The 72089-nt window shown below is 37.1% G+C and overlaps 3 protein-coding genes across 3 annotated transcripts in view; all 3 read right to left on the reverse strand.

The window, feature by feature from the left end:
- The window catches only part of LOC129058410 (olfactory receptor 5H8), a 938-nt gene extending 701 nt beyond the window's left edge, over positions 1-237 (reverse strand). Inside the window, 1 exon segment of the mRNA XM_054551200.2 lies at positions 1-237. This exon segment is cut by the window's left edge and continues 447 nt beyond it. Coding sequence (XP_054407175.2) covers positions 1-231 — 231 coding nt within the window. The 5' untranslated portion in view covers positions 232-237.
- A 26764-nt stretch (positions 238-27001) lies between these two features.
- On the reverse strand, positions 27002-27944 carry LOC129058411 (olfactory receptor 5H2-like). Its single transcript, XM_054551201.2, is given in 2 exon segments — positions 27002-27653; positions 27655-27944. Coding segments are annotated over 2 exon segments (942 nt in total).
- An 18864-nt stretch (positions 27945-46808) lies between these two features.
- Positions 46809-47924, reverse strand: LOC129058412 (olfactory receptor 5H14). The gene has a single exon (XM_054551202.2). The coding sequence runs from the start codon at positions 47830-47832 to the stop codon at positions 46903-46905; it is 930 nt and encodes a 309-aa protein (XP_054407177.2). The 5' UTR covers positions 47833-47924; the 3' UTR covers positions 46809-46902.
- Positions 47925-72089: the final 24165 nt, after the last annotated feature.

The raw sequence follows: 72089 nt of genomic DNA on the forward strand, positions 1-72089 counted from the left end.
CACTGAGGATGATAACCAAGCATCCACAAAGGCTAAACTCCCAAGGAATAAGTACATTGGAATGTGAAGGTGTGAGTCGTTCCAGATGACAGCAATCAGACCAAGATTTCCCATGATGGTGATGAGATATATTACCAAGAATGCCAGGAACAGGGCTATTTTCCACTCTGATTGATATGTAAGTCCTGTGAGAACAAACTCTGTCAGCAATGTTGCATTTTCCTCATCCATGTCCTCATTGGATGTACCCTGAGTGAACTGAAATAAATATAAAAAGAATATTCAATAAGGATTTATAAAGTGAATACTGGAGGAGAAGAGTTAAAATAAAATCATACATTCATCAGAATGTCCTCTTCATGTATTTATTACACTGTGCTGATGAAAACTATAGTAGGGGAATTGAAGAGGTGGAAAAATGCAATTATTTGAGTTTATAGAATGTTTCAGGAAGTCAGGGACCCTGAACGGAGGGACCAGCTGAAGCCGTGGCAGGAGAATATAAATTGTGAAGATTTCATAGACATTTATTAGTTCCTCAAATTAATACTTTTATAATTTCTTACGCCTGTCTTTACTGCAATCTCTGAACATAAATTGTGAAGATTTCATGGACACTTATCACTTCCCTAATCAATACCCTTGTGATTTCCTATGCCGTCTTTACTTTAATCTCTTAATCCCATCATCTTCACAGGCTGAGGAGGATGTATGTCGCCTCAGGACCCCGTGATGATTGCATTAACTGCACAAATTGTTTGTAGAGCATGTGTGTTTGAACAATATGTAATCTGGGCACCTTGATAAAAGAACAGGATGACAGCAGTGTTCAGGGAACAACAGAGATAACCTTAAACTCTGACTGCCGGTGAGCCAGGCGGAACAGAGCCATATTTCTCTTCTTTCAAAAGCAAATGGGAGACATATTGCTGAATTCTTTTTCTCAGCAAGGAACATCCCTGAGAAAGAGAATGCGTCTCTGAGGGGAGGCTTCTAAAATGGCTGCTTTGGGGGTGGCTGTCTTTTACGGTCACAGCTGTGGGATGAAATAAGCCCCGGTCTCCCGTAGCGCTCCCAGGCTTATTAGGATGAGGAAATTCCCGGCTAATAAATTTTGGTCAGACCGGCTGTCTGCTCTCAAACCCTATCTCCTGATAAGATGTTATCAATGACAAAGCATGCCCGAAACTTCATTAGCAATTTTAATTTCGCCCTGGTCCTGTGGTCCTGTGATCTTGCCCTGCCTTCCATTTGCCTTGTGAAGCATTATCTTGTGAAGCATGTGAGCTCTGTGACCCACACCCTATTTGTACACTCCCTCCCCTTTTTGAAAATCACCAATAAAAACTTGCTGGTTTTACGGCTCAGGGGGCATCACAGAACCTGCCGACATGTGATGTCTCCCCCGGACACCCAGCTTTAAAATTTTTCTCTTTTGTACTCTGTCCCTTTATTTCTCAGACCAGCCGACACTTAGGGAAAATAGACAAGAATCTATGTGAATTTTGCCCAATAATAGAATGTGCATGAATAAACATATTTAAGCAAAAATAGAGGCATCCTATAGATGTGATTAATTTATGTGGACACTGGAGTATGGTACAAAATTTCTGTGTCTGAGACAGGGATACAAGGTCAAGGGAAAAGATCTTTGTAAGGTTAGAAATGCAAAAAGAGTTAAAAGCCATGTGAAGGACTTTGAACTTTATTCTTCAGGAAATAGTCATGAATTTAAAATTTTAAGACAGACAGTGGCATGTAAGATGTATTTTAAGTTAAATAATTGGTGTTATAGAAAATAGGCTGCAAGGAAGGGAACCTGCAGTCAGAGATACTAATCCAGAAGCTGTTTCTATTGCAAAGGAATCCCAAGCCAGATTACATATCAGAATTGTCTGGGGAACTTTCTTACCAAAATATAGAACATGAGGGATTACTATTAAATTCTGTAGCTCAAGAATGAGGTCTAGGAATACATATTTTTAAGAAAATGCTATTCATGTGATTCAAATGCATACAAAGTACCTACTTCATGTGTGATAAGGAAGTGATGACAAAGACAAAGAAATAGATTGAAAAGAATTCAGAATGTAGAGTCAACAGGGCTCTATGATATATTAGATGGGAAGAGAATAGTCACTGAAATAAAGAGGAGTCATTTGGTGATTCAAAATGAGATTGAGAACTCAGGTTCGTTGGCAGATATGGGGAAGGAGCAGTCTCTGAACATCCAGGTGAGATGTACTTAGAGATGTGACTCTACTAGAACTTAATAAAAATAATGATATGAGAGGCATTGGGGGTAGTTTAAGGCATAGTTATAGATGTCCTATGCATTGGAGGGTGTGACAAACATAAAAGAGGAACAGAGAGGCAATACATTTAAATTATATTGAACAGGTTATAAAGTGTATCCACTTTACATGTCATTTATTAGATGGCCAGCCCCTGGTCCTCTTTTCCACCACATGAATCTTGGTGGCTGAGAAAGAATACTACCCATTCTAGAGCTAGAAACTTACTTTTCCATCCTTCTTGCACGTAGAGTGAGGCCAGCTCACTCTAGTTGACTAGGTTTGGCCAGCCAAACCCACCAACATAGATTTGGAATTTGGAAGGTGGAAAACAAAGGAACAGGGATCAAAGAGAATTTTTTATGCAAAAGCAGTCAAAGCAGCAATATCAAGACTCTGACAAAAGCATCCGCACACAACAATGGAACTGACAGTGTGAGCTGTGGCATTTGAAATTTTAACCACGACATCGGGAGCTTTTGTTGAGCTAGTATTGGGACATGATTTGGGCTGTTGACTGGCTGTCTTATTTCATTCTGTTCCTGCCCATTTTTACAGCTGATTCTTCCAACTTCCCTGGCATTTCTATTTTAGATAGCTTTCCATTCCATAAACTCATTGCCCAATACAACCAAGAGTCCTGGCTCAAACAAAGAGACAAGGGCGATATCAGAAAAAAATATTGAGCAGAGTGATCAAAGAAGCAGGAGGGAAACTGGAAAGCTGAATGTTGTAGACATAAAGAGAGGAAATATACTCAAGAAGGACAAACTACAGGGCAAAATGCCAAAAGAAATGCTCTGGTTGGACTAAATATGAATAGAGATCACTGATTGTGGAAATTAGAGATTGTTAGTGGCTTCAGTGAGAGCAGTTTGCATTTTCTGATAGAATTAAAGTCAGAAAAAAATAAGAAGTGAATGGGAAACAAATGGCACAACAATGAGGGGAATGAACTAGAGCACTCCAAGTAATGCGAACAACATTTACCATTTGCCTACTGTTGTAGAAATATAAATAAATTAGTCCAACTATTGTTGAAGACATAGTGGTGCTTCCTCAAAAACCTAAAGACAGAAATACTATTCGACCTAACAATCCCATTACTGGGTATGTATCCAAAGGAATATAAATTGTTCTATGATAAAGACTCATGCATGTGTATGCCCACTGCAACACTGTTCACAATATCAAAGATATGGAATCAATGATGGAATCCAGCCCATCAATGACAGACTGGATAAAGAAAATGTGATACATATACACGATGGAATACTATGCAGCCATAAAAAGGAGATCATGTCCTTTGCAGTGACATGGATGGAACTGGAGGCCATTATCCTTGGTAAACTAACACAGGAACCAAAAACCAAATACTGCATATTCTCACTTATAAGTGGGAGCTAAATCATGAAAACACATGGACACATAGAGGTGAACAACACACACTGGGGCCTGTCGGAGGGTGGAGGGTTAGAGGAGGGAGAGGACCTGGAAAAATATAATAACTAATGGGTACTAGGCTTAATACCTGGGTGATGAAATAATCTGTACAACAAACCCAAATGACACAAGTTTACCTATGTAACAAACCTGCACATGTACCCCTGAACTTAAAGATAGATGTTTTCCGTAAGCCTTTTTAATAAAAATTTTCAAAAGTAAGGAGAAGAAAGGAAGGCAGGGAGAGGAGGAAAGGAACCAGAGAAGTGGAAAAGAAAATCTGGGTAGTGAAAAGAAAATAAAAAAGAGAAAAATAGAAAACAAAAAAGGCATATATGAATGAATGTAGAAAAGACAAGAGAAGCAGAAAAGAAGCTGGAAAGCTGAGTGTTGGAAAGCCAAAGAATAAGAAGAGAGGAAGTATCAGAGAAAGACAGAGGATTGGAGGTAAATAGATGTTTTAACCCTAAAGTTCATTAAAAGATGTGAATTAGATGTGAATTCTAGGAATTTTTTCTTTACTGTTACTCAAAATTCAAACTTTAGTTTCCTATGGTCTTTTTGTATGAAAACAAGATCCAATTTTAAATTTTACTTACAAACTTTGTTTTGTTCATAGATACACTAGCACTGTCTAAAAGTTCTTTCCATATATAAGTTACTTTGTCTTTGTTATTCTAGTGGTTAGAACTGACTTTAGGAATTCTGCTGGCTTTACTTGAGAGCACTTTCTTCTCCAACAATTTTTTTTTAGCAAGATAATATTGAGCCAGGACTGCAACCTGAAACAGGCTATATAAATAACCAACAACAATAATTTCAGTGATTTCAGATGTATTTTAATTTGGAATTAAATTAAATTAAATTAAATGGGGCTCCGTTCACGCAATCTCAATAGAAAAATAATTGAAAATCTCAAATTCTATTTGTGTGTGGATACTTTTTAAGTCATAAATATGGAAAAAGCATTGGAGGGACACTTTTCTGCATTTATATGTATTTTCTGCACATACATAAATATAAATACTCAATGAAATTATTTTCAAAAGTGGGTAAAAATCTAAGTATTAAATGACACCTTAAAAGTTTTAATCATAATATGTATTTAATTAAACAATAGATTATTTTATCAGAATCAACAAAAGGATATCTTATATAGTGATCATTATAATTGAATCTTTAAACTCCGTTTTAAGTTGTTCTGGTTCACCAAAACTTACCTTATAAAGTCACTGTAATTAGGCTAACAAGGTAATAAAACATCATTGAAGGGAGCAAATCAGTATTACAGCTATTTTGCTTGTTCAGGCTTTATTATTATTTTTATTTTCTAACTGCTAGAGAAGTAGGGAACAGTCTTTAATTGTAAAAATAATGTTTGCAGATAATTCACTAATACTTTTCATATCTACCTATTCTGACATCTTGTAAACCTAATCTTAAATTATTATTAAACAAATTTTAAACTTTCTACCTAAAGAATAATAAATACTATAGAAATCCTTTTACTCTTACCCATATCTTGGAAGAAATTGTGGAGATCCTTTAAAAGTGTTAGGTTTTCTAAAGTAGAAATAAACACAATTATAGCACTAAAATGACAAAAACATAGGTAGCAATCTTGGCACACCAATTCATTTCAGAGGTTTCATTTCCTAAGTTGAAGAAACATGTGTATAAATTTTCCTTGAACTCTAGAGTCAACTAATTGTACAACTGTGCACTTTTGCCAAAACAGGAAAAAGTGGAGAACTGAAATTGCCCCAAGAGAGCTTGAGCATCCCCTTAAGGACAAACTTAGTGGTTCTACTGGGCATTGTAGGATTGGACATGTATGAAAAGTTCAAATTGTTCCACAGGGGATTACAGACTTTAGAATCATAAACATCGATTTATTGTAGACAATTCTAGTTTTCAGAATTAAAATTATACTTTATGCCAATTTTTTTTTTTTAACCACAGATGACACTACTGACATATTTGTACAAACTTTGGTTTACTTACATAATTTAATGCTCTGAGTTCTTTGGTTAGTATGGTCTCATCTGAGTTAATGAAAACGTGATTTTAATAAAACCAAAGATCTAAATTCCTTCCAGAAGCAAACACCAAGTTGTCCTCTTCATGCAAACTGCAGCTCAAATTCCAGACATATACCTAGCTCCCCAAATTTAAGATAAAGTCTGAGGAGAAATTTTTCTAGGCAAAAGATAGGGGGAGGAGCAAAGAAAATAAAAGACAAAGGACCTCTGTGGAGGGGGCATAGATCTGTGCTTCCCAAATTTCAATGCCTATGAATTTCCTGGAGACATTGTTAAAATGCAGATTCTGTTTCAGTAGTTCTGAGGTGGGGCTCAAGAGTCATCCTGTTTAGGCCTGCATGGTGACTCACGCCTGTAATCCCAGCACTTTGGGAGGCCGAGGCAGAAGGATCATTTGAGGCCATATGAGACTAGCCTGGCCAACATGGTGAAACTCCCGTCTTTACTAAAAACACCAAAAAAAAAAAAAAAAAGGCCAGGCATGGTGGCTCACACCTGTAATTCCAGCACTTCGGGAGGCCAAGGTGGGCGGATCACCTGAGGTCAGGAGCTTGAGACAAGCCTGACCAACATGGAGAAACTCCGTCTCTACTAAAAGTGCAAAAAAGTAGCCAGGCGTGGGCGTGGTGGCGCATGCCTGTAATCCCAGCTACTTGGGAGGCTGAGGCAGGAGAATCAATTGAACCCAGGAGGCGGAGGTTGTAGTGAGCAGAGATTGTGCCATTGCACTCCAGCCTGGGCAACCAGAGCAAAACTCCATCTCAAAAAAAAAAAAAAAAAAAAAATTAGCTGGGTGTGATGGTGCGTGCCTGTAATTCCAGCTACTTGAAAGGCTGAGACACAAGAATTGCTTGAATCCAGGAGGCAGAGGTTGCAGTGAGCCGAGATCTCCTGGGCTACAGAGTGACCCTGTCTCAAAAAGAAAGAAAGAAAAAAAAGCAATCTTCCTGTCTGAGTGATGCCTATGGACACCTGCCTTCCACACAACGATCATCTTTGGAGGGCCTAGATTATAAGAGAACCTAGATCACTGGAGAAACAAAAAATGACAAATGTGGCTGGCAATCAAAGACAGAAGCAGAAAGGAGCCAAATGTGGCCAAAGAAGCAGTATGAGTGGGATTGCCCAGGGTTTGGAGACTAGGTCGGAGACTTTGTTCTTTAATCCCAGTTTGGAGGAAAACTATTGAGAGATTGTGATTGTGGTAGTAATATGTTCAGATTTTGTTTTTGAGAATTAACATAAAAACTTGTCAATGAGCATTTATTCAGAAAAGTAAAAATGTCCTTATTTTTGACATTTAGATAGTGATAAGTAACAACCTACACATTTAACTTTTTAAAAACTGTAATCTCCACTAGCAAGATGAGAGAAAGCAAAGGGCATATCTTTTGGTAGATTTATTAATGAATTATCTGACTTTCTTAGAATTTTTCTAGTGAAAAGAAATATACAGAATAAAATTGCATATATAGAAGCAAAGTAACTGTGAATGTGCCACAGAAAGGTGGAGTAAACAATACAATGTGCCGAGTTAGCTATTCACCCAACCAAAATTTGATTTAAATTAACTACCCCTTTAAATTTTATGTAATTATCTCCTAACTTGTTGCCTAGTTTTTGCTACCAAAGGTCTGCGTCATTGTTTTCAGTATAAATAATCTTTTCAAATTTGTTAATTTAAATACGTGGCTCATAGCATCTCATTGAGGTTTTAATTTGCATTTCCAAGATGACTAATGATCCAGCATGTATTTATGACCTTATTTGGCATACCTGTATTATTTTTGGTGAAGTTTATTCTGTTAAAATATTTTCCTTATTTAATAAAATTGGGTTATTAGGTTTCTTTTCATTGATTTTGAGAGCTTGTTGTATATTCCGGATACAATTCTTTTGTCGGACATATGAGTGGCAAATATTCGGGACCTTGATCCTCTTTCTTTTCCACGAGATATTCCGCTGATGATATACTGAAGACATTGTGCTGATTATTCTGGTGACATGCTGATTGTCCTATTAAGCAAGAAATAGCAACTACTCAAGACTTATTGGTAACACATTTGCATGCCAGAGAGTTGGAAATAAATTTCACAAATATTCAGGGGCTTTATATTTCAGTGAAATTCCTAGGGGTCCAGTGGTGTGGGGCATGTTAAGCTATCCCTTCTAAAGTGAAGGAAAAGTTGTTCCATCAAACCTATCCTGCAGGCTAAAAAGACGCATAAAGCCTTAATAGGTTCTTTGAATTTTGGAGACAACATGTTCCTAATTGGAGTGTGTTACTCTGGCCCATTTAACCAATAACCCAACAAGTTGCTGGTTTGATTGAGGCTCAGAATACAAGGAGGTTCTGCAACAGGTCTAGGCTGCTGTGCAAACTACCTAGAAGGATAAAGGGGGATATCATGATGTTACCATTATCTATTGCCATCAAACAAGTCTCATGTAGAAGATACTTTAGTAGATGTGGTAATTATCATACCATTATAGCAAGTGCACATCTTATAGATGAACATTTAAAAAACTTTAAAATAATTTTGTGGGTACATAGTAGGTGGTATATATTTATGGGGTAAATGAGATATTTTAATAGAGGCATACAATTCATAGTAATCAGATCAGGGTAAATGGGTTATCAATTGCCTCAAGCATTTATTCGTTCTTTGTGTTACAAACAATCCAATTATACTCGTTATTTTTAAATGTACAATAAGTTATTGTTGACTGTAGTCACAACGTTGTGCTATCAAATACTACATCTTATTCATTCTACTTAACTATATTTTTGTACCCATTAACCGTAACCACTCCTTCCTGCCTACCATCTTTACTAACCTCTGGTAAACATTCTTCTACTCTATCTCCATGAGTTCAATGTTTTAATTTTTAGCTCCCACAAATAAGTGAGAACATGCAAAGTTTGTCTTTCTGTGCCTGACTTACTTTACTTAACATAAAGATCTCCAGTTTTATCCATGTTGTTGCAAATGAAAGGAGCATACTTTTTAATGGCTGAATAGTACTCTATTGTGTATATGTAGCACATTTGCTTTATCCATTCATCTGTCGATGGAACTTAGGTTGCAAATCTTGACTATTGTGAATAGTGCTGCAGTAAACATGGGAGTGCGGATATCTCTTCTATATACTGGTTTTCTTTTCTTTCTTTCTTTTTTTTTTTGGCTATATACCTAGCAGTGGGATTGCTGGGTCATATGGTAGTTCCATTTTTAGTTTCTTGAGGAACCTCCAAGCTGTCTCACAGTGCTTGTACTAATTTACATTCCTAACAACAGTATATGACAGTTTCCTTTTCTACACACCCTAACCAGCATTTCTCACTGCCTATCATTTGGATATAAGCCATTTTAACTGGAGTAAGATGTTATCTCATCGTAGTTTTGATTTGCATTTCTCTGACGATCATTGATATTGACCATCTTTTCATATATATGTTAGTGATTTGTATGTCTTCTTTTGAGAAATGTGTATCATATCTTTTGCTGATTTTTAATCAGGTTATTAGATTTTTTTTCCTATTAGTTGTTTGGGTTTCTTATGTATTCTGATTATTAATACATTGTCAGATAGGTAGTTTGCAAATATTTTCTCCCATTCTGTGGGTTGTCTCTTCACTTTGTTGATTGTTTGCTGTGCAGAAGCTTTCTAACTTGATATTATTCCATTTGTCCATTTTGCTTTGATTGCGTCTGCTTTTGGGGTATTACTCAAGAACTCTTTGCCCAGTCTAATGTGCTGCCCATTGTTTTCTTGTAGTAGTTTCATAGTTTCAAGTATTCTAGTTCAGTCTTCAGTCCATTTTGACTTTTGTATATGGTGAGAGACAGGGGTCTAGTTTCAATTTCTGCATATGAATATCCAGTTTTCCCAGCACCATTTATTGAAGAGACTATCCTTTCCTCAGTGTATGTGTTTGGCACCTTTGTTGAAAATGAGTTCATTGTATGTAGATGTATGAATTTGTTTCTGGGTTCTCTATTTTGTTCAATTGGTCTATGTGAGTATTTTTATGCTAGTACCATGCTGTTTTGGTTATTATAGATCTGTAGTATAATTTGAAGTCAGTTACTGTGATTCTTCCAGTTTTGTTCTTTTTGTTCAGGACAGCTTTGTATATTCTGAGTCTTTCATGGTTCCATTCAAACGTTAGGATTGATTTTTTCTATTCCTGTGAAGAATGTCGTTGGTATTTTGATAGGCATTACATTGAATCTGTAGTTTGCTTTAGGTAGTATAGACAATTTTAACAATATTGATTCTTCCAATATTTCCATTTTTTGGTGTCATCTTCAATTTCTTTCATCAGTGTTTTATAGTTTTCTTTACAGAGATCTTTCACTTTTTTGGTGAAGTTAATTCCTAGGTATTAAATTTTATGTGTGGCTATTGTAAATGGAATTAATTTTTTTTTCAGATTGTTCACTGTTAGTATATAGAAATGCTACTGATTTTTTGTATGTTGATTTTGTATCCTGCAACTTTATTGAATTTGTTGATCAGTTCTCATAGATTTTTGGTGGAGTCTTTAGGTTCATCCAAATATAAGATCATATCATCTGCAAACAGGAATAATTTGACTTCTTCCTTTCCAATTTGGATACCCTTTATTTCTTTCTCTTGTCTGATTGCTCTAGCTAGGACTTCTAGTACTATGTTGACTAAAAGTGGTAAAAGTGGGCATCCCTGTCATTTTCCAGATATTAGAAAAAAGGCTTTTAGTTATTCCCCATTTAGTATGATACTAGCTGTGGGTCTTTCATCTATGGCTTTTATTATGTTGAGATATGTTTCTTCTATATCCAGTTTTTTGAGGGTTTTTAATCATAAAGGGTATTGAATTTTATCAAATGTTTATTCTGCATCAATTCAAATGATCATATGGGTTTTGTCTTTTATTCTGTTGATATGATATATCACATTGATTGATATGCATATGCCAAACCATCCTTACATCCCTGGGATAAATCCAACTTGGCCATGATGAATGATTTTTTTAATGTGATGTTGAATTCAGTTTGCTACTATTTTGTGAATTTTTGCATGAATGTTCATCAGGAATATTGGCCTGTAGTCTTCTTTTTTTGATATGTCTTTGTCTGGCTTTGGTAGCAAAGTAATAATGGCCTTGTAGAATGAGGTTGGAAGTATTCCTTCCAGCTCTATTTTTTTGGGGTAGTTTTAGGAGGATTGATGTTAAGTTATTCTTTAGATATTTGGTAAAATTCAGCAATGAAGCCAATTGACTGTATATTTTCAAATATCCTATCTTCAAGCTCACTAATAGTTTCTTATGCTCCATCAGTTCTGTTATTAAGAGATTCTGACATAATCTTTATTATTTTAATTGCATTTTTCAACTCCAGAATTTCTGCTTGATTCTTTTTTATTTCAGTCTCTTTGTTAAATTTATCTGACTGGCTTTTCTTTGCTTGGAGACTTCTTATTAAAGCTTCAATCTCCTTACTTGCTATTGGTCTGTTCACGTTTTGGATTTCTGCATGGTTCAATCTTGGGAGGCTGTATGTATCTAGGACTTTATCCATTTCTTCTACATTCTCAAATTTATTTACATATGGTTACTCATAGTAGTCCCTAATAATCATTTGCATTTCTGTGGTATCAATTGTAATGTGTCCTTTTTCATCTCTGATTTTATTTATTTGGGTTTTCTGTCTTTTTTTCTTAAGTAGTCTGGCTAATGGTTTGTCAATTTTGTTTATCCTTCCAAAAAGCCAACTTTTCATTTCCTTGATTTTTGCATTGCTTTCCTTTTTTCTGTTTCATTTATTTCTGCTCTAATTTTTATTGTTTATTTCCATCTACTAATTTTGGATTTGGTTTGTTCTTGCTTTTCTGATTCTTTAGGATGCATTGTTCGGTTGTTTATTTGAAGTTTTTCTATGTTTTTGTATGTAGGCACTTATGGCTATAAGCTTTCTTAGTACCAATTTTGCTGCATCTCATAGGTTTTGGTATGTTGCATTTTCGTTTTTGTTTCAAGAAAATTTTCAATTTTGTTCATTGACTTACTGGTCATTCAGGTACATATTGTTTAATTTCTATGTGTTTGTATAGTTTCCAAAGTTCCTCTTGTTATTGGCTTCTAGTTTTATTCCATTACATTAAGAGATGATACTTGATACTATTTCATGTTTTAAAAATTCTTTGAGACTTGTTTTGTGCCATAACATATAGTCTATCCTTGAGAGTGATCTATGTGCATAGGAGAATAATGTGTATTCTGCAACTGTGTTGGATGAAAGGTTCTGCAAATATCTATTAAGTCCATTTGGTCTACAGTGCAAATCACATTTAATGTTTCTTTGTTGATTTAGTGTCTGAAAGATCTGTCCAGTGCTGAAAGTGGGATGTTGAAGTCTCCAGCTATTATTACATTGGGGTCTATCTCTCTCTTCAGTTCTAGTAATATTTGCTTTATATGTCTGAGTGCTCTAGTGTTGACTGCATATATATTTACAATAATTATGTCTTCTTGCTGAGTTGACCTCTTTATCATCACATAATAACTTTCTTAGTACCCTTTTATGCTTTTTGCCTTAAAATCTATGTTGTCTGATATAACTATAGCTATTCCTCCTTTTTTTTGTTTCCATTTGCATGCAATGTCTTTTTCCATCCCATTATTTTCAATCTATGTGTGTCTTTATAGGTGAGGTGTGTTTCCTGTATGCAACAGATCATTGGGTCTTTTTTTAAAAAATCTATTCAGTCACTATATATCTTTTGATTGGAGAATTTAGTCTATTTAAACTGAATGTTATTATTCATAAGTATGGTGTTACTCTTGCCATTTTGTTATTTGTTTTCTGGTTTTTTTGGTGGTCTTCTTTTCTTCCTTCTTGTTTTCCATTTAGTGAAGGTGATTTTTCTTTGGTGGCATGTTTTAATTTCTGATTTTTATTTTTTTGTGTATTTGGCATAGGTTTTGTGATTTGAGATTGCCATGAAGCTTGCCAATACTATCTTATAACCCGTTAAACTAATGATAAATTAACACTGATTGCATAGGCAAACAAACAAATCAACAAAGATAAACAAATACAATTCTACACTTTAACTTTATCTCCCCACTTTTCAACTTTTTGTTCTTTTTATTTATATCTTATTGTACTATGTCTTGAAAAGTTGTAGTTATGATTATTGATCACTTCATATTTAGTCTTTCTATTCAAGATGTGAGTAGTTTATATGCCATAATTACAGTGTTGTTCTATGTTTCTCTGTGTACTTACTATTACCAGTGAGTCTTGTATCTTCACATGATTTCTTATTGCTCATTAATGTTCTTTTCTGTCAGATTGAAGAACTCCCTTTAGCATTTATTATAGGACAGGTCTGATGTTGGTGAACTCCCTCAACTTTTGTTTGTCTGGGAAAATCATTATTTCTCCTTCATGTTTGAAGGATATCTTCACTGTTTATATTATTCTAAGATAAAAGCTTTTTTTCTTCAGCACTTCAAGTATGTCATGCTACTCTCTCCCGGCCTGTAAGGTTTCTACTGAAAAGTCTGCTGCAAGACATATCAGAGCTCCATTGTATGTTATTTTTTAAATTTTCTCTTGCTGCTTTTAGAATTCTTTGCTTATTTTTGACCTTAGGGAGTTTGATGGTTAAATGTCTTTAGGTAGGCTTCTTTAGTTTAAATATATTTGGTGTTCTATAACCTTCTTATACTTGGATATTGATATCTTTCTGTAGGTTTGAGAAGTTCTCTGTTATTATCCCTTTGAGTAAACTTTCTACCCCTCTCTCTCTTTTTACCTACTCCTTAAGGCCAATACCTCTTAGATTTGCTCTATTAAGGCTATTTTCTAGATCTTTTAGGCATGCTTCATTCTTTTGTATTTTTTTTTCTTTCATCTCCTCTGATGGTGTATTTTCAAATATCCTGTCTTCAAGCTCATTAATACTTTCTTATGCTTGATCAGTTCTGCTATTTATTTCAATTGCATTTTTCAGCTCCAGAATTTCTGCTTGATTCTTTTGAATTATTTCAGTCTCTTTGTTAAATTTATCTGACTGGATTCTGAGTCTTTTTTTGTGTGTTATCTTGAAATTTGTGGAGTTTCCTCAAAGCAGCTATTTTGAATTCACTGTTTGAAAGGTCACATATCTCTGCTTCTCCTGGATGGACTCCTGGTGTCTTACTTAATTCATTTGGTATGTCATGTTTTTCTGGATTGTCTTGAAGCTTGTGGATGTCTTTCAATGTCTGTTATTTATTATTGTCTTTGCAGTCTGGGCTTATTTGCACTCATCCTTCTTCAGAAGACTTTATGGGTATTTGAAGGAACTTGGGTGTTTTAATCTAAGTTTTTGGTCACTACAGCCATAGCTGTATTAAGAGGCAATCCAAGCCAGGTAACACTGTGGTTCTCACAGAGTCAAAGAGGTGAAACCTTAGTGGTCTTGGATAAGAGCTGGAAGAATTCCCTGGGTTATCTGGTAGAGACTCTTGTTCTCTTCCCTTACTTTATCTGAAACAAATGATGTCTCTGTCACTGTGCTGAGCTGCCTGAAGCTGGGGTTTGGGTGACATACACCACTGGGGCTGTGCTGGGTTAGAACTGAAGCCAGCACAGCACTGGGTCATAATCAAGGCCCACGGTAACCACTACCTGTCTACTGCCTATGTTCACTCAAGGCCTTAGAGCTTTACAATGAGCAGGTGGCAAAGACCTCCAGTATTTTTTCCTTCCCTTCAGAGCAGCGAGTTTCCCTCATCCACAGGTGGACTCATAGATGCCGTGTAGGAGCCAGGACCTAGAGTCAGAAACCTTAAGAATTTACCTGGTTCTCTGTTCTGTGGCTGAACTTGCACCCAAGCCACAAGACAAAGTCTTTCTCACTATTCTTTCTCTACAATTAGAGGGGTCTCTCCTCATGGCTACTACTGCCCCAGTCCCATGATGAGTACTGCCTGGCTACTGCTAATGTTCAATCCAAACGCAAAGGCTCATTAGCCAGCTTGTGGTGAATGCTGCCAAGTCTGGGACTCTCTTTCAGAGCAGTGGGTATCCCTCTGGCTGATAAAGGACCAGAAATGCCATCCAACAGCCAAAGCCTAGACTCAGAGACCACAAGATCCTGCTTAGTACTCTATCCCACTGTGGCCAAACTGCTACCTAAGCTGCAAGACAAAGTCTCGTTTAGTCTTCCTTTTTTTTTTCTCAAGCAGAAGGCGTGTTCCACTATAGCCACCACAGCTGTGAATGTAATGGGTCACACCTGAAACCAGCACATCTCTGAGTCTTACCCAAGGCCCATGGTAAGTACTGCCTGGGTACCACTGATGACTATTCAGGGCCCAAGAGCACTTTAAATAGCAAGGGATGAATCCTGCCAGGACTGGGTTCTTCCCTTCAAGGCAGCAGTTTTCTTTCTAGCCCAGGGTATGTCTAGAAATGTCATCCAGGAACTGGGACCTGGAATTGGGGCCTCCTGGTGCCCTATCCTACTCTGATTGAGCTGGTATCCAAATTGCAGATCAAAGTCCTCTTTACTTTTTCCTTTCTTCTCCTCAAGTGGAAGGAAGGAATGATTCCTGGATTTGCAGTCATTCCTGGATCTGCAAGAATGTACAACCTGGAGTTGGGGTAGAAGTGGCACAAGCACTTGCCTGGTCACTGCAGCTGGTGTCTCACTAGGTTGCATGCCCCTCAGGTCCACTGGCTCTTAGCCTAACACAGCAGTAGGACTTGCCCAGGAATTATGGTCCTTGTGGCCTAGACTGCCTTTCAAGTTTATTTAAGATAACAGAGCACTTTAGACTGTAATGTCAAGGCTTGCCAGAACTCAGGTACCAACTGTTGGGGTGAGCAATTCCCTGCTGGCTATGACTGGTCTAAATGTTTCCCCTGCGGGCACTGAGTTCTGCCTGGTGTTGCTTTCCCCTCTGACAGGACAGCACAGAGTTCCAATGAAAAGTCCCACAATCAGTGTTCTCTCCCTCCCCTAAGCACACGTATCCTCTCTCCTTGCCTTATGAAGTTGTAACCAGACACTATGATTACTCACCAGAATTTTGGTTCTTATGAAGGGTTTTTTTGTTTGTTTGTTTGTTTTCCTTTTTTTTTTTTTGAGATGGAGTCTCACTCTGTCACCCAGGCTGGAGTGCAGTGGCACGATCTCAGCTCACTGCAAGCTCTACCTCCAGGGTTCACACCATTCTCCTTCCTCAGCTTCCCAAGTAACTGGGACTACAAGTGCCCGCCACCACACCCGGCTAATTTTTTTTTGTATTTTTAGTAGAGATGGGGTTTCACCATGTTAGCCAGGATGGTCTTGATCTCCTGACCTCGTGATCCGCCCTACTTGGCCTCTCAAATTGCTGGGATTACAGGCGTAAGCCACTGTGCCCAACCTGAAGATGTCTTTTTAATGTGGATAGTTGTTCAATTTGGTGTTCCTTTGGGGAGAATGATCATTGGAGGCTTCTATTCAGCCATCTTGCTTCACCTCCTCTGTAGGTTAAATGTTTTGAGAAAATTCTTCCAAAGCTTGATTCCAGCTACACATTTTTTTCTGATAAACATAGGTCCCTCCTGTTACCCTTACTGAAATGAGACAATAGAGTTTTGATTGGCTATTGTCAGTCAATAGCAATTCCCAAGAAAAAGTATTTTAAAAACACCACAATACTTCATCCTTTGCAACAGATGTCATATTGAATTTTACATCTAACTATCAAACTAGTGATGAAAGGAAAAAGCAAAGGCTGGAAATTCCAAATTCCCAGGCTTACAACAATGCTCTTCTAGTTTTTATTGCTGTGTGCTTTTATCTAAATTCTAATTATATTGTTTCTTTGAGCACTGTATAGGATAATTTTGTCAGCAGTCTCATGAACAGTAGAAGACATTATAAGACAATAAGTAAACAAATATGTATAGAGAGAGACACAGAGAGACTATATATGTATATGCATATAGTGTGTATATTATATATATAGAGAGAGAGAGAGAGGAGAGAGAAAGAGAGAACTATGTATACTTAAATGTCAAGATTAAGTAAAAAATACATCTTCATAATAAAGAGTATTTCCACTATTGGTGGAACTATTGGTAGTTCCATGGGATGCTTTCAACCCAACATGAGCAGTGTTATAGGCAACATATGAAATTTCAATATGATATTATTCTTTATGTCTAAATACTATTAAATAATACATATGTATTTCTATAATTTCTTTTTAAAAAATACAGAAGAATATCTTGTCCAAAATGGGGGGGGTCTCCTCAAGTGTATAATTTATCTATTTTCTAATATCCCACCAAATACAAAAATAATGCACTAAAAGGAATAAATCTATAACAGAAGTGAGAATGAGATTATATCAATGGATGATCAATTTTGGTGAATTTCTTGAAGGCATAAAATAGGATTATACTGAAGGACATGCCAGAGCAGATACATTTTTTAACTAAAAATGTACAGGACAAGGCTGCAGAGAAAGTCTGAGCTCTTCAGAGCTCCCAATTGCCTGTTCTATTTCCCCTGCCCCCGACCCCATCTAAAGTAAGACTTGTGATGCTGTATACCCTGCCCATGTACTCATAGTTTGTTTTCTACCTTTTCATTCAAAGAAAAGCCAACTGCGGAACTAGGCCTTTAAAATGACAGAAGAGACACCAGATGCTTGTATTAATATTACCGATCTTGTCTTTGAGTCATAACAGTGAACAAACAAGCAAAATATAGATAATTGACTGAAAACCATAAGTACAATAAGAATGTTATACAGCAATAAAAATCAATAAACTATAAACATATGCAATAACATGGATTTTCTGGGAAGTAAAAATAAAAGCAGCTATACTGTAATCCATTAGCTCTGTTTCCTGCCACTTAGCAGGCACCTCTCTGGGGAACAAAAAGAGGGCAAATGATCTGGTCTAATTTTGTGAGCAGAGCTCTGCAAATATAAAATAATGAATTTTGTTTTAAACATTTATATGTTTTATATCGTTCAATTTTTAAGATTGAATAGCTTCTCCATGATATTCTTCATAGTCTATACAAAGAGTCAATCCTCATGAAAAGGAAAGCAAGAATAATTCACTGTATTTTACACATTTGTACTGTTGGTTTCTATTTAATTTCACAAATATTTCACAAGTACTTATTTTGGGCACCATGTATGTAAGCCATTGAGTCTCTCATAGCAAAAGAAAGAAAACGTAGTAGGACTTCTGATTTGTAATGTAAAAGATCTTTAAGACAATAAATAGAAAGCCAAATGTAGCTTAAGAAGAATAAATAAGGAGGGGACCAAGATGGCAGATTAGAAGCAGCTGCAGTGTGTTGCAGTCACGGAGAGGAATGAAAGGATCAAGTGAACATAGCACCTTCAACTGGGATATTCAGGTACTTGCACTGGGACTGATCAGGCAAACAACTCAACCCACAAAGAATAAAGAAAAGTTGGGCAGGGCGATGGCCTCCCCAGGAGTGACGGTGATATGGCACCAAGGGAACACCCACCTCCCAACCAAGGGAAGCAGGGAGGGAATGTGCAACCCTGGGAAGTCACAGTGCAACCTTCAGATCAGAAGATCCCCTTGTGAGCCCACTCCACCAGGGACTTGGGTCCGACACCCAGGGCTGTGTGGAGTCTCAGCAGAGCAGCTGCTCAAGCACACACAGAGACCCAGGAGCTTTACATACGATGGCTCTGGGATCCCCAACTGCAACTCAGGCAAGGTGAGAGGTTCATACATATCCCTAGGAAGGGAGCTGAATCCAGGGGGCCAATCAGCGTCAGTATGTGGGCCCTACTTCCATGGCACCTCACAAGATAAGACTAGCTTAGAATTCCAGCCAGCCACTGGCAATAAGGTAGAGCCTGACTGAGACAGGACAGAGTCCCCAGAGGAAGGGAAGGGAAGGCCACCATCTTTGCTGTTTGGACAACTCAGCTATTCCAGCCTGCAGGCTTTGGAGAGTCCAAAGGGTCCAGACAAGGAAGAGACTTCTCAGCACAACACAGCTTCTTTAACAAAACATGGCCAGACTACTTCTTTAAGTGGGACCCCAATCCATCATTCCTCACTGGCTGGAACCTCCCAGCCGGGGCCTCAAGCCATGCCTGCCCATATTCTTTGGACAGAACTCTGATCTCTCCCTGGGACACACTTCCTGGGCGGAAGGGCAAGCTGCCACCTTTGTTGTTTGGACAACTCAGCCATTCCAGCCTGTGGGCTTTGGAAAGTCCAAGCTGATCAAGGCAGAGGCAGTTCTCCAGCATGACACAGCTCTTATGTTGAGGTGTGGCAACACTGCTTCTTTAAATGGGACCCTGATCCATTCCTCTTTGCTGGGCAGATCCTCCCAGCCAGGGCCTCCAGCCACCCCTACCCATGTTCTACGGCTGACAGAGTTCTAATTTCTCCCTGAGATGGAGTGCTGAGGGGGCAAGGTGAGCCAATGCCTTTGCTGTTTGGGCATTTCACCCAGTCCAGCTTGCAGGCCTTGGAGAGCCCAAAGTGATCAGGGGCTTAAGGGGTCCCCAACACAGCACAGCTGCTCTGCCAAAATGTAGCTAGACTGCTTCTTTAAGCAGGTCCCTGATCCTGTTCCTCCTGACTGGGTGAGACCTCTCAACTGGAGTCTCCAGCCACCTCCTACAGGTGCGTTCAGGCTGGCAACAGGTCAGTATTCCCCTGGGACAGAAATCCCAGAGGAAGGGGCAGGTTGCCATTTTTGCTATTTTACAGCCTTCACTGGTGATACCTCCAGGTACTAGAAAAACTGCAGTGACTAGGGTCTGGAGTGGACCCCCCAGCAAACTGCAGCAGCCCTACAGAAGAATGGCCAGACTGTTAAAAGAAAAACAAACAACAACAACAACAAAACACAAAAATCCCATCCAAAGGTCAGCAACCTCTAATATTGAAGTTAGACAAGCCCACAATGATGAGAAAGAATCAGCACAGAAACACTGAAAACTGAAAAAGCCAGAGAGCACCGTTTCCTCCAAATGACTCTAGCAAGGATTCGGAATGGAGCTGAAGTTGAGATGATGGAAATGACAGAAGAAGATTTCAGAATGTAGATAAAAATGAACTTCACTGAGCTAAGGGAGCACATTATAGCCCAATGCAAGAAAGCTAAGAATCATGATAAAATGATGCAGGTGGTGACAGGCAAAATAGCCAGTACAAACAGAAATATAACTGACCTGATATAGCTGAAAAACACACTACAAGAACTTCACAATGCAATCACAAGTATTGACAGCAGAATAGACCAAGTGGAGAAAAAAATCTCAGAGCTCGAAGACTATCTTTCTGAAATAAAACAGGCAGACAAGAATAGAGAAAAAAGAATGAAAAGGAATAAACAAAACCTCAAAGAAATATGGGATGGGATTATGTAAGGGACTGAATCTACACCTGATTGAGGTACTCAAAAGAGACATGGAGAAGGGAACCAACTCAGAAAACATATTTCAGAATATCATCCAGAAAAACTTCCCCAACCTGGCTAGACAGGTCAACATTCAAATTCAGGAAATGCAGAGAACCCTGGTAAGATACCACATGAGAAGATAATCCCTGAGACACATAATCATCAGATTCTCCAAAGTCCAAATGAAAGAAAAAATGTTAAAGGCAGACAGAAAGAAAGGTTAGGTCACCTACAAAGGAAAGCCCATCAGACTAACAGTGAATCTCTCAGTGGAAACCCCACAAGGCAGAAGATATATGGGTCAATAATCAACATTCTTAAGGAAAAGAAATTCCAACCCAGAATTTCATATCCAGCCAAACTAAGCTTAATCAGTGAAGAAGAAATAAGATCCTTTTCAAAGAAGAAAATGCTGAAGGAATTCATTTCAGCCAGGCCTGACTTACAAGAGCTCCTGAAGGAAGCACTAAATATGGAAAGAAAAAGCTCTCACCAGCCACTACAAAAAACATACTGAAGTACACAGAGCAGTGACACTATGAAGCAACCATATAAACAAGCCTGTAAAACACCAAGCTAGCATCATGATGACAGGATCAAATCCACACATAACAATACTAACCTTAAATGTAAAGGGACTAAATGGCCCAATTAAAAGACACAGAATGGCAAGCTAGATAAAGAACCAAGATCCATTTGTATGTTGTCTTCAGGAGACCCATCTCACATGCAAAGATACACATAGTCTCAAAATAAAGGGATGGAGGAAAATTTACCAAGCAAATGAAAAAGAACAAACCAGTGGTTACAATCCTAGTTTCTGACAAAACAAACTTTAAACCAACAAAGATTAAAAAAGATAAAGAAAGCCATACATAATAGTGAAAGGTTCAATTCAACAAGAAGAGCTAACTATCTTAAATATATATGCACTCAATACAGGAGCACCCAGATTCATAAAGCAAGTTCTTAGAAACCTTCAAGGACATTTAGACTCCCACACAACAATAGTGGGAGACTTTAACACCCCACTAACAATATTAGACAGGTCATTCTGACAGAAATTTAACAAAGATATTCAGGACCTGAACTCAGCTCTGGATCAAGTGGACCTAATAGATGTCTACAGAACTCTCCACCCCAAAACAACAGAATATACATTCTTCTTATTGCCACATGGCACTTCCTCTAAAATTGATCACACAATTGGAAGCAAAACACTCTTCAGCAAATGCAGAAGAACTGAAATCATAACAGTCTCTCAGATAATAGCACTATTAAATTAGAACTCAAGCTTAAGAAATTCACTCAAAATCATACAACTACAAGAAAATTGAACAACCTGCTCCTGAATCACCTTTGAGTAAATAAATGAAATTAAGGCAGAAATCAAGAAGTTCTTTGAAACTAATGAGTACAAAGATACAATGTATCAGAATCTCTGGGATGAAATTAAAGCAGTTTTAAGAGAAAAATTTACAGCACTAAATGCTCACATCAAAAAGCTAGAAATATCTCAAGTTAACAACCTAACATCATGACTAAAACAACTAGAGAACCAAGAGCAAATAAACCCCAAAGCTGGCGGAAGACAAGAAATAACCAAGACAAGAGCAGAACTGAAGGAGATAGAGACATGAAAAACCTTTCAAAAGATTAACAAACCAAGAGCTGATTTTTTTGAGAAAATTAATAAAATAGATAGACCATTAGCCAGACTAATAAAGAAAAGAGAGAATATTCAAATAAACACAATCAGAAATGATAAGGGGGATATTACCACTGACCCCACAGAAGTCCAAATAACCATCAGAGGATATTATGAACACCTCTGGACATAAACTAGAAAATCTAGAAGAAATAGATATATTCCTGGACATCTGCACACTTACAAGACTGAACCAGGAAGAAATTAAATCCATGAATAGACCAATAATGAGTTCTAAAATTGAGGCAGTAGTAAATACCATACCAACCAAAAAAATCCCAGAACCAGACAGATTCACAGCTTAATTGTACCAGACGGGTGGGAAAAAAAAGGCTGTACCATTCCTACTGAAACTATTTTTTTTTTTTAATTGTGAAGAAGGGCTGTGGTGGCTCACACCTGTAATCCCCGCACTTTGGGAGGCCAAGGCAGGCAGATCATGGGGTCAGGAGTTCATCACCAGCCTGGCCAACATGGTGAAACCCTGTATCTACTAAAAATACAAAAATTAGCTGGGCCTGGTGGTGGGTGCCTATAATCCCACCTATTTGGGAGGCTGAGGTAGGAGAATCATTTGAACCCGGGAGGCAGAGATTGCAGTGAGCCGAGGTTGTGCCATTGCACTCCAACCTGGGCAGTAGGGCGAGACTCTATCTCAAAAAAAAAAAAAAAAAAAAAAAAGAAGAAGAAGAAGAAGGGACTCTTCCCTAACTCATTCTATGAGGCCAGCATCATCCTGATACCAAAACCTGGCAGAGGTACAACAAAAAAAGAAAACTTCAGGCCAACATCCTTGATGAACATCAATGCAAAAATCTCAACAAAATACTGGCAAACTGAATCCACCAGCACATCTAAAAGTTTATTCACCACTATCAAGTAGGCTTCAACCCTGGGATGTAAGTTTGGCTAAACACAGGCAAATCAAAAAATGTGATTTATCACATAAACAGAACTGAAGACATAAACTACATGATTATCTCAAAAGATGCAGAAAAAGCCTTCAATAAATTTCAACATCCATTCATGTTAAAAACTCTCAATAAGCTAAGTATTGAAGCATCAAGCCTTAAAATAATAAGAGCCATATATGACAAACCCACAGTCAATATTGTACTAAATGGATAAAACCTGGAAGCACTCCTCTTGAAAACTGGCATAAGACAAGGTTGGCCTCTCTCACCACTCCTATTCAACAAAATATTGAAAGTTCTTACCAGGGCAATCAGTCAAGAGAAAGAAATAAAGGTATTCAAATAGGAAGAGAGGAAGTCAAACTATCTTTGTTTGCAGATGATAAGATCTTATATCTGGAAAACTCATTGTCTCAGCCGAAAAGCTTCTTAAGCTGATAAGCAACTTCAGCAAATTCTCAGGATACAACATCAATGTGCAACAATCACTAGCATTCCTATACACCAACAGACAAGCCTAGAGCCAAGTCGTGAATACACTTCCATTCAAAATTGCCACAAAATAATGATATACCTAAGAATACAGCTAACCAGGGATGTGAAAGAGCTCTACAAGGAGAACTACAAAACACTTCTCAAAGAAATCAGAAATGACACAAACAAATGGAAAGACATTCCATGCTCATGGATAGGAAGAACCAATATCATTAAAATGGCCATACCACTCAAAGCAATTTATAGATTCAATGCTATTCCTATCATTAGATTCTTCAAAGAACTAGAAAAAACTATTTTAAAATTCATATGGAACTAAAAAAGGGCCTGAATAGCCAAGGCCATCCCAAGCGAAAAGAACAAAGCTGGAGCCATCATGCTACCCAACTTCAAACTATACTACAGGGCTACATTACCCAAAACAGCATGGTACTGATACAAGAACACATACATAGACCAATAGAACAGAATAGAGAACCTAGAAATAAGACCACACACCTACAACCATCTGGTCTTCCACAAACCTGACAAAAACAAGCAACAGGGAAAGGATTCCTTATTTAATAAGTGGTGTTAAGAGGACTAGCTAGCCATATGCAGAAAATTGAAAATGGACTCCTGCTTTACAACATATACAAAAATCAACTCAAGAAGGATCAAAGTCTTAAATGTAAAACTCCAAACTATAAAAACCCTAGAAGAATACCTAGGCAATACCATTCACGACATAGGCATGGGCAAAGATTTTATGATGAAGACACCAAAAGCAATTGCAACAAAAGCAAAAATTGACAAATAAGATCTGATTGAACAAAAGAGCTTCTGCACAGCAGAAGAAACTATCAACACAGGGTAAAGAGACCACCTAAGAATGTGAGAAAATTTTTGCAATGTGTGCATCTGACAAAGGTCTAACATCTAACATCTATAAGAAACTTAAACATATTTACAAGACAAAAACAAACAACCGCATTAAAAAGTGGACAAAGGACATGAACAGACACCTCTCAAAAGAAGACACACATGCAAACAACAAACATATGAAAAAAAACTCGACATCACTGATCATTAGAGAAATGCAAATTAAAACCACAATGAGATACCATCTTGCATCAGTCAGAATGGCTATTATTAAAAAGTCAACAAAAACACCAGATGCTGGTGAGGTTGTGGAGAAAAAGGAATGCTGATTCACTGTTGGTGGGAGTGTAAATTAGTTCAACTATTGTGGAAGACAGTGTGACAATTTCTTAGAGACGTAGAGGTAGAAATATCATTTGACCCAGCAATCCCATTACTGTGTATATACCCAAAGGAATGTAAATCCTTTTATTTTAAAGACACATGCACACATATGTTCACGCCGCATTATTCACAGTAGCAAAGACATGGGATCAGCCTAATGCTCATCAATGATAGACTGGATAAAGAAAATGTGGTATATATTTATCATGGAATGCTATATAAACATAAAAAGGAATGGGATCTTGTCATTTGCAGGGACATGTATGGAGCTGGAGGCTATTATTCTTAGCAAACTAGCACAGGACCAGAAAATCAAAGACAGCATGTCCTCACTTTAAAGTGGAAGCTGAATGGTGAGAACACATGGACATACGGCGGGGAACAACACACACTGGGACCAGTTGAAGGGTGGGGGTGGGAGGAGGGAGAGGGTCAGGAAGAATAGCTGACGGACGCTGGGCTTAATACCTGGGTGACAGGATGATCTGTACAGCAAACCACCATGCCACACATTTACCTACGTAACAAACCAGCACATCCTGCATCCCTGAACTTAAAAGTTGAATTTTTTTTAAAAGAAGCATAAATAAAGTGCTAATTGTTTTAAATGAGTGAACACTCCCATCCTCTTCCAGGTAAGCAGAAAAAGCTTTGTGGATGAAAGTTTTATAAAATGGTAACATTTCATACACACCTTGAAGAAAGTTATCATTTCAAACGCAAGTGACTTAGAGGTGAGTTGCAGTAGTAGGGATTCTCTGTGGAGAGAGCTATATGAAAGAAAACATGCACCTGACAGAGTAAGGAGTGTACAGAAGTCTCCTGGTAACTCACTTTGGCTGCAACACAGGTTCCACTAAGAGAATTGTGGAGGAAGAGTCTCCAGAGTTAAACCAAGAAGTTTTTTTGCAAAAGATCTCAAATAATTCAGGGTGAATAAATACTAGTTGAGTAATATATATGCATATTATACAATCTGTACAGACATATAAACAAACATATCCATATGTATATATTCATATATAGATATATGTACCACATATGTATATAATCTGCTAGCAATGACAATCCATTAAAAGTTAATTAAGTATGACATGACTTAATTAAACTTAAATGCACAAATTATCTGGCAGCATTGTTTAGGAAATAAGAGACTATAAAAGGATAAGGGAGATACTAACTAAAGTCTTGCAAAACAGACAGGTGAGTTGTTTCAGGTTGGGGACCTGGGTGATATAAATAGGAATGTAGATGAAATTATATAAATAGGGATATAGATGAAATTTTAGTGTTGAAAGAGGAAGAGTAGGGGTGACCTGAAGATGGATCACTCATAATACAGCAAGAGGATGTAGTGTGAGGAAAGGTAAAATTTAAGGACTTCTGAGTCACAAAACATCCATACTCTTGCTTATTTTCACACCTTTCCCAGCCACCTACTGGACACGATGAGATCATATCATTTTAGCTTTATTTGATCTTTGGTAATATGCATTTAAGGCCACTTTCTATCCATAACAAATGCTTATAATTATGGAAATATTACTGATTTCCTTTTCTTATTGTTTTCATTTTTTTTAATGCTAGAAAAATTGATACCATTTACTTTCTATTCTGGCATTTTTCTTCTCTACATCCATGCTAACTTAATTTTTAAATTATCTGTTAGCTTTCTGAATTCATTAGCAATGTGAATCTTTTCATGTTTTCCAGTATCATTCAAATACAACTGTAAAAGGCCTCTGAAGGCATTGTAAGTAAAGAGAGGCAAGTTGCCTCTTATTACTCATAGAAATGAATAGAGATAAAAGTACCCTCTTAGAGTTTGGCCTTGCCTTGACAGTTGTAACTCACTTCTCATTTTATGATTGCATTTCCCATTCTATTTACTGCTTCAAGTGATATATGAGTTAAATTCTTATAAGAAGTGAAGTTCCCCAATTCCAATAATCTAGAGTAAAAGACCTTTTGAGGGACAGCTGATTCCTGAGATCTTTATCGCTCAACCAAACACAAATCTGCCACCACAATCCAGTTAAATGTGATGTTTCCAGACTATACAATTCTGTCAGCTGTATTATATTTCCTACTCAAATACTTTTGAGAGAACTACATTGCTTAACACTTAAGGCATTTATAAAGCCACATGAAGGGTATTTAAACCTATAAATGTTTTCATTTGTTTTCTGCTTTAATTATCTAATATGACATGAACACCAGGTTAAAGTTCCTTGGATGCTTTTGAATAACATATATAAATATTTCAAGGAGTTTATTAGGTATAAAACCTTAAGTCATTAAAATGCTAAAACAATTATAATTACAATAACTGAACACTTAACGAAACACCTTATCTAACTGCAAAATTCTTTTTACTAAAAATGACAGATATTACTATGAGATCTAAACATTTCTTTTTACCATTTTTGTGAATGAATCTATTACTTGTTTATTTCTCAGACTGTAGATAATGGGATTTAGCAAAGGAATTACGATTGTATAAAATAGAGAGTCTATCATATCTTGGTCATCTGCTTGTGGAGATGCAGGGCGCACATACATGAAGAGAAGTGGGCCATAATATAAAGAAACAGATAAGAGATGGGCTCCACAGGTGGAAAAGGCTTTCCTTACACCTCTAACAGACTTCTTTTTTAGGACTGTGAAAAGAGCAAATGTGTAAGAATTAAGAACTGTCACAATGGTGAATACCTGAATTGAGCCAGACAAAATAAAAACCATTAGAAAATTAATAGAAGGGTCAGTACAGGAAATCACAAACAGTGGTATAATATCACAGTAAAAATGATGTATTATGTTGGAATTGCAGAAGGTTAATCTGAATATAAGGACTTCATGAATTAAGGCATGGAGGAAGCCACCTAAAAATGAGAAGGCTAACAGCCGTATGCATAGTGAATTGTTCATAATCACTGGATATAGTAAAGGTTTGCATATGGCTATATAGCGATCATATGCCATTGTTGCCAAGAGAAAACATTCTGTAGTTCCACCAAATGCAAAGGAAAAAAATTGAATCATGCATTCAGACAGATATCATCCTGTTTTTGGCCAAGAAATTAACCAACATTTTAGGAGTTACTGTGGAAGATATCCAAGCATCGACAAAGGCTAAACTCCCAAGAAATAAGTACATGGGGATGTGAAGTTGTGGGTCATTCCAGATAAGAGCAATCAGACTAAGGTTCCACACAATAGTGTTGAGATAGATCACCAAGAACACCAAGAAGAGGGGCATTTTCCACTCTGGCTGATATGTAAGTCCTGTGAGAACAAACTCTGTCAGCAATGTTGCATTATCCTGTTCCATGTCCTCGTTCGACATCCCTGAAATGAAATGCAGTAAATGTAAAAGAGCATTCACTAAGACTTATAAAGCAAATAGTGGGGGAGGGAAGTTGATAGAAAAACATACTCTTATTACAATACCCTTTTAATTTTCTTTCATATTCCTGTAATAGATGGAAACTGTTTTGGGAAATATAAGAAATCAAAATAAATGCAATCATTTTAATTCTAAAAATGTGATCAAATAATCTACTTTTAAAATGCAGATGACAGAAATGCATGTAATGTGTGTTAACTTAAGAAAATCACTATTTGTAAATTTAGAAAAGGACAGAAGACTTATTTCTTGTAAGGGGTTACAGCCTGCAACGTGGCCATCAAGTAGACTGGGAAGCATGCCTCTGGCCAAGACCAGAGACAGGCACATCAAAGGAGGAGGGCTTGAGGTAGGAGCTTTAGGCTAAATAAGTTGGCTAAATATACATATTCAACAGGTTACGGGAGGATCTATGAGTATTCATGAAGGTAGTCTTGGCACATGCATATTGAACAAACATGTATGTAACATACAACCCATGTTCACACTGGAGTGGAGATAACATTTAAATGTGTTACAGTTAGGCCCTATACATCAAAAAATCTTCTCAGGACATGAAGGCACATAAATGCACTGTCTCTGTAAACCAGCCAGAACCAGTCCATTGTCAGTTTTCTTCTTATCTGGAGAAAGTTACTGACATCAGTCTCTTGTCCAATAAAAGCTGTAGTTATGTCTCGTAGCAGGGGTTCAGTTACTGAGCATCTGGTGCAGCTGCAAATTGTTTTAATCTTGCTTGTCTTGAGGCCAGTGACTGTTCAGCTGCTAGAGAAAAAGGAAAACCTTGTGGCAGTTAGAACACAGTTTATTCTTTAAGTGTAGAGGTGCCTGACTTAAACCTTGCCTGGTGTGGCCTTAAGTTCTGTTTATAATTTGGAATCTTATTGTCACAAAGAATATGTTCTGTCAGTCTTATAATCTCTATCTTAACATTAATACTGGTCAGTTGTCATATCTAAACTGCAAAACAGAGGAAGCATAACAAGGCACATCTGACTTCCCACCCTGTCATGGCTGGGAACTAAGTTTTTACAGTTTTTCTGGAGACCTTTTGGCCAAGAGGGGGTTCGTTCTGTTGATGGGGGGCTTTGGATTTTAAGTTTGCAAGTGCCCAGTCCATGTGTATTATAATCTTGCAAATAATGAGGATGAAGAAATAGATTCTAAAGCATTCAGAAAGTAGTGTCACTAGGACTTAGTCACATATTTGATAGAAAAGTAGTATTCAGTGAAGGAAAAAGGAGTCAGTTTGTGAGTAGGTAGATTGTCATTCAAAATAGAGACTGAGAACTCATGGGCATTGACAAGTTGGCAGTGTGAGCATGCCTTGAACATGTAGGTGAGATGTTTAGTATTAGTAATACAATTCTATTAGAGTGATAGAAATAACTTGAGAGTCATTGGAGTAGTTGAAGTCATAGTAATGGATGTCTTACCTATTGGAGAGTACATTAAGAAAAGCAAAGCATAGCACCAAAAATACTTCATAGTATAATGACCTAATTTCCTTTGGGTATATACCCAGTAATGGGATTGTTGGGTCAAATGGTAGCTTTGTTTCAAGTTGTTGAGAAATCTCCAGGCTGCTTTGCACAGTGGCTGAACTAAAGTATTTCTACCAACAGTGTATAAGCATTTGCTTTTCTCCACAGCCTCATCAGCATGTTTTGTTTTTTAATAATAGCCATGATGACTGGTGTGAAATGGTTTCTCATTGTGATTTTGATTTGCATTCCTCTGATGATTAATGATGAGCATTTTTTTATATGTGTTGACTGCCTGTATGTCTTCTTTGGAGAAGGATCTGTTCATGTCCTTTGCTTATTTGTTAATAGGGTTACATTTTTTTGCTTGCTGATTTGTTTAAGTTCCTTATAGATTCTGGATATCAGATCTTTATTGGATGCATAGTTTGCAAATATTTTCTGTCATTCTGTAGGTTGTCTGTGTACTCTCTATTGATGATTTCTTTTGCTGTGCAGAAGTTCTTTAGTTTAATTAGGTCACACTTGTCAATTTTTGTTTTCATTGCAATTGCTTCTGAGGACTTAGCTGAAAATTCTTTGCTAAGGCTGATGTTGAGAAGAATACTTCCTAGATTTTCGTCTAGGATTTTTACATTTTGAGGTCTTACATTTAAATATTTAATCCATCTTGAATAAATTTTTGTATATGGTGAAAGGAAAGGATTCAGTTTCATTCTTCCACATATGGCTAGCCGCCATCCCAGCACCATTTACTGAATAGGGGATCCTTTCTCTATTGCTTGTTTTTTGTCAGCCTTGTTGAAGATAAGATTGTTCCAAGTGTGTGGCTTAATTTCTCAGTTTGCTACTCTGTTCCATTGGTCTATGTGTCTGTTTTTGTACCAATACCATGCTGTCTTGGTTGTTAAAGTCACATGCACTCCTATGTTCATTGCTACACTATTCACAATGGTAAACACATGGAATCAATCTAGGTGTCCAGCAGGGGTGGATTGGATTTTTAAAATGTGGTACATATACAAGATGGAATACTGCTCAGTCATAACAAAGAACGAAATCATGTACTTTGCAGCAGCATGGATGCAGCTGGAGGCCATAATCCAAAGCAAACCAACACAGGAGCAGAAAACCAAATGACACATGTTCTTATTTACAAGTGGGGCTAAACATTGAACACACATGGACATAAACATGAGAACAATAGACACTTTCGACTAGTACAAGGGAGAGGGAGGGGAGAATGGATGGAAAAACTATTGGGTACTCTGCTCACTAACTGCATGCAATATACCCATGTAACAAGCCTGCATATATTCTCTCTATATCTAAAATAAAAGTTGACATTTAAAAAAAAAAAAAAAGAAAAACAACTGGAGGAGTTATATTGAAAGGTAATATAGGGAATGGATGTCATTTATTGGATGGTCAACATCTGATACTTTTTTCTCTCCCACATGGATCTTAGTGGCAGACAAAGGATTTGACTTTGATATGTGTAATCCAACCCACTCAACCTTGATTTGGATATAGAGAAATGGAGACAAATGTACATGGTCAATTAAAAAAAAATTAGTACAAAGGCAGTTGAAGCAAAAATATCAAGATCTCAGAACATGCATCCTGCATTTAAAAAACAATGGTACAGATAATATAAGCTGTGTCATTGGCAGTTCAACAGCAGAAACAATCACACTCATGAAGCTGCTGTTGGAACAGAATTTTGGCTGTTGACCACTGCCTTGCTTCCTTCTGTTCCTGCCATTGTTTTCCAGTGAATTTCTCCAACTTTCCTAGCATTTATATGTTAAACTCAATATCTATTCAATAACTTATTTCCTGTTGCAGCCCCCCAAAACCTGGATGTTCAAAAGAGAGATGAGGGAGAGAACAGAAAAGGATATTGAACAGAAGGATCAAGGGAAGAAGCAGGAGGGAAACTAGAGAGTTGAGTGTTGGGGACATAAAGAGAGGAAAGATACAAAGAATGACAAAGTGAAGTACAGGGCCAAATGCCAAAATAAATGGTGTAGTAGGACAAGAAGTGAAGGAAAATCACTGTACTGAGAAAGTACATGATTTTTAGTGGCTTTAGAGAGAGCGGTTTCCCTTATGTAATAGAATAAAGTTCAGCAAATAAGACATGAATGGGAAACAAATGGCGAAACAGTGAGGTAATGAAATAAGAGTACTCTATGAAATGTGGCGAATGGTTAGCATTTGTCTGCTGCTCATAGACTAGTTTAATATTTTTTCTTCTGTAGAATATTTAAGAAAAGTTCTCAAAAGAAAATATAGACAAGACAGAGGACAGCAAGATATTTAGAGGAGAAAAAGTGGAAAGGGAGATTTGTGTGGGTGAAAATAAAATAAGAAGTAGGAAGAAAAATAGGGAGAGACTAGTCATGCCATAGATGGGTAAGTGCAAAAAAGACAAGCCAAAAAAGAGATAGGAAGTCTTGGAGATACATAGAGGCAAATAAAGGGAAAAGCTCAGAAGCTTGGGTTAAATGTGTGCATTAACTCTGATGTTCATGAATATGACAGAGCTCTGAGAGTATTTTCACTTTCTCTTTTAAAAAGATAGTTTGTTTTCCTATGGAATTTGTGTATGATAGAGACTTTTACTTGAAATTTTACCCATATATTTTCCACTGTTCATGACTATATTGGCACTGTCTGAAAGTTTATTCCATATTCAAATGTTGCTATATCTTATTATGGAGCTTAAAATGAAATTTCTCAAGAAATCTTGCTGATATTGAGAGCACTTTATTCTCCATCAGCATTTTGTTTGATTGCTTGTTTTTTAGCAGAATTAAATAAACCAAAGGAGGGATGCTGAGACAGACTATATAAAGAACAAAGGGCAATAATTCCGCTTGTTAAGTAAATTTTTATATAATTGGTTTATACCTTTCAAACCCAATTAACAATATAATCAAACATTCTCAAAGTCAATTTATGCAGGTACTTTTTAAAATTATAAATGTCAAAAAAGGTAGGGGAAGTATATTTGCTGCATATTTTCTGAGATATATATATGTGAATTAGTATTACTAGTATTATTTATAAATAAAATACTCAATAAAAATACATTTATTTCTATGTACTAATTTTATGTATTTATTTATATGCCTATATTTAATATGATCAATGAAATTATTGCCGTAGGTGGTGATGATATAGAGGAGTTAATATTTAATTAACAGATCTTAAAAGTTTTAATCAGAAATGTTGACTACACAGAATAAACTTTTATGTCAGAATCATCAGAAAGATTTCTTATATAACCATAGAAATGAATTAAAGCTTTAAACCCAGTTTTAAAGCATTTAATGTTCTAGTTATCCAGAATTTATCTTACATAGTCATTAGAGTTGGGTTTAAAAGATAATATATAAGGGTTCAAAATTTTATTTTATAGTTATTTTGCTTATCTAGATTTTAGATAAGATTTTAGACATAGATTTTAGTTATTTTGGTTATCTAGATAATAAAATAGGAAGATTATTCACTTCTTTTGTTCCATTTGCCCCTGGTAATTTTGGTATGCTGTAAACCAAATACAAAATTATTATAAATTAAATAACATTTTAGACTTTCATTAATAATAATATGAAAAAATAATTTCTCTCTTACCAATATTATAAGAAATTACAGAGATCCTTCAACAGTGTTAGGCTTTCTAAAGCATAGAAAAATGCATAATAGAACAGAAATGACAATAACACAGGTAGGAATTCTTTGCACACTGATTCATTATGGGGGCTTCATTTTCAATCTTAGGAAAATGTTGTTAACATAAATTTGCTTTCAATACAAGTGTTCACCAATTGTATCTCTTTATTTTTGCCAGGAGAGGATGGTGTGGAGAACTGAAATTCCCCTAAGAACACCCTAGGATTCCCTATAGGGTGAAGTGAAGATTTTCAACTGGGCATTGTGGATTTAGATGTGTATGAGAAATCCAGATTATCCTACAGGGTATTACAAAGCTCAGAATGGTAAACTTTAAGTCACTGTAGCTAGTTCTGATTTTTACAATTGAAATTACACTTGATGCCACTATTTTCCACAAGCGATGCTTCTGACATTTTATGCAAACCTTAGTTTATATATAAAATTGGATGCTCTGAACGCTTTGATTAGCATGGTCTTACCCGAGCTAGTTAAAACATGATTTTAATAAGGCCAAAGATCAAGATTTGCTTCAGAAGCCAACACCAAGTGAAGTTGTCCTCCTCATGCGAACAACAGCTTAAATTCCAGATATAACACCTTAGCTTCCAGATAAGCTGGTATCTGATGAGAAATTTTACTAGACAAAGCAATCTTGCAATTTATCACCACCCAGTTCATGCTGTAGGTATGTTTTATAATAAAAATGTTATCATAGGAGCAATTGGGGAGGTTAGGAACCTTGCAGCCTCTGGCTGCAAGACTCCTGTGCCATAATTTCTAACTTTATGGTGGTTAGGTCCACGACTATGCTAAATGTCATGCCCAGGGTTAGGTTCCAGCCCATGCTGAGGTCCGAGGGGTGTGGGTGGGTGGCAGATAGCTGAAAGACACTCGGCGGGGTGGTGTAGGTGGGTGAAATGTAGTTTTATTCAGCAGCTCTCTGATCAGCAGCTGTCTTACACTGTCTGTCTTTACGTCAACTGTCTGCTCTGGCTCTGCAGCTCCTACCGCCCCTGTGCCTGCAGCTGCACTCCCTGGCCTCTCTCTTTATGGGGAGAGCAGCTTAACTCTTTCACTCTGGGCACAAGCTGGTTCCTAGCTCCCTCTTGCCAAACTTCAAGGCAACTGGCTCTCCCTTACAGGGGTCAGTAGTGTTACTCTCTCTCCAGGTGCATGCAAGCTGAGTCCGTGCAGTGTCAGCAGGGCAGTTATACCCCAAACAATAGTGGCTCCAAGCCAAGTATGAGCTTATACAAACAGGTTATATAACAAGTGGAGTTATATGCCTGTGCTCCAAACTCATGCAGGCCTAGATGTCTGCCTTGGCCTAATTCCCTGTACCTTACGTTGGCTAATTGGTTAGTTTTACAAAGGTGGTTTGGTTCCCAAGGAAGGAGGGGGTTTTTGTGATGGGCATTTATCATCTTTGTTGAAACTATAAACTAGTTCAACTTAAACTAAATTGATCCCAAAGTTAGTTCAGCCTACATGCAGGAATGAAGAAGGGTAGCTTGAAGGTTAGATGCAGTGTCTCATTTTCTTATGTCAGATTCACTGTCATAATTTTCCTATGTGAGATTTTTCTCATTGTCATCATTTTTGCAAAGATAGTTTCATCTATATTGCAGGGGATTATCCCTTACCTCATAACCCTGAATCTACTAAACATTTGCTCAGTTATGTTTTTCACTCCTAATAATAAGAAGAAACTAGACAAATGCCTTATAAAGTCAGTTTCTCCGATTAACCAGGCCTGCCTGCCCTTTTTTTTTTTTTTTGAGACAGAGTCTCACTCTCTTACCCAGGCTGGAGTCCAGTGGTGCAGTCTCGGCTCACTGCAACCTCCACCTCCTGGATTCAAGCAATTCTCCTGCTTCAGCTTCCTGAGTAGCTGGGATTACAGGCATGTGTCACCACACTTGGCTAATTTTTTTGTATTTTTAGTAGAGGCAGAGTTTCTTCATGTTGGCCAGGCCAGTCTTGAACTCCTGACCTCAGGTGATCTGCTCGCCTTGGCCTCCCAAAGTGCTGGGATTACAGTTGTGAGCCACTGTGCCCATCCTAGGCCTGCCTTCTTTAACTACTTTTACAGGTTGGTCAAAATCTGGCTCAAAGCAATGGTGAAAAATGTCCTTGTGATGCAGGATTGTTTTCTCTGTCACTTCACCAGCCAGAGACCTCTGCAGCCAGTGACACCCATGCCTGGGCCTTGCTTGGGTCCTGGGCTTGCTGCAGGAGACACCCCACCCACTCAGCCTGGTGGGCTGTGCTTGCCTTGCCCTCCTGCCTGGATCCTACACTCGCCACAGAATCCGTGCTTAGCCTGCAGCTGGGCCAGGTGTGCTGTGACCTGTGTCCACCTTAGGAGCCAGCATCTGGACAAGGGGAATGTGATGGCACCTGAACAGAGATTCCCTGAAGCCCCAGAGTGAGTGTTACAGCATGCTAATAACTCTTTTTGTCCTGCCGTCCACAGCCCAAAAAATGGGGCATGTTAACAGCTCTGTCAGTTTCATTGCCCTGCTATGGCCTGCAGCCCTGGGGCTGGGTCTGGCCCTGCCTCTACTTCCCATTGCAAGGGGCAGCCACTGAGTGCTGGCAGGAGCAGAGGACTATAGTCTTACAGGCTTTTTCATACCTGCATTGAGCAAGTCCCTAGTTCTTGTCTCATATCCAAGAAGAATGAGGTTATGCTGACAGCCGATGGGTGCACCAGGTGAAGAGTTTTATTGAGTGACAAACAGCTCTTAGTGGAGAGGTGGACCTGAGTTGGGCACCCCCTTACCTGAAGTCAGATGGTCTCTCTTCTCTCACCCATAGGTGGGTAGTCCCTAAGTGTAGCTGAGTCCAGTTATTTTATGGGCTCAGAATGGGGGAGTGCATGCTGATAGGTTTGTGAGTATGCAAAAAAGGCTAAAGTCACCACCCAAAGGTGGGCATGACAGTGTAAAAAACCAATTAGGGAAGGGTAGTTATTTGTAAAATAGGTGAAGGGTGAGGATCAATCCCAGGAAAGTGCACCAAATGGGAAGAGAGGTTCTCAATCTAGTCCATGGATTTATCTGAGACTTGTAGCTTGGATTTCAGGCTTTAATCCGTCTTTGGTCTGAAGGTGGGGTTTCATCAGGGACCTTCCCCTGTCTGCCTATGAATTTGTCTGCCTCCTGCTGCTATCACCTGTTCCAAACAAAAGCCCCAGAAATTTTCTGTGAAATTTTGAATTCTTCTTGGATCACATGATCTGGGACTCCCTGATCTTCACCAATTTATTCAAATGATACTGGAAGCTGGTGAAGCTGGTAGCAGAAGCAAAATGTGTGGTACCTAAGATACATAGCAAAGATTTAACCCTCAGTCTTCCAGAGAAAGACAAAAAGTGCTGGGAAAATAACAAATAGCCTCTTAGAATCCACCCTCAAATTGTTTCATCGACAACTCACTGGTCTGTCATGCAATCTTGTAAAGAAACAAGGATGAACTAGTCTTTGACTCTAAGGAAAGATTAGAAATACTATTTGTAAAACATTCTGGTCAATCCATGTTGAGTGCAGGCACAGAAAATACTAGTCCTATTTATTAACAGGATCCACGCTGAATTCATTGATCTAATTACTAAACAAAGGATTGGGAAGCTAACGATCTGGCCAAATTAATACCCGAAATATTTTGCCTCTCTGGCATAAGGACTATTTCAAGCTGGTTATTTTAAGATAGTATTAGAAGAGAAATTTAAAGGAATTTCCATTTTTAGGATATCTTCCTTTCTGGTCCAGAAAGAGATGGAGAACTAAATCACTAAATAATGGAGAAAGAATTGATTCAATCTACACCACAAATCTGACCTTTTTAAGGTGTTTATCTTGGTTATTTTGTCTTAACTCGGTTTTTGCCAACACATTTTTAATTTTTTTGTTTTCACAGACGACTGTACTTAAGCCTGAATTCTAAGCATTGTGCCTTTGTTATATAAATCTCCTAGCCTGTCTGTGCTAGGGCATGAGGGTAGACAGGTTAAAAATCTATATGCAAATTTCAAGAAGATGACACGTTTGAAAAAAAAAAGAGGTATTTGTAAGTTGGGCAAGAGAAAAATAGTAAAAATATTTTCCACAAGTATTAGTAAAAAGCTTTAGTCAACTGGGCAAGACATCTTAACTTGTTCCAACCACCAGAAACACAGTTCAAGTCTAGGTATTCTTCTATAAACTAGTGAGTTCAGCATTATTATACGTGACACATGGCTACAGTTTTAGGATAAACACTATAAGATTCGCTTCTTTCTGTAATTTATGTATGTCTATGTATGTTTTTATGCATGACACTTTTCTAACTCTAGATGATATTGCCAAAATTAAATTGTATTTGAACTCTATTTAACTAGCTTGTAGAATAATATATACTTATATAAACTAAGAATTCCTTAAACTCTTAGAACAACAAAAACTAACCAAAATATTTTTCAAGTTCACATGGTCTAGGATAATCTCTGGTAAATAAAAGCTATTTTAAATTTGCTGGTTTAATTAAAATAGACATCTCTAGAGTTTTTAGCATTAAATATAATACAAGAACACAACTTCCATTCAACATGGGTTTACTAGTCAAATAAGTTTAGGTTATCTTTATCTGATGTTTAGCCTAACACAAAATATGAAAATTCATGTTTACTTCATATAAATCAAGCACATCAGTAAAACAAAAAACTCATGTACTTGACTTTTAGGTTTTTGCTTTCATGATTGACATGCATGTGCTGTAAATATAATTAACAAAAAATAATGTGAGATGTTGGCTAGCTATGTCTACTGTCTCATGGAATTTTCATGACTAATGCACACATAATTGTTAGGAACAAGTGAATCAGGACTAGCAAGTGGAGCAAGATGGCACAATAAAAGGCTCCACTGACCATCCCCTCACAAGGACCTCAATTTAACAACTGTCTACACAAGAAAAGCACCTTTATAAGAACCAAAAATCAGGTGAGCACCACAGTACCTGGTTTTAACCTTGTATCACTGAAAAAGTCAATAAAGAAGTTAAAAAAAAAAGTTTTGAATCTCCAAAATTACCCCTCCCCAACCCATCAGCACTGTCAGCCTGATGCAGAAAGTGTTTCTGTGTGCTTGGGGAGGGAGAGCACAGCAATTTTTGAACTCAGTGCTGTCCTATTAGAGCTGAAAACTGAACCAAACTTAGCAGATGCCTCCTTATAGAGAAAACATTTAAACCAGCCCTAGCCAGAGGGAAATTGCTGATCCCAGAGGTTAGAATTTGAGTGCCTGCAATCCTAACCACCACAAGCGAAAGTGCTCTGGGGCACTAAATAAATTTGACAGGAATTCTAGGCCACAAGCACTGAAGATCCTAGGCAAGTCCTAGTGCTGGCTGGATCCAGAGTCAGTGGACTGGGGAGACATATCACCTACTGAGACATCGGCCACAGTGGGCAAAGGGTAAGGCAGTGTCAGCCTTGCCCCTACACTAACCCCAGGCTGCACAGCTTGTGCATCCAAAAGGGATTCTTTCCTTTCACTTAAGAAGAAGACAGGTAAAAGTGAGGACGACTGTGTCATGCATCCTGGATACTAGCTCAGCCACAGAAAGATAGGGCACCAGTAAGAGTTACTGGGCCCCCTTTCCAGGTCCTAGCTCCCAGATGAAATTTCTAGACACACCCTTGGCCAGAAGAGAATCCACTGCCCTGAAAGGAGGAACCCAGTCCTGACAAGACTCCATCACCTGCTAACAGAAGAGCCTTTGGGCTGTAAATAACCAGCAGCCTCAGTACTATACTGAGGGCCTTGGGAGAGACTCTGAGACTTCTGGCTTCAGGTGAGACTCAGCACATTCCAAGCTGTGGTGGTTATGGGATGAGACTCCCTCTGCTTGAGAAAAGCATAGGAAAAAGTAAAGGGGATTTGGTTTGTACCTTAGGCACTGGTTCAGCCATGGGGGTTGAGCACCCCAAGTGGGTTATTGGGGTTCCTGATTCCAGGACTTGGCTCCTGGACAGGATTTCTGAATAAGACCTGGCCTGAAGAGGGACTCACTGCCCTGGTAAATCTTAGGGCAGGCAGCACTCACCACAGCTGACTATTTATTTATTTATTTATTTATTTCAAAACAGAGTTTCACTCTTTTTGCCCAGACTGGAGTGCAGTGGCACGATCTCAGCTCGCTGCAACCTCTGCCTCCTGGGTTCAAGTGATTCTCCTGCCTCAGCCTCCTGAGTAGCTGGGATTACAGGCACCTGCCACCACACCTAGCTAGTTTCTGTATTTTTAGTAGAGACAGGGTTTCACCATGTTGGTCAGGCTGGTCTCCAACTCTTGACTTTAGGCCGTGGTCCACGCCTGTAATCCCAGCACTTTGGGAGGCCGAGGTGGGTGGATTGCCTAAACACACAGCTGACTTAAAAGCCCTTAGGCCTTAAGGGAATATTGGCAGTAATCTGGTAGTACTGCCCATGAGCCTGTAGTTGTGGTCATGGGGTGAGGTGGTTATGCCTTTGGAAAGGGGAGAGAAAAGAGGGAAGGACTGTGTCTTGTGGTTTAAATACCAGCTCAGTCACATACAATAGAACACCAGGTAGACTTCTAAGATTTTTGCCTCTAGTACCTGGCTCCTGGATGGCAACTGTGGACCCTCCCAGGACCTGGGGGAACTGGCAACCCTGAAGGGAAGGACACAAGCCTAAGTGGATTTGCCATCTGCTGATTGAAGAGCCCCAGGAGCTTGAGGGAACATAGGTGGTAGCAAAGGAGTAATTAAAGAAGGCCTTGGGCAAGACCTGGTACTGTGCTGGCTTCAAGTCTCACATAGTGCAGTCCTAAAAGTGGTGGCCACAGGAGTGCTTGGGTCACTCCATCCCCAACTCCAAATGTCTCAGAATAGAGATAGAGAGAGATCTTTTGTTTGGGAGAAAGTAAGGGAAGAGAACAAGAGTTTCTGCCTGGTAATCCAGTAAATTATGCCAAATCTTGTTCAAGACCCTCTAGGTGGTACCTTTACAAGACCACAAGAACCACAGTGTTACTGGGCTTCAGGTGCCCCATAAAACTGATATAGCTTAGATCACAACACTCAAATCTTTTCAAACATCTAGAAAGCCTCCCCAAGAAGAATGGGTACAAAGAAGCCCAGACAATGAAGATAACAATAAATACCTAACTCTTCAATGCCCAGAGACGAAAGAATATCTACTAGCATGAACACTAATAAGGAAAACATGACCTCACCGAATGATCCAAATAAGGCACCAGGGAACCAATCCTGCAGAAATAGAGATATGGAAGCTCTCAGACAGAGAATTGAAAATAACTGTGTTGAGGAAACTCAAAGAAACTCAAAATAACACAAAGAAGGAATTCAGAATGATATCAGTGAAATTTAACAAAGAGATTGAATGAAATAAAAATAATCAGACAAAAAATTTGGAGCTGGAAAATGCAACTGGCATACTGAAGAATGCATTAGAGCCCTTTAATAGCAAAATGGATCGAGCAGAAAAAAGAATTGAAAACAGGCTATTTGAAAATACATTCGGGGGTCAGACTTGATGGCTCATGCTTGTCATCCCGGCAGTTTGGAAGGCCGAGGTGGGTGGATCGCTTGTGGTCAGGAGTTCAAGACCAGTCTGGCCAACATGGTGAAATGCTGTCTCCACTAAAAATACAAAACTAGCCAAGTGTGGTGGAGCATGCCTGTGATCCCAGATACTCAGGAGGGCAAGGCAGGAGAATCACTTGAACCTGGAGGGTGGTGGCTGCAGTGAGCTGAGATCATGCCACTGCACTCCAGCCTGGGCAACAGAGCAAGACTCCATCTCAAAAAGAAAAAAAAATACACAGTCAGAGGAGACAAAAGAAAAAAACAATGAAACACACTGACAGGATCTAGAAAACATCCTCAGAAGGGCAAATCTGTTATTGGCCTAAAAGAGGAGGTAGAGAAAGAGATAGCACTAGGAAGTTTACTCAGAGAGATAATAATAGAGAACTTCCCAAACCTGGAGAAAGATATCAATATTCAAGTATAAGAAGGTTATAGAACAACAAGCAGATTTAACCCAAAGATGACTGCTTCAAGGCATTTAATACTCACTCAAAAATCAAGAATAAAGAAAGGATCCTAAAAGCAGCAAGAGAAAAGAAACAAATAACATACAATGGAGCTCCAATACATCTGGCAGCAAACTTTTCAGTGCAAATCTTACAAACAGGAGAGAGTGGTATGACACATTGAAAGTACTGAAGGAAAAATAACTTTTGCTCTAGAATAGTTTATCTGATGAAAATATCCTTCAAGAGTGAAGGAGAAATAAAGACTTTCCCAGACAAACAAAATATTTCATCAATACCGGGCCCATCCTACAAGAAATGCTAGAGAGAGTACTTCAATCAGAAAAAAAAGAACATTAATGAGCAATAAATAATCACCTGAAGGTACAAAACTTACTGGTAATAGTAAGTACACAGAAAAACACAGAATAGGATAACACTGTAATTATGGCATTTAAACAATTCTAATCCTAAACAGAAAGACTTAACAATGAAACAATCAAAAATAATAACTACATCAACTTTTCAAGACATAGTACAATAAGATATAAACAGAAACAAAATTTTAAAAGGCAGAGAGATGAAGTTAAGGCAGAGTTCTTACTAGCTTTCTTCTTGTTTGTTTGCTTATATGAAGTATTATGCTGTTATCAGCTTAATGTAATGGGTTATAAGCTAGTAGTTGCAAGACATGTTAACCTCAAACCAAAAACATACAATGGATACACCAAAAATAAGAGGCAAGTGTATAAATCATATCACCAGAGCAAATCACCTACACTAAAGGAAGACAAGAAGGAAGAGAAGACAACAAAACAACCAAAAAACAAATAAGATGGCTGAAGTAGGTCCTTACTTATCAATAATGACATTGAATGTAAATTAACTAAACTCTCCAATCAAGAGACATGAAGTGGCTGAATGGATAAAGAAACAAGACCCGTTGATCTGTTGCCTACAAAACACACATCTTACCTATAAAGACACACATAGACTAAAAACAAATAGACAAACAAAGATACTTCATCCCTCCATAAAAAAACAAAAAAAAGAGCAGGAGTATCTATACTTATATTGGACAAAATAGATTTTAAGACAACACTATACGAAGCGATGAAGAGGGTTATTATATAGTGATAAAAGGGTCAATTCATCAAGAAGATATAACAATTTTAAATATATATGCACCCAACAGAGGAGACCCACATATACAAAGCAAAAAATATTAAAGAAAGAGCTAGGCCCCAATACAATAATAGCTGGGGATTATGATACCCCATTTTCAGCACTATTTTCCAGACAGAACATCATCAAAGAAACATTGAAGTTAATCTGCACTATAGACCAAATGAATCTAATAGATATTTACAGAACATTTCACCTAACAGCTGCAGAATATACATTCTTTCCTCACCACATACATTATTGACAAGAATAGACCATATGTTAGGTTACAAAACATGTTTTAAAATATTCAAAACATTGAAATAATATCAAGTATCTATTCTGAACACTATGGAGTAAAACTAGAACTTAAACATCAGGAGGAATTCTGGAAACTATACAATCACATGGAAAAGAAACAATATGCTCCTGAGTGACCAGTGAGTCAATGCAGAAATTAAAAAGGAAATCACAAAATTTCTTGAAACAAATGATAGTGGAAACACAACATACCAAAACCTGTCTGAAATACCAAATGCAGTACTAAGAAGGAAGGTTATCGCTATGATTGCCTACATCAAATGAGAGGAAAAACTTCAAATAAACAATTTAATGATGCATCTTAAAGAACTGGAAAAGCAAGAGCAAACTAACCCAAAATTAATAGAAGAAAAGAAATGATAAAGATTAGAGCAGAAATAAATGAAATTGAAGTGCAAAAAATACAAAAGACTAATGAAACAAAAAGTTGGTTTTTTAAAAAACTTAAACAAAATTTACAAATCTTTAGCCAAACTAAGGAAAAAAGAGAGAGGATTCAAATAAATAAAGTCAGAAATGAAAAAGGAGACATTGCAACTGATATTGCAGAATTTCAAGGGATTATTAGTGCCTACTATGAGCAACTATATATATACACCAATAAATTAGAAAACCTGGAAGAAATGAACAAATTCCTAGACACATACAACTTACCAAAATTGAACCAGGAAGAAATTCAAAATCTGAACAGACCTATAACAAGTAACAATATTGAAGCCATAATACAAAGTCTTCGAGTAAAGAAAAGCCTGAGACCTGATGGCTTCACTGCCAAATTCTACCAAACATTTAAAGAGAACTAATACTAATCCTACTCAAACTATTTCAAAAAATAAAGGAGGAAGGAATACTTCCAAACTCATTTGACAAGGCCAGTATTACCTTCATACCAAAACCAGATATCAAAAAAAAAATTAACAGGAGAATATCTCTGATGACTATTGATACAAACATTCTCAACAAAATACAAGCAAACCAAATTGAAAAATATGTGACAAAGATCATTCATCATGACCAAGTGGGATTTATCCCAGGGATGCAAAGGTGGTTCAACATACACAAATCAATCAATGTGATACATCATATCAACAGAATGAGGACAAAAACAATATGATTATTTCAATTGATGCTGAAAAAATATTTAATAAAGTAAAATATCCCTTTATGATAAAAACCTCATGCAAGTGGGTATAGAAGGAACATACCTCAATATAGTGAAAACCATATACAACAGACCCACAGCTAGTGTCATACTGAATGGGGAATAATTAAAAGGCTTTTCTCTCAGATCTTGAAAATGACAAGGATGCCCGCTTTTGCCACTGTTATGTAATAGTACTGGAAGTCCTAGCTAGAGCAGATGAGAGAAAGAAAGGGTCTCCAAATTGAAAAGGAAGAAATCAAATTATCCTTGTTTTCAGTTGATATGATCTTCTATTCAAAAAACCTGAATACTCCCCTTAAAAAACCATAAGAACTGATAAAAATATTCAGTAGATTTTCAGGATACAAAATCCTAGAAAATAAAGTTACTGAGGATTGAGAATTCTAGTTAATGTATGGTAATTAAAACTGCTAAAGAACATGAGAAACAACCCTGTATGCAAAGTAAGCAAGTAAAGTAAGAAATGTTTTTTATAAGAAAAGCCACCAGGTATGAGGATATGTGTTGTTTTTTTTTTAAGTGGAGTAATATTGTCTAGTTTGGATGATAGCTAAAAGTTGTTTCAGAATAGATGATGAAAGACAAAAACCAAATGAATGCAGAAAGTTGGAAGTGAAAGAGAATCTTTTGCAGTTAAGTTGCCAGAATTCAAGTTATTATGTGTTTTTAAAATGAATCTTAATATTAAAACTAAACTAATCAAAAATATAATTTCATCTTTTCAATTAAAATCACGAAGTTTTAACAACGTGTTGGTCTGCTCTTACTAGACACTGGTTAAGTTTTCTCTTGGCCCTTTAAGTACTTGGCCTGTGAAACAAAAAGATTTTATGTTTTATCAAGACGATGTTCTGTGATCCATATTATCTTTAGCTGGTATTTGATTACTTAAGAAAACTGAGTTTTCTCAATATTAAAAGAGCTAACTTTTTTGTTTTTTTCACAATAACATAAGTTTTTCTATTTGCCTTTGAAATCTTTGTCATTTTGGTATTCTTTCAATTTGTGACTATATTTAACCAATTATTTAAGTCATTTGATATTTTTAACAAACTTCCCCAAATAAAATTCTAAATTGAGTTCTTTTTTACCTCAATTGACTTTGGGATTTCCCAGATGAGCCCCTAGAATAGCTAAAGATAATTTGTTTTATCTTTTTTAAAGAGAGAGATGTTAAGCTAATAAGGCTTATTTGATATGTGAAATTGAATGAGATGTATTGTCCAATAAAAGCAATGTTTACATTATTTGTTGCAATGTTTACATTCTTAGAAATATATGTGATTAATATACATACTCTAGAATTTTATTATTTTTCTAGAACTCTGATGTTCTAAAATATTGTGATCAGTTATAATTCTAATTATTGTCTCATTATGTTGTATGGAACACAATGACAAAATTTTATGTAAATTGCATTGTAATAAACTCTTAACAAACTCTTAACAAATCTGTAACCCTGGCCATTTAAACATTTTTTGTAATTCACTGAGAGTTTATTGTTTTCCACTGATGCTGTCATAAAAGTTTTTGGAAGCAGCTGTGATATAAAATCTCAACATATACGTGGAAAGGGTTCTGACAAGTAGAGATTTCTGATAACTATAAAATCACAATATTGAACAAGATTTAAATCACCTTTATTAGTAATTTGTTCAAGTATATCCTTTATAAATAGAATGAACATATTTACATTTTTTTCTCCTTAGCCGATCTATCCTGAAATCAGAAACTATCACTAAATATTCTTATTTTCATGGCAATGTAGGTATTTGGAAAAGTTTATTAAGAGTCTGCTCTCCTTATGACACAACACATTGGAAAACATTGGTTATGTTTCCAGAACTTTGATTGGAATGTCATATTTGAGAATAAGAATAGAATTAGAAATGACTGGACAGTTTTATAGAACTAGGAATTAACTTCATGGAGCAAATTAAGACCTGCCTTTGTCCATTTAGAGTTCCTATGAAGAAATACTTGAGGCTGGGTAATCTACATAGAAGAGAGAATTATTTGGCTCACAATTCTGCAGGCTGTACAAGAAGCATAGTGCCAACATCAGCTACTGATAGGGGTTTCAGCCTGCTTCAGTCATAGCAGCAGGTTAGTGGAGCTGTCATGTGCAGTGATCACATGGTGAGAGAGGAAGCAAGAGAGAAGTGGGGAGAAGCCAGGCTCTTTTTAAAAACCAGCCAATCAAGGAAACAAAGAATGTGAGAATTCATCCATTACCATGAGAACGGCATCACCATTCACTAGGAATTCCCTCCCTTGACCCACATACCTCCATTGTGTTTCACCTCCAACATTTGTTTCAGACTTCAACATGAGATTTGGATGGGCCCATCAAATCAAACTATAGAAAGTTTCTCAAGAAAAACTGGCCTGATATCTGCTCACAGCTTTCCAGCCTTACTGGCTGAGAGGAAGGTCACTTTCTAGAAGGCCCAGGGAATTGAAAAGCCTTTTTAGGACCTCTTTTGAGTACAGATGAATTTACCTAAATTTATGAATATTGCAGGTTAAGACAAATGGTATGTTCTTAGCATGACATCATAGCCTGGAGAGTTAGCCTGGAGAGGCTATGATGTCTAATTAAAGATTAAAGTCTAATATGAGATTATTTATTAAAGGTCCTAACATGGCCAAATTAAAAAGAGATGGTCAGTCACTATTTTTACTGCACTTATACTCAAGTCCTTATTAGATGACCTAGACTATTTTAGCATTTAATGTATTTATAAAGCCACACTGAATAACATACAACTTTGTAAAATATTTTTATTTGCTTTCTGCTAATATTATTCAATTATGATAAGAACATGATTAAAATTTCTTAAATGCTATTGAATAACATTAGGAATATATTTATTAGTTTAATAGGTACTAAAACCTTAGGTCATTAAAGTGCTAGGACTTTGCATCATCTTTGAATGCTGGCAAGACATAGACACCTCTATCTTGCACAATCTTGGGACAATTTTAGTAAATAGAGAAGAGAGATTGTATGAGATCTAAACATTTCTTTTGAACATTTTTGTGAATGCATCTATTACTTGCTTGTTTCTCAGGCTGTAGATCATGGGATTTAATAAAGGAACTATGACAGTGTAAAATAGAGACTCCATCATATCTTGGTCATCAGCTTGTGGGGATACAGAGCCCAGATATTTGAAGGCAAGGGGGCCATAGTATAAAGATACAGATAAGAGATGAGCTCCACAGGTGGAGACAGCTTTTTGTATCCCTTTGATAGACTTCTTTTTTAAGATTGTAAAGAGGATAAGTGTATAAGATATGAGAATAGTTCCAATGGTAAAAACTTGAACAGAACCTGCAAAAATAAAAACCATTAGAAAGTTAATAGAGGAATCAGTACAGGAAATCTTTAGTAATGGGATAATGTCACAGTAAAAGTGTTGTATTGTGTTGGAATTACAGAAGGTTAATCTGAATAAAAAAGCTTCATGGATTAAAGCATGAAGGAGGCCACCTACAAATGACAAGACTAATAGCTGAATGCATAGTTCATTGGTCATAATGGCTGGATAAAGTAAAGGTCTGCATATGGCTACAGAGCGATCATACGCCATTGTTGCCAAGAGAAAACGTTCTGTGGTTACAGTGGTTACAAAGGAAAACAACTGTATCTTGCATTCAGAGAGAGATAGCATCTTACTCTTAGCTAAGAAGGTCGTCAGCATCTTTGGGGTCACTGTGGATGATATCCAAGCATCCACAAAAGCTAAATTCCCGAGGAGTAAGTACATTGAGATATGAAGGTGAGGGTCTTTCCAGATGACAGCAATCAGACCAAGATTCCCCATGATGGTGATGAGATATATTACCAAGAATGCCAGGAACAGGGGTATTTTCCACTGCGGTTGATATAAAAATCCTGTGAGAACAAACTCTGTCAGAAATGTTGCATTTTCCTCTTCCATGTCCTCACAGCATGTCCTCTAAAATAAAATGCAACAAATGAAAGGGAACATTTGCAATGACATTATGAGTTGAAATTGGGGAAGAGGTGTTGAAGTAAACCCTAAATTGATCAGAACCCTCTCCAATTTTTTGATCAGTCTTATAGCTGATGAATCTCTATTTGTTGCAATAAAGAAATGAAAAAATGATATATTTTGGTTTGAAACTGTGCAGTAATTAGCAGATTTAGGTAAAACGAGAGGCATTCTCTCTATGCACTACATTTATATGGACACTATTGAGTGCAGTAGAAAAATTGTGTGACTGGCATATGATACAATGCCAACAGGAAAGATTTTTGAAGGGTCTGAATTAAAAATAAATAAAATAAATGCCATGTGAAGAATCTTAACCTTTATTCTTCATACAATAAGCATATGCCAAAAATTTTAAGATGGGAAATTACATCCTAATTTTTTTTTACTTTAGTTTTTGATAGTGTAGAAAATACGCTGCAAGAAGAGGAAACTGTACTCAGGGATATTAATTGGAAACTTGTTAGTAAGGCCCAGGCAATCCCAAATCACATTACACATAAAAATTATCTGAGTGAGTTTTTATGAAAAATGTTATGAGGTTTTAATGTAGAAGTTATTTAAGGAATTAGGACTAGGGATCTGCATTTTGAAAACACCCTCCGGGGGATTCAAATGCGTGTTAAATGTATAGTCTTTGTGAGATATGACATTGAAAGAGACATTAAGACAAAGAAATAGATTCTAAAGAATTCAGAATGTAGAGTCTGTAGTATTCTGTGACATATTTTGTAGGAAGTAAGTGGTCAGTGAAGGAGAGAGGAGTCCCCCTTGGTGACTGGGAAAATGGACATCAAACATTGAGAACTCAGGTGTGCTGACAAGTTTTTGGAGTGAGCATCATCTGGACAACTAGATATGTTCCAATCAGTAATATGAGCCTATTAGAGCTCAATAGAAATGATTACTTGGATTCATTGTGGTAGTCAAAGGCAGTCAAAGGCATAGTTAAAAATGATGCATCCTTGGAGAGTAAAAAAGAACCAAAAAGAATGGCAAGAAAATCAACTTGAGCAAGTTATATTAAGGAGGTAACAAAGTGGACATATGTCCTGTAAATGGTCAAGGTGTGATCTCCTTTTTTGCCATCGAAGTCATAGTGGCTGTCAGAGGTAACCTAATGGCAAAAGAACTAGAAACTCATTTTCCATTTTTCTTACATCTAAAGTGAAGGGACATGATCTAGGATGGCCAGTTAAATACACTGATCCTACATTTGGAATATGGAGAGAGGGACAAAAGATATTGGTTTCAAGGCAGCCAAAGCCAAAATACCAGGACTCTACTTAATGCAACCTTTATTCACATCAATAAAATTTACAGTGTGAGCTCTCAAGTTATTGTCAAACATGAGTGTAGGGATACAGGAGTTAATATGTAAGTGACTCACCTTAAAAGTTTTAATTGGAGAATGTGGTTAATTCAAAGGAATGGGTATTTATATGAGAATAATTCCAAGAAATAATTCTAAGAATCATTATGATCTGAATCTTTAAACCAAGTTTTAGTTGTTTAATGCCCTAATTTATATAAACAAGATTAACAAAATAGTAAAATATTAAAGGAACAATTCACTCTTATAACTCTTTATCCATGTTACAGTCATAAAACTGAAATATAAAAATGGTCCAGTCAGAGTCATCCAGTTTCTGACTTGCTATTATGACAGCTTTTAATTTAATTTCTAAAATTTTAATGAATTAAATGGCATTATCAACATTTCTATAAATTATAATAAAAATTAGAGAGGTTATTTCTTCCTTACCCATATATTGAAGGAAATTGTGGATATCCTTTAAACGTGTTGTGCTTTCTAAAAAAAAATACATACAGTAGCACAGCAATGTCAATAACACAGGTAGCCATTCATTGCATACTCATTCTTTTTGAAGGTTTCTTTTTCCAAGCATAGAAAAACGTTGTTTATTAAATATGCTTTGAGCATGTAAATGACCCAGTTGTGCCACTGGGGTCTTTTGCCAGAAGAGGAAGGAGTGAAAAACTGAAATTCTCATAACAGTGTCAGAGGACTCCCTGTAGGACAAATTGAAGCTGTTCTAATGGGCATTGTGCATTTGCACAAGTGTAAGTTCAGGTTGTCCCCAAGGGCATTACAGACTTCTGGAATCACAAACCATTTCATGGTAGACACTTCTAGTTTTAACAATTGAAATAACACTTTATGTTACTATTTACCACCATGGATGTCACTTCTGGCATATTTGTTCAAACTTTAGTTTATATGTAAAATTTACTGTTAGTGCTTTAATTAGTATAGCCTTGTTTGAAGTAACCAAAACATAATTTGAATAAGGCCAAAGTTCTAGATCCTCTTTGGGAGCAACCTCAAATACAGTTGTCCTTCCCATGCAAATTTCAGACATGCAAATTTTAGACATATATGTAGATCCCCCATTATAAACTAAAATCCAATGGGAAACTTTACTAGGAAGAAGACAAAGAGCAAATGTAAAACAAAGCCAGGGAGTGGCTTGCAGTGGGAGGTGTCCTAGGTCTGTGCTTCTCAAACTGTAATGCCTATGACTTTCCTAGTGATGTTGTCAAAACGCAGATTCTGTTTCAGTAGTTCTGGGGTGGGTCTCTCAAGAGCCTTTATTTTTAACAAAGCAATGCCTGTGAACATTTGCCATTCAACAGGTCTTCATGATGGGAAAACCTAGATTATCAGAGAGCCTTGATCATTGAAGAAACAACAAATAATAAATGTGGCTGGTATGCAAAGAGAGAAGCAGGAAGGACCAAGTGTGTTCAGAGAGGCCAGCATGGGTGGGACCTCGTCGGGTAGTTCAAGAATATGTTCTTTACCCCAACTTACAGGAAAACCAATGAAGTATTATTGAACGATTTTGAAAATGGTGATAGCATGTTCAGAGTCTTCTTTAAAGTATTAACAGAATAACATGTTAAGGAGCATCCATTCAAAAAATAAAACCTAATTTACCTACTAGTAATATTTATATTTCATATTTAAATAGTGACATGTACCTTTCTTGACAGCAAAAGTATTTATTAAAGAAATAAAATCGCCTGCACTTGGATCATGGATGGTGATATGGTTTGGATTTGCTGCTCTACCCAAATTTCACGTTGAATTCCAATCCCCAATGTTGGAGAGGGTCCAGGTAAGTGGTGATTGGATCATAGGGGCAAACTTCCCCCTTTCGGTTCTCATGATAGTGAGTTCTCACAAAATCTGGTTGTTTAAAAGTGTGTAGCACCTCCTCCCTTCTCTCTCTTCCTCCTTCTCTGGACATGTACAACATACATGCTTCCCCTTCAGCTTCCCCCATGATTGTAAGTTTCCTGAGGCCCCCTCAACCATGCTTCCTGTACAGACTGTGCAACTGTGAGTCCATTAAACCTCTTCTCATTATAAATTACCCAGTCTCTGATATTTCTTTATAGTAATGCAAGAACAGACTAACGCAAAGGTAAATTATATGAAGAAGTGTCCCAAATGCTCATGGTCCCTACTTATGCTACACTGCCTTATCTCTGCAAGCCTTCAGCAATAGCTTCATAGGGAGTTTCTTATAATCAATTGACAGTGGAAGAGAAGACTCAGACCTGGATACAAATGGTTGTGCACCATATTCAGGCAGGTGGCTGCAGCAGTACAGCTCCTTTCTGGGACATTTCCGAAGGACAGTGGTGAAGGGAAATCCTCCCAGTTAGAAAAATCCTAACTGATGTACTTGGTTGTCCAATTTGCTTAAAAGGAGAAATAAATAAATGTGTGATTATGTATCAATTTATAGGCTATGGCTAATGGTTAGGCTGGATGATCAGGGACTTGGAAGGAACATAATTAGAATACTGGTGAAAAGGATATTTGAGAGAAGGTGCTTGGAGAGATGTCTCTAACTGGGTATAAATTATGTAGCTATCTGCTATGGCTTGAATGTTTCCCCTCCAAAATTCAGGTGTTGAAACAATGGCCCATGTGACAGTATTAAGAGGTGGGGCCTTTAGTAGGTGCTTAGGTCATAAGGGCTTCTTTCCTTGTTGATGGGCTTAAAGCCCTTATAAAAAAGGTTTCACACAGCCTTCAGTTTCCTTGCTCTTCTGCCTTTCACCACATGAGAACCCAGTGTTCCTCTCCTCCAGAAGAGTTTTCAAGGCACCATCTTAGAAGTAGGGAAGGGACCCCTACAAGACAACCAAACCTGTCAGCATCTGGATCTTGAAAATACCAGCTCCTAGAGCTATAATAAAATAAATTTTCATCATTTATAAATATGTAGTCTCTGGCATTCTGTTATAGCAGCACAAATAGGCCAAGACAGAAATAGGTACCAAGAAGTGGAGTGTTCCTATAACAAATACCTAAAGTGTGGAAGTGTCTTGGAAAGAGGTAATGAGTGGAGGCTATAGCAGTTCTGAAGTGAATGATGGAAAAAGCCTGTATTTTTCAGGAATGAAGCATTAAGGACAAGTCTGGTTAGAATTCACAAGAGAAGAGCGGTAGGGAAAGCCTCGTTCTTCTTAGAGATTACTAGAGTGGTCATGAACAGAATGTGGGTAGAAATATGGATGATAAAAAATATTCTGATGATGTCTTAGATGGAAATGAGGACTATCTTATTGGAAATTAGAGGAAACACTCTCCTTGATATAAAGTGGCAAAGTACTTGGCTGAATTGTGTCCGTGTCTTACTTAGGACTTTGTGGAAGGCAAATCTTAAGTGCGATGAATTATAATATTTGGTAGAAAAAATCTATAAGCAGCAAAGTGTTGAGGGTTGTTGCATGGCTTCTCTTAATGGCTTATAGTAAAATGTAAGGAGAGAGGAGCTATTAAAAGATGAGGTTTGTAATCAAAAAGGAAGGAGAATGTAAAGATTTAGAAAATTTTCAGCCTGGCCATGTAAAGAATAATAAAGTATGTTTCAAAAAGAAAGTCAATGGTGTGGCCAAGTAATTGTTTGATCACGATATTAATATAAAAAGAAGGAAACCAAGTGCTATTCATCAAGACAATGGGAAAATGACTCCAAAGGTATTTTAGAGATCTTCAAGCCTGTCATGTGTATTACAGTCCCAGAGTGCCAGGACCTTGAGGGGAACTTGGAACTCACTGCCTAGGGCCACCTCAAGTCTCTGCTCTCTGCATTATGACACAGAACTCCTTTGCCAGCTGAGTTGTGTCTCAGGTTGGGCCCACCTGCAGCTCAAACTACTGCCCCGCAGTGCAGAATTGGTAAGCCTTGGTGAGATTCATGTGATGCTTATTCACAAGCATGCAGAACGGGCACATGGATTTCTCCACCTAGATTTCAGAGGATGCCTCAGATAATCTCAACACCCAAGCAGAGACCTGTCACAGGGTCAGAGCCCCCACAGAGACTCCCAAGTGGGGCAATTTTCAGTAGATCTGTGGAAACAGAGCTGCCAGAAGACCTCAGACCTGTATAGCTGCTAGCTACAGTGGCATCCTGGGAGAACTACAGGCACTGGACTGCAATCCATAGGAGCTGCAGTGTAAGATGCACTCAAAAAAGCCAGAGAAGCAAGGAACCAGGAGCCTTATTGATGCAACCCCTAACATGGTGTATTTGGAAAGTGGGACATAACATCAAGGGTATACTGAAGCTTTAAGATTTAATGTTGTTTGCACTGTTGGGTTTTGGACTTACTTGAGACCTGTTATTCCTTCTTTTCTATTTCTCTCTTTTGGAATTTAAATATTTGTTCTGTGCTTGGCCCATCATGTATTTTGAAAGCATGTAACTTGTTTGATTTCACAAGCTTATAGCTAGAAAGTAATTTACCTCAAAATGAAACATACCTTTAGTTCTTACTCATACCTGATTTAGTTGATACCTTGATGAGACTTTAGACTTTTGAGTTAATGCTAACATGAGCTAAAACTTTTTGGGCTATTGAGATAGAATTTAATGTATTCTGCATATGAAAAGGACATGAATTTTGGGAGGCCGTGAGCAGTATGCTATTGTTCGTTTTACCTCCAAAATTAAGGTATTGAAACTTAACAACCAATGTGATGTACCTTTTAAATTACCTCCTAAATGTTGTAAATTTAAGAGGTAATTAGGTCATCAGGGATCCTTCGATTTTCAATGGTATTAAGGACCTTATAAAAGAGGCTTCAATTTGCTTGCCCTTCCACCTTCGACCACGTAAGGATGCAGTGTTTCTCCACCTCCAGAGGATGCAGCAAGAAGGACCTATTTTGGAAGCAGATCACAGTCCTCACCAGAAAATCCAGTCTGATGACATCTTGGCATCTTGGTCTTTGACCTCCTACCCTCCAGAACTCTGAAAAAGCACATTTTTGTTTCCTGTAAATTACTGTCTTTGTGGTATTCTGCTATAGCAGCACAAATGGACTAAAGACAGTGTTTGTAGCTCATATGGATGTTCACCAGTGTATCCTCTTGATTATTAAAATCCCCAGCTGAGGAGAATTTTAATAATCAAGAAGATAGAATGACCCATTCTATGATACCAGTTAGCCTCAAGTGGCTATAGTGATAGGGATGGAGGTTTGCCTGGGCTTAGCTACGTGGATTTCCAATTACCAAAGCAACCTGTCTAGGGCCACTGTGAGGTGCTCAATCAACCAGAAAAAGAAGCCAACACTGAGTCCTCAATCCGTAATCATTAAACTAGATGTCAAGTTGATTACATTGGACTGTTTCTATCATGAAAGAAGCAGTGTTTTGTTCCTAATAGAATAGATACTCACTCTGGATACAGAAATGGCTTCTCTATGCACAATGCTTCTGTTGAAGCTACCATCCATGGACCTACAGAATTTCTTCTTGAATGTCATGGTATTCCACACAACATACCTCGTGATTAAGGAACTCACTTCACAGCAAATGAATTGGAGCAATGGGACCAAGTTCATGGAATTCACTGGTCTTACGATGTTACTATGTTCCCCACCATCCTGAAGCAGCAAGTAGAATAGAATAGTGAAATGACTTTTTGAGGACTCGTTTATAGCACCAATTAGGTGGTAATCATTTGCAGGGCTGAGCAAGGTTCTGCGGAATGCCATATATTATCTGGATTCACATTCAATATACGTTGCTACTTCTCTTATGAGCTGGATTCATGGGTCCAGAAATGGAAATGGTGGAAATGGGAGTGACACCATTCACCACCTCTAGTGACCCACTAGAAAATTTTGCTTCTTGTTACTGCACTCTTATCCTCTTCTCTCCTAAAAATCTTAGCTCCAAAAGGAGAATATTTATACTAGGAGGTACAATGGTGATTCCATTGAGCTGGAAGTTAAGACTGCCACCAGGCCACTTTGGTCTCTTTATTCCTCTGAATCAACAGGCAAATAAACAAATGACTATGCTGAGTGGAGTGATTGATACTGACAATCAAGGAGAAATAGGGCTACTACTCCACAGCAGAGGTAAAGAAGAGTATGCCTGTAATACAGAAGCTCCCTTAAGGGATCTCTCAGTATTATCAGTTCTTGTGATTAAGGTCATTAAGAAACTTCAACAACCTAATCCAGGTAAGGCTAATACTAACCCAGTTTTGTCAAGAATAATAATAAATGAAGACTATAATTGTCAGGAGCATTTCCTCCTTTTTTGTTATTAATATATGTTTGTATACACTTCTGCATACATAGAAAATACCTTTGTTTTCTTTCCTTTCATGGTCCTTTATCATGTAACATAAAATATATTTTTATATCATGGTTTTTAAGTACTGCTAATTTTACATCTGGCAATTTCACTTTCCAGAGTTCAAGGAGAGCAAATAATACCTAAAGACTTAATGTCCTCTTCTGGAGGTGTTCAGTGAGTTTTATGCAGGATAGTTTCATTATGCTAGCCAGAATTGTGACATTTTTGTATTTATTCAGTCATTTACTGTGGTTTGAGAAGATGCATGTGGGTGCCAAGTCGACAATAGGGAGACAAGTAATGGATCTCTCTGTGTCACCTTGACTTGGCCAAGGGATTCCCAGATATCTGGTTAAACATTATCTCTGGGTGTCTTGAGGGTGTTTCCAATAGATATTAACATTTGAATTAGTGGTCTGAATAAAGCAGATGGCACTCCCCAGTGAAGGTGGGAATTATCCAATCTGTTCTGGGCTCAAATGGAACTAAAAGGCAGAGGAAGATTGAATTTGAATTTGCTTTCTTCCTGACTGACTGAACAGAGATATTGTTCTTCCACTGCCCTTTATGCGCCTCATTCTCAGGCCCTCAGACTAGGAGTGAGGTCTATACCATCAGCTCTGCAGCTCCCAACCTTTTGCTTTCGTGTGAGGTTTTGATATATGTATACCTTGTAAAATGGCTAAATTAATCTAATTAACATATACATTACCCCACATAGCTTTTTTTTTTGTGATGAGAACACTTAAAATCTACTTTCTTAGGAATTTTCAAGTATATAATATATTGTTACTAACTATAATCATTGCAATGTATAATTGATTTCTTGAATTTATTCCTCCTGTCCAACTGAAATTTGGTATTCTTTAACCAGTATCTCTCCAATCTCCTTATCTCCAGCCTCTAGTAACCACTATTTTACTCTCTGCATTTTTTAATTCAACTTTTTCAGATTCCACATGTAAGTGAGAACATGTGATATTTGTTGTTCTGTCCCTGGCTTATTTCACTTACTATAATGTCCTACAGGTTTACCCATGTTGCCAAAATTACAAGATTTCCTTTTTTTGAGACAGAATAATATTCCATTGTGTATATATGCCACAGTTTCTCTATTTATCAGTTGATGAGTGCTTAAGTTGATTGCATATCTTGGCAGTTGTGAGTAATGCTGCAATTAACATAGAAATGCTAATGTCTCTTTAACATATGATTCTATATCCTTTGAATGTATACGCAGTAGTGAGATTATTGGGTCACATGGTAGTTCTGTTTGTAGTTTTTTTAGGTATGCATATGGTTTTCCATGATAGCTCTACTAATTTATATTCCCAGCAACAGTATACAAAGCTTCCCTTTTCTCACATTTTTACCAGTGTTTGTTATCTTTCATCTTTTTGATAATAGCCATTCTAACAGGCATGAGACGATATCTCCTTCTGGTTTAACTTGCATTTCTCTAATGATTAGTAATGTTGAGCATTGTTTTTATGTAGTTGTTGGCCATTTGCAAGTCTTTTGAGAAATGTCTGTTCAAGTCCTTTGCCCATTTTTAAAATCAGGTTATGTGTATTCTTGTTATTGAATTGTTTGACTTTCTTATATATTTTGGATATTACCCCTTATCAGATGTATGCTCTGCAAATATTTCCTCCCATTTTAGGTTGTCTCTTCATTCTTAATTATTTCCTGTGCTACGCAAAATCTCTTTAGTTTGATGTAATCCCACTTGTCTGTTTTCACTTTTGTTGGCTGTGATTTGGGAGTCATATCCAAAAAAATCACTGCTCAGACCAATGTCATGACCTTTCCCCCTATGTTTTCTTCCAGTAGTTTTACCACTTCAGGTCTTACATTTAAATCTTTAATCCTAGGTCTCATATTTAAATTTTTAATCCCCTTTGAGTTGATTTTTGTATGTGGTGTGAGATGAGGGTCTAATTGTATTTTTCTGCATGTGGATATACAGTTTTCCAAACAACATTTATTGAAGAGACTATCGTTTTTCCATTGTGTGTGTGTGTGTGTGTGTGCCTTTGTCAAAAATTTGCAAATTTATTTCTAACTTCTCAGTTCTGGCCTATGTGCCTGTTTTTATGACAGTACAACAGATAAATGCCATTTTATTTTAGCCTCATAGTAGATTTTGAAATCAGGTAGTGTGGTGCCTATGACTCTGTTTTTCCTCAAGATTGCTTTGGCTATTTGTGGTCATTTTGGGTTCGAATAAAATTTTAGGATTTTTTTCTCTTTCTTTATAAATATCATTGAAATTATGACAAGAATTGCATGAAATCTGTAGATCACTTTGGATAGTATAGGCATTTTAACAATAATTGTTCTTTCAATACATGAAAATGAGTTGTCTTTCCATTTACTTCTTTTTTCAATTTATTTCAGCAATATTTACAGTTTTCAGTGTACAAATTTTTTCCTCTTATTAAATTTATTTCTAAGTATTTTATTCTTTTTGTTGCTATCAAAATTTAATTTATTTAATCATTTTCTAAGTATTTTATTCTTTTTTTGATGCTGCCATAAAAGAATTGTTTTCTTGATTTATTTTTCTTATAGATTATTGTTCATATAAAGAAATTAAATTGCTTTTTGTATGCTGGTTTTGCATCCTGCAATTTTACTGAATTTTAAAATAATTTCTAGCAGTTTTGGGGTAAAAATTTTGGGGGTTTGTATATATAAAATTATGTCATCTGCAGAGAGAGACCATTTAACTTCCTTCTTCCTAATGTGGATGCCTTTTATTTTATTTTCTTGTCTAATTGTTCTGGCTAGGACTTCCAGTAATATATTGAGTGGAATTGGTGAGAATAGGCATTCTTGTCTTGTTCCTCATTTTAGGTTAAAAACTTTCAGTTTGTGTGATGTTATCTGTGTGCTTTTTATATATGGATTTTATTGTGTTGTGGTGCATTCTTTCTACCTCCATTTTTTTAGAGGAATTTCATGAAAGAATAGTAAATTTTGTCAAATACTTGTTCTGCATCTACTGAGATGATTATATGATTTTTCCTTTTATTCTGTTAATATGGTATATCGTATTATTTGATTTACATATTTTGAAGCATCCTTGCATCATATGGCTAAATCCCACTTGGTCACGGTGAATGATCTTTATATTGTGCTGCTGAATTTTGTTTGCTTGCATTTTGTTGAGGGTTTTTGCATCTATTTTGCAATTTCATAAAGGATATTGGCCTGTATTTTCTTTTTCCTGCAGTGTGCTTGTCTGGCTTTGGAATCAGAGTGACACAGAACTTGTATAATGTATTTTGAAGTGTTGGTCCTTTTTCCTCAATTGTTTGAAAGAGTTGAGAAAAATTGGTATTCATTCTTATTTAAATTTTTGGCATAATTCAGCAGTGAAATCATCAGGCCCTGCGTTTTTCTTTTATGGGATTGTTTTACTGATTTAATCTTTAATTCATTATTGCTTTAATTTATTCATGATTTAGTCTTGGTAAGTTGTACATTTTTCAGAAATTTATCCATTTATTTTCAATTATCCTATTTGTTAACAAGTAATTGGTCATAGTCTGTTGTGATCCTTTTCTCTGCAGTATCAATTGAAATGTCTCTTCTTTCATTTATCTTTTTTTAATTTGAGTCTTCTTTTTTTGTGTCTTAGATTAGCTAAAGTTATGTTGATTTCATCTATCTTTTCAGAAAGTAAACTCTTTTGCTGATATTTTATATTGTTTTTCTTCTAGTCTCTATTTTATTAGTTTGTCCCTGATCTTTATTATTTTCTTCATTCTGTTGACTTTGGGCTAGTTTGTTTTTAAAATATTTTTTTAAAATTCTCTCTTGATACCCTTTTTGGTTCAGTGGTGGTTCTTGTTTCCACATATTTGTGAAGTTTTGAATTTTCTTTTTATTAATTACTTGTTTAATTACATTGTGGTTTTAAAAGACACTTGATATGATTTAATCTTCTTAAATTTGTTGAGACTTGTTTTTTGACCTACTAAGGGAGCTATCCTAAAGTATGTTCTTTTGCACTTGTAAAAAATGTGTATTTTTAGCTGTTAAATGAAAAGTCCTGTATACCTTTATTAAGTTCATTTGGTCTGTAGTGATCTTTATTAATTTGCAATGTCTCTCTTTATCTCTGGTAATATTCCTTGTCCTGAAGTCTATTTTGTTTGATAACCACCTCAGCTTTTTTTATTAGTGTTTGCATCATATGTCTTTCTTCATTCTTTTAATTCTAATTAATGTCTTTATATTAAAAGTATTCTCAAAAATTTATAGTTAGATTTTGCTTTTACATTCAACCTGACAATCTGTCTTTCATTTGGTGTATTTATATCATTTATATCTAATAAATATATTGATATGCAAGGTTAAAAGCTATCATCTTGCTAGGTGCTTTTTTTCTATCTATTCCATCTGTCTTTTGTTCACTTTTTCCTGTTTTCCTGCCTGACTTTGGATTAATATAAATTTTTTTCATTTTATCTTCATATGTGGTTTATTATTTATATGTTGTTTATTTTTTGGTGGTGTTCTATGTGTATGCAATACATCATTTTAATTAATCAAAATCTACCTTCAAATAATATTATACCACCCACATAAGTAGTATAATAACCTAAAAGCAGTATACTCATTATTCTTCCCCCCAACCTTTCATGCCATGTTGTTATATATTTTACTTTCACCTGTACTATAAAGACACAATATGTTACTACTCTTTTGGACATTCAATTATCTTTTAAATTAATTTATAATAAGAATAATATTTTCTATATGAACCTTAATTTTAATGATTTTCAGATATCTTTATTTCTTTGTGTAGCACAAAGTTTCTCTTTGGTTTCATATTCTTTCTGCCTGAAAAACTTCCTTTCATGGTTTTCTTTTACCCTAAGTGTCTAATGCTAATACATTTTTTCAGCTTTGTCTTAAATGTCTTTGTTTCATTTCTTTTTCCTTGTTTTCCCAGGCTTCATTATTTAAGAAAAAAGTGATAAGTAACGTTGGGATTAAAATCAAGAACAACATTGGCCTTTACCTTCTTTCCAACCAGTTTCCCTAAAACTCCCTACAGCCACTTTTTGTGTTCCCAAATTCGTCTTTAGTGAATCAATAGCTTAATCCCAAAATTTCTGTGGCAAATCCCAAGGTCTTGTTTCCTCAGCTTCTCCCCTTTCTCCTGTCCCACACCCTCTCTTATTGAGGAGTCTGAATGCATGAGAGAGCTCAGAGTGGTGTCCAAGACAGAGGGGACTGCTTTACATTTAAGAGTGAAAAGAACTGAGAAGTACAGAGTATTGATGTGATGGTCCCCATAGTTTGAAGTACCAAAATGAGGCTAAGGTATCAGAGGAAAGCACACTGGTCTTGTGAAAGGATACTCAGTGGCCTCAAAGTCTTCTCATTGCGAATACTCACTGCTTGGTGCCTTTCTGGCACCAATTACAGAGCCACACTCAGACCATGTGCTTCTAAATCCTGATCATTTGAATCTTGGTGCTCACCTGCTTTCTCTCTAGAGCCTGCTTTAGGATGGTTTTGTTTTGCATATCCTCTAATTTTTTTTATTGTCTCTCCATCAACTTCTTCAGCAGGGGCCACAGCTTACACGTGTTTTTAAAACTAAGCTGCAGAGCTTCAATACAGCAGATGTTTATTTAGCTGAACACCTTCCTGCAGGCGATACTCTTCTGCTTCAGGAATTCGGTAAATTGCTTCAGATCTTTCCACAGAGTTTTGATGTCTTGGCTTTTCCTTCAGCTTTTCCTTGTTCACAACACCAGGGGAACAGAGCTGAAGTGTAGGGGATGCCCAGTCAGGGCTGCTGTCAACCCTGACCCTGGCCTAGCCCTTGGGCTTAGAGGTCTCTAGCCACTATGGGTTACCAGCCCTATTCCAATCTGAGGTGCGCAATATGCCATTCCTGTGCAGAACTCACATAGCATAGAACACTGGGAATCCCCCATACCTCAGTGTCCACCCAAACTCTGCCCACTTTCTGATCCTTTGAGATGAAGGGAGGAGAGGCAGGGAGACACGCTATTTATTGGAAGCCCAGCCAGGTCAGAAATCAAGTAAGCCCAGCTTCCACCATCCTGATCCATAGCCTCCATCATCTAGTGGGGCCGACAAGGCAAAATTCAAAGTCACATGTCTCACCATGGAGAAACTGGAAGGCATCTTTTGCTGAGTATAGAATTCTCTGTTGGCATGTTTTTCCTCCACCCAGTTTGAAATGTTACTCAATCCATCTGGCTTGTGTACTTTCTTTTTTTCCTCTGGCCCCTCAAACTTTTCTTTTTATCTTTGCTTCTTAGACAATTCAACAAAATGTATCCGAGATTTGTATTTGTTCCTGATATATGTTTGTTTTGGTATTTATCGTGCTTGAGGTTGTATGAGCTTTTCAGATCTTTAGTTTGATTCCTTTCATTATTTTTGAAAAATTCACGGCAATCACATCTTCAAATATTTCTTCTGCCTCTCTCCCTTCTCCTTTAAGATTTTAATAACACATACTTTAGATGACTTGATATTCTTTCGTGATACCTGAAGGTTCCATTTTGGTTTTACTTTTTTTTTGTTTAATTTTGATAATATCTGTTGATCTATATTCAGGTTCACTGTTCTTTTCTCTGCTGTGTATAATTTACTGATGATATCACCAAAGGCATTCTTTTCATCTGTCTTCCTGTTATATTTTTAAAAAATTCTAGCATTTTTGCTTGACTTTCCAAAAATACTTTCCATCTCTCTCTGAAATTCTTTATCAGTTCATACATGAGAACTTTAACATATCAATCATAATCATTTTAAATTCCATGACTGATAGTTCCAGTTTCTGAGTTATATCTGAGACTGGTTCTTTTGACTGCTTTTTCTTTTTACTTTGGGTTCTTTCTTGCTCTTTTGTTGTTTATTTTACTGTTTTAAATTGAAATCTGGTCATTGTGTGTAGGACAGTAAAAATTAATATAAATAATACTTTAAAAAACAAATAGTATGTCCTGAATTATGAAAATCTAAAATTCTTTTTTAATAGCTGAAGTATATATTTGAGATATGAAGTTAAAATGGACATTGACTTTCAACTTTGGTAGTAATAGGGCACGCCCTTAAAGGTATGAGGTAGAAGAATGAACTACTTTAAGATTCTTCTTAGATCTAAATAACATCTGGATAGACAAGACCTTTCCAAAATAGTGAGTCACCACTCAACCAATAATATTTCTGTGAAAGTAATCATTATGTCATTAAAACAGGATTCATAGTTGTACTTGGTTCCTCTATAAAACATTCAACTCTAACTTAGGGTAACAGAGGTATATTAGTTTGTGTTCTACCAGAAGAAAATCCTGAGACATTATTTGAGTACAAGTAATTTATTTTTGAAAAGTTGATAAGTGAAAAAGTGAAGTAAGACAGGAAATGGAATGCACCCACTAAATGGTAATTTATCAGCCAAGTTACAATTGTAGGCAAACAGCTTAATTAAAAAAAAAGGGAGCCAGTGTAGTGCATGAAATTTAAATTTATCTCAACCAAAGAGCAAAAAATTGGTAGCATTTATGAACTAATTCCTATTAGTTACTTTTTTATAGGCAGTCTAGGAGAGATTCTATGAGGAGCATTCATTTTCTAGCTCTTATAATCTGTCTTAGAGAGGGTATAATGACTTCAGCCATCAGAGCATGCCCTCAGCTTCAGATGTAGTATTAGAGAAAATATTGGTGGACACAGACAGTATCCATGATAGGAAATCAATATGAATCAATGGGCAATGTGATCTGTGGCTCATATTTCATGAACTCTTCAACACTAGTGATACTATAGCAATCCTCAAAAAAACTGAAGTTCTGGTTTTTCCATAAGTCATCAAAGAAATGATAAAACTGGCTTTTACAGGCTTAAGAAATTGAAAAACAGTGTTTCAAAGTGAGTCATAGTATACAGTTTATACATACACCTACTTACACATGCCCTCTTAATTGAAAGAGAATCTTCTCTGATTTTTGCCAAATACCTTTAAAATGGTAATGGAATGTTATCTAATTTTTGTTATAGTCTTCATCTCTAACTAACACTTATAAAGCAATTCCTAGTCACATTATCATCATCCATTGGTTCATTACTTTTGGTGTCTTATACACAGGGCAGCCAGAAACACACTATTGTGTCTGTGAATAGTGCTTTTGAATTGAACAGCGCACACAGCCTGAACAGCCATTCACAATCCCTCTGCAAACACTTGTCTCAATACTATTCATAGAAGCCCTTATTTTTCCCTCAATAGTTTATAAATCTGGCCCCATTTTCTGTACTTTCAGTGCAACATATAGAAAGTCAGATATTACTGTATTTACCTTTCTCTGTTAATAACTGGTCTCTCTGTCTGGAAGTTTATAGATACTCTCTTTATTCCTGGAATCTGGGACTTTTTGCCAGGAGTATATTATACTTTGGTTGGTATACTATAAGTGCTATCCCTTGCATGTTACTTATATTAGGAATTCAAGATTTCCCTTGCTTCTAGGTAAAGGCTTGATGAATTTTAGACTGAGGGACCTAATTTGACAATTTTAGAGTCACCAGTTTAGAGGGTATAAACACTAGAGAATGTCAATAGTTGTTAGTTCTCTAAAATACCCTTAAAGATGAATGCTCCAGTATTGACTCAGAGCTTCGATTCACCCTCATGAGTACCATGCTTCCATTGCTTTAGACCCCATTGCACTACAACTGTTGTGTGCCCGCCCTCAGGTGCCTGACTTCCAGTTATGACCTGCTATCCCTGGGGCTGCAATGCTATTGCACCCCATCCATGGGGCTCTTGCCTCCATTGTGTCCTGGCATCATTGGATTCATGCCAGTGTTGCATCCCATCCCCCTAGGGCTAAGTCATTGCAGCAAGGCCAAGAGACCTACAACTTGATTCTGTAAATGATGTGTACAAATCCACAAATCAGTCACTGGCACCACTGCTGCAACAAGTGCACGTGTTACCCGCTCCACAAGTGCACCTGTTCCCTGCTCCCAAAAAAATCAGGATGAAAGAGTAAAAATAGCCTACAGAACTTATTGAACATCATCAAGTGAACCAATATCAGCATTATGGGAGTCAAGCAGAAAAAAAGGAGAAAGGGACAGAACATTTATTTGAATAAATAATAGCTGAAAATTTCCCAAATTTGGAGAAAGATATGAATATCCATATTATTTTACCTCAAAAGTCCCCAAACAGATGAAATCAAAAGAGGTCTTCACTGAAACACATTATAATCAAATAGTCAAAAGTCAAAGACTAAGAAAGAATTTTGAAAGCAGCAAGAGAAAAGCAACTTGTCACATACCACGGAAAATTCATGAGGATATCAGTGAATTTATCAGCAGAAACCTTGTGGCCAAAGGAGAATAGGATGGTATATTTAAAGTGGTGAAATAAAAATTGTCAACCATGAATACTGTATCTAGTGTCATAGTAAATACAGTAAATACCGTTTCTGTATTTACAGTAAATAGAAACTAGTAAATGCAATTTCTGTATTTACTAGCTACAGAAACTTTACTGTATCTAGTAAAGTTATCTCTAATAAATGAAGGACAGTTAAAGACTTTCTCAGATAACCAAAAGCTGAGGAAATTCATCACCACTAGCCCTGTCTTTCAAAAATGGTAAAGGGAGTTCTTAAGCTGAAACAAAAGAATGCTAACTATTAACATTAAAGCATATGAAATTATAAAATGCAGTAGTAAAAATAATCACATACAGAATACTCAAAAATGAAGGTATATAGTACTTAAAGCAAATAAAGAGCAATTTCTAATTCAATATAGAGGTCAAAAGAAAAAAGTATTAAAAATATCTAGAGCCAAATATTTTGTCAATGGACACACAATATAAAAAGATGTAACTCACTATATAAACAACATAAAATGTGGAGAGGAGACAGAAAAACTTGTAGAACTTTCCTGTGTAATTGGGGTTGAGATATTATCAGTTTAAAATATACTATTGCTGTAGGTCTTTTCTCCTTAGTTCAGCTAAGAGCCAGGTCCTTGTCATATGGCCATGAAATATTAGGCTCACAGACACTTTGAAGGATGAGAAAAATGGAATTTATTGGGTAAAAGGGAAAAAAAAAGGGAAAACAGGGACTCTTGCTCTGGAGTCTCAGCCAAGCAAAAATCCTGCTAGTATAGGCTTTCCACCTCACAGATTGAATCCCAGGTTCCACCCAGGAAAAGGAAGGGCCAAGCTCCTCCGGGCTGTAAACAGGTGCAAACTTCTCGAGGCCCCACCCTGGTGCACATTATTCCCAGAGCTTAGGCTGGTCAGAGGTTCCTGGGGACCCCTTTATACATGGCTGTCTCATTGCCCCCTGAAAAGAAGTACATCTAACTACCATTAGAATCAGGGTAAGGATAAGGACAAAGATCCATCTTAACTGCTTCCTGCTGACAGGGGGTGCTGTTTTGAGGAAACATCAGTCAAATCTTCCTCACAGGCCTATCTAAGGATTCCCAGCAGACTAAGCCATCAACTGAGGCTCTGGTTGCATGACCATTTGGAGTTTGACAGCCTGAAGGCAAGAAGAGACAAACCAAGTTATGAGAAAACATTTATCAAAATGAAACAAGGGAAGGGGTAAGAACAGCTTAAAAATCCCAAGGCCTTTTGCCAGTTTACACTGGGAGAGGGAGGCCAAAAGCCCAAATGGAAAAAAAAATTTACCCTTTTGCTGGCATGTTCCCTTCCTCTGAGCCCAAACCTAAGCAAACCAGTTTAAGGTTTGGGAAATTAACTCTTTCCAGTCTGGAGGATGCATCTGAGGGGAGTGTCTCATAGCATGGAGACACAATTGTCTATCAGTGAAGAGAGGGCAGAGGAGGAGAAAGGATAAAATAAGGTGCTTTTCAAAGGAGTTCCAGGGGTTCAGGATACATTCAAAAGAGGTACAGACTGAAGATAAATTACTACCCATCTAGAAAGAGGGAAGCAGGCATCCCTGGTTCCCATCACTCCCTAGCAGACACCTGAGGTACATGAGGGAGAGAAGGAAGAGCATCCTCTTTCCCTCTTCTGTCCTGGCATCCCCAAGTCCCGGCAACCTTGGCAGGTGCCACCATGGATGCCAAACTGGCTTGCACTCATGAAGCAGGGAGGACCTAGAGAATAAGAATTATCCACTCTCTCCTATGTCTCTATCCCACCTACTGTCAGTAGCCTTGGATTTCCCTAGACCTCATTTATTCCATGGATATTAGCAAGACCTTTATCCATGAAATGGGAGGTCTGGATTAATCAGCAGGAATTACCCATTCTCACTTGCACTGTTCCTTTTAACCACTGTTTTTGTCTGCCTCTGGATCACTTAGATCCAGTTTTCCTTCCTTGGGTTTTTACCCGAAGCTTGGAATTGAGTTTGGGACAAAAATGTGTCTCGGGCAGGTGGAGGCGGGTTGTTGCATGAATTCCTTATCAAAAGCTGAATGCTCAGATGAAACTGTGGAACTGAGTCCTCCTCCAAAAAGAGAGAGAAAAGGATGTCTTGTGACACATCCAGATAACTGGTGGCTATAGTTATGCTTGCTAGGATTTAGGTGTATTTTACTTGGTTTTGGTTAGCTCTCTTGGTCTCACTTTCTTAAAAAGGAAACCTCCAGGTGATGGACATGATGTGTATTCCCATCACCTGGCAGGATTTGCAGGATAATTGCTCAGAACTAGAATATTGATGTAGATTTTTACATTACCCATCCCTCTTGTTCTTTCTGATCTGCAGCCAGAGATTGCTGGTTGGTTAACAGGAATAAGCAGGGTTAGTCTAAAATGTAGGCAAAAACTTAGTAACAACTAATAAGTTTAGAATTTAATGACAAATGTATGATAAGTCCCTCCAGTTCTCATTTTTGTTAAGAAAAAACTATGTCATCATAGGACTGAGTGATTTGCAAAATAGACTTTAGTCTTATACTTGGCCTGATTATCTGCATAAAGTGCAGCAAGAGTAATCATTTCTACATAGGCCTTTTAGACTGGCTTTGATGTAACTCTGTTCCACAAGGAGTCTCAGATAAGACCTATTAAAGTTGAGCCCAGCCATGGGTTTTTATCCTCAAATACCTGTGAACTGAGTGATCTTCTCTTCTTAAGATCCCAAGATAAACTTGGAGCTCCTAGGCCTGCTGGAAAGTGACATTCTTTACTGATCACAGGTCAGAAACCCAGTACAGGGACTATGTAGGCAAGGGTATGAGGCCAGTTTCCACCCCGCATCCCCAAGGGGGGTTTATCAGCTCTGCAAGTTGAGATTGACTCCTTAAAAGGAACAACACCCTTCCAGTCAAAGCCTTGGTAAAATAACCAGTTTCTCCAATTGCATCCTGTTGCAAAAGAAAAATGGATTCTTATTAAACTACAAATATATATTGCCATAAGTTAAGAATACTCTCAGATAGTTTCCAAATTCTGGAGGAACCAGGCAGAGAAAAAGACAAATATGCTCCAAAGTTGGTTCATGGGAGTATACCTACTCAATTATTAAAGGCTGTAAATAGTTCAAAATAAGTTTCCTTGACTCTGAGAAACAAAATAAGGATCAGCAATTTTCCAAGCAAAAGCCAAAAAGATTCTTTAGCTTTCTCAGTTCAGTCCATGTAGTTCTCGATTCACTTGATATTTGTGAACATTTCAGCTCTTCATGACTCCTGTAAATTTTTCTTTATTCCAATGTCACAGTCTCCAAAGGTATCAGAAACCTGTATTGAGAGCACCTGTCAAAGTTCTGTAGCTCATTATAAACCATCTTTTGAAATGAATTAGAACAAGACAACAATTGTCTGTGAATAACAAAATGTCCAGGGTAGTTATAGTTAGAAACACAACTGACAAAGAAGTTTGGTTATCTCCATGTCTTACAATAACTTAATAACCTTAATTATGATTCATAGCATATACTTGGACATCAGAATTTTAGAAATCCCATGCAATTTTGAAACATATATTATTATTATTTACCAAAATATAACCTAAAGAGGATTGAACACCATTTTGGCAATCCTGTGAACCTAAACATGTCAAATAATTCTGTTTACATCTCTTTTCTGGATACTGCAAGGGCCTTTCTGGAGTCTCTGAAACAGTATCAGGAAAGACAATTTTGAAACTTAAGTTTGATTTTGGGAAGCCTATTAAATATGTTAGAGGGTTAAAACACTTGATGTTATGAAATAGAATTCCAGATTATCAAAAATTATTTATTTTGCCAGAATGATGACTCAGATTTTAAAGAAGCAAAAACCTTTAGACTGGGCATGGTGGCTCATGCCTGTAATCCCAGCACTTTGGGAGACTGAGGCGGGTGGATCACTTAAGGTCAGGAGTTTGAGACAAGCCTGGCCAACATGATGAAAACCCATCTCTACCAAAAGTACAAAAAATTAACTAGGCATGGGGGCAGGTGCCTGTAATCCCAGCTACTCAGGAGGCTGAGGTAGGAGAATCGCTTGAACTGGGAGGAAGAGTTTGCAGAGAGCCAAGATTGTGCCACCGCACTCCAGCCTGCACAACAGAGGGAAACTCCAACTCAAAAAAAAAAAAAGAAGCAAAAACCTTTTATAACCCTGTAAAAATTTTGCTAAAGAGCAGATTAGTGCCTTAAGAAAACCTTGTTGTGCTTTTATTTCAATGCTCAATTTACAGAAAAACCATATAACTTTTTTGAATTTAGCCAATATGTTCACACATGAAATTTTTTTTGCAAGATTAATTTTACAATCCTTCCACCAAATTGCTTGAACTTTTAGCTTTATCTTATGCAATTTAAAACAATCCTTTAAGAATTTACAATTTTGTGTCTTCTTATAATCTTATTAAAAGCACATTTTACCATTCTTACACACCTCACATGTAAATCTATTTCCAGTAGTTTCAATTACATATTATAATGGAAACTACTAGAAATTTCAACTTTAATATAAAACCTGGTAAGTCGTTCTAATTCTATGCTAGGTACAGCCAAGGTTTGACTCCTTGCAGCATAATTAAGAGTGTGGTTATTTCTGTATGTCCCCAGGCCTTACCAGTTGTGAGGAAGGCAAGTCAGATAGTTCTCAAAACCTAAAAAGCAGTTATAACCTTAAAACACTTAAAACCTTGCATCTGGCCTGCATAATTTAGTACATCTATTTACATTTTGATGGCATCTGCATTTTACCAATAATCTTTAAGGCTGTTGTTTTTATTTCTCAAAGTTTAAAGCAATATGAACTGAAAGATACCAGAGATTTTATATTCCCTTTAAAAAAATTTGATCCAAGAACTGTCTTCCTTTAGGCCAATTAATTACAGCTCTTTTTATAGAAAACACACACAAAACACATACAGCTACACAGACAGGCAGAAGAAAACCCATGAGCCCTTTAAGAGACAGGGCTAGGAAAACATGCAGATATAAAACCAGAAAGGACTCATTCTCTAAGGCAGGATTGCAAAACAAAGCCTTGCTCGAGGGTTACAAGCCACACCCCTAGGATGTAAAATAAGATGGAAGCCTGCAGCTAAGTTTGCTACAAACCATAGAGATGTGCAAAGCATACCAGATTGGCTACAGCTTAAGACCAGCCTCACAAATACTTTTTCACAATTAAAAGTTTATAGAGAATATAAACAGTGATCCTTATCATTCCTAGCTTAGTAAAACATCTTCTAAAAAGAAAACCTTGTTTGAAAGTTAACTGCTGACAGAGTGGAAAAAGGGAACAAAAACAAAACAATTTAAACAAGCCTGAGGAAGAACTTCTGATTTTTATGCAATTGGTTCCTCCACCGAGGAAAAAAGCTTAATTGCTGTGGGACAGAGCTGACGTCCCTGTGGCCAAAGGAGGAGAAAACTCCTTGGGTGCATGGCACAGAGTGCTAGATAGTCACTCGAGGCGCCTTGGGGCCCAGGCAGCCACTGTGGCTCATTCACGCCCTGTGTGAATGTTGGACACCATGCACACATGTGGCAGACATGGCCATGCACCCCAGCTGGTAGGGAAAGGGGAGCAGAGAGCTGCCCATCCAACTGGCCTGCATGCACACCTGTGTCCTTTGGGGAGCTCAGGTATTATAAAAGAAAAAATAGGCACTGTTACTGTCCGGAAAAAAAGAAGAGGAATGCCATAGTTGGGACCAAAAGGCTCAGAAGCAACAGTGAGAGGTTTTGAGTCCCCATTTCACTCACTCCTTCTCAAGCCCCACTTTCTGGGTGCCAAAGCTATTGTAGGACTTTCTCTTTAGTTCAGCTAAGAGCCAGGTCTTTGAAGGGTGAGAAAAATGGAATTTATTGGGTGAAAAGGAAGAAAGGGAGAAACAGGGACTCTCAGCAGAGTGACAGTCCTGCTAGTATAGGCTTCTTGCCTCATAGATTAAATCTCAGTTTCCACCCAGGAAGAGGAGGGGCCAGACTCCTTCCTTCTGCAAACGGACACAGACTTCCCAAGGCTCCACCCCAGTGGGCATTCTTCTTAATGCAGACGGGTCAGAGGTTCTCTGGGGACCCCTTTATACTTGGCTGTCTCACTATTGTAACTAGAAAATATTTTATGTAAGTCTTCTGGTAACCACAAAATTAAAACAAATTGAAGACACACCAAAAGAATAGAATCAAAGTATATCACTACACACAACAACAAAGCACAAGGCAAGACACTGAAAGAGGAAGAAGAAACAAAGGACCTGAAAATCAACAAGAAAAAAATTAATAAAATGTCATCAATAATTATTACCTATCAATAATTACTTTAAATGAAAATAGTTTAAATTTTCCCATCAAAAGACGTAGAGTGGCTGAATGGATAAAAGATATGACGCTACTATATGCTAGCTATAAGAGACTTAATTTACTTGTTTGTTTAGAGACAGGGTCTCACTCCGTCACCCAAACTGGAGCTCAGTGGCACAATCATAACTCAATGCAGGCTTGAACTCCTGGGCTCAAGCACTGCTCTTACCTCAGCCTACAAGTAGCTGGGACTACAGGTGCATGCCACCACATCTGGCTAATATTTTAATTTTTTGTAGAGACAGGGTCTTGCTATGCTGCCCATGGTGGTCTCAAATTCCTACCCTCAAGCAATCCTTCTGCCCAAGTCTCCCAAAGTCCTTGGATTACAGACATGAACCACTGAGCCCACTGAAGATTCACTTTAGCTTTAAGGACAGTTACAGGCTGCAAGTGAAGGAATGGAAACAGATATTTAATGAAAAAGGAAACCAAAAGAAAACAGATTGCTATACATATATGAGACCAAATATACTTTGAGTCAAAATTGTAGCAAGATAAAGAAGGGTACTATATAGTGATAAAGAGGTCAATCCATCATGAAGATATAACAATTATACATGCACCCAACACTGGCACACCTAAAAATACAGTTAACAGAAGTAAAGAGAGAAATACACAGAATACAATGATAGTAGGGAATTTAATATCCAACTTCCAACAATGGATAGAGCATTGGGACAGAAAATCAGTAAAGAAACTTTAGACCTAAATTACA

This window comes from Pongo abelii, chromosome 2 (genome assembly GCF_028885655.2).
Source record: "Pongo abelii isolate AG06213 chromosome 2, NHGRI_mPonAbe1-v2.0_pri, whole genome shotgun sequence".
Taxonomy (NCBI): Eukaryota; Metazoa; Chordata; class Mammalia; order Primates; family Hominidae; genus Pongo; species Pongo abelii.

Bases quoted from the DNA above. Each gene is read 5' to 3' on its own strand.
- LOC129058412 (XM_054551202.2), bottom strand. From the start codon at position 47,832: ATGGAAGAGGAAAATGCAACATTTCTGACAGAGTTTGTTCTCACAGGA.